This window comes from Lactuca saligna, chromosome 3 (assembly GCF_052625555.1).
Source record: "Lactuca saligna cultivar CGN05327 chromosome 3, ASM5262555v1, whole genome shotgun sequence".
Classification (NCBI taxonomy): Eukaryota; Viridiplantae; Streptophyta; class Magnoliopsida; order Asterales; family Asteraceae; genus Lactuca; species Lactuca saligna.
In genome coordinates this window covers 11348342-11419821 of record NC_136419.1, presented here as the reverse complement: position 1 = coordinate 11419821, position 71480 = coordinate 11348342, and the positions used below count along the sequence as shown (strand labels likewise).

At 35.2% G+C, this 71480-nt stretch overlaps 7 protein-coding genes across 9 annotated transcripts; 4 read left to right on the top strand and 3 right to left on the bottom strand.

The window, feature by feature from the left end:
• Positions 1–12723: 12723 nt before the first annotated feature.
• Positions 12724–15307, top strand: KLCR1 (Tetratricopeptide repeat (TPR)-like superfamily protein). Of its 2 annotated transcripts, XM_078982889.1 has the most exons (4): positions 12730–12817; positions 12954–13608; positions 13831–14739; positions 14829–15307. In XM_078982889.1, the coding sequence occupies exons 1-4, from the start codon at positions 12808–12810 to the stop codon at positions 15064–15066; spliced, it is 1812 nt and encodes a 603-aa protein (XP_078839015.1). In that variant the 5' UTR covers positions 12730–12807; the 3' UTR covers positions 15067–15307. The 2 variants fall into 2 exon arrangements, with proteins under 2 accessions (XP_078839014.1, XP_078839015.1); XM_078982888.1 differs by having other exon boundaries at positions 12724–13608.
• An 18250-nt stretch (positions 15308–33557) lies between these two features.
• LOC145033401 (bidirectional sugar transporter SWEET6b-like) lies at positions 33558–35638 on the top strand. Its single transcript, XM_078982033.1, has 5 exons — positions 33558–33678; positions 33975–34011; positions 34144–34522; positions 34987–35106; positions 35283–35638. The coding sequence occupies exons 1-5, from the start codon at positions 33636–33638 to the stop codon at positions 35457–35459; spliced, it is 756 nt and encodes a 251-aa protein (XP_078838159.1). The 5' UTR covers positions 33558–33635; the 3' UTR covers positions 35460–35638.
• Positions 35639–44824: 9186 nt separating this feature from the next.
• Positions 44825–45938, top strand: LOC145033400 (signal recognition particle 19 kDa protein-like). The gene is made up of 4 exons (XM_078982032.1): positions 44825–44979; positions 45115–45296; positions 45452–45551; positions 45683–45938. Exons 2-4 carry the CDS (start codon positions 45117–45119, stop codon positions 45811–45813), a joined length of 411 nt encoding a protein of 136 aa, XP_078838158.1. The 5' UTR covers positions 44825–44979; positions 45115–45116; the 3' UTR covers positions 45814–45938.
• A 1580-nt stretch (positions 45939–47518) lies between these two features.
• On the bottom strand, positions 47519–49126 carry LOC145034470 (uncharacterized). The gene is made up of 4 exons (XM_078982887.1): positions 48994–49126; positions 48798–48904; positions 47963–47997; positions 47519–47828 (listed from the first exon to the last, which is right to left on the bottom strand). The coding sequence occupies exons 1-4, from the start codon at positions 48994–48996 to the stop codon at positions 47761–47763; spliced, it is 213 nt and encodes a 70-aa protein (XP_078839013.1). The 5' UTR covers positions 48997–49126; the 3' UTR covers positions 47519–47760.
• A 6217-nt stretch (positions 49127–55343) lies between these two features.
• Positions 55344–56590, top strand: LOC145034468 (cytochrome c oxidase subunit 5C-1). 2 transcript variants are annotated; one of them, XM_078982886.1, is made up of 2 exons: positions 55344–55477; positions 56238–56590. In XM_078982886.1, exon 2 carries the CDS (start codon positions 56247–56249, stop codon positions 56436–56438), a length of 192 nt encoding a protein of 63 aa, XP_078839012.1. In that variant the 5' UTR covers positions 55344–55477; positions 56238–56246; the 3' UTR covers positions 56439–56590. The 2 variants fall into 2 exon arrangements, with proteins under 2 accessions (XP_078839012.1, XP_078839011.1); XM_078982885.1 differs by having other exon boundaries at positions 55366–55481.
• A 1883-nt stretch (positions 56591–58473) lies between these two features.
• LOC145034467 (protein ABIL2-like) lies at positions 58474–60489 on the bottom strand. The gene is made up of 8 exons (XM_078982884.1): positions 60253–60489; positions 60099–60181; positions 59860–60010; positions 59673–59772; positions 59521–59581; positions 59312–59400; positions 59100–59242; positions 58474–59001 (listed from the first exon to the last, which is right to left on the bottom strand). Exons 1-8 carry the CDS (start codon positions 60355–60357, stop codon positions 58861–58863), a joined length of 873 nt encoding a protein of 290 aa, XP_078839010.1. The 5' UTR covers positions 60358–60489; the 3' UTR covers positions 58474–58860.
• Positions 60490–61361: 872 nt separating this feature from the next.
• RPN12A (regulatory particle non-ATPase 12A) lies at positions 61362–63397 on the bottom strand. The gene is made up of 6 exons (XM_078982883.1): positions 63181–63397; positions 62648–62726; positions 62436–62538; positions 62072–62335; positions 61868–61979; positions 61362–61633 (listed from the first exon to the last, which is right to left on the bottom strand). The coding sequence occupies exons 1-6, from the start codon at positions 63283–63285 to the stop codon at positions 61493–61495; spliced, it is 804 nt and encodes a 267-aa protein (XP_078839009.1). The 5' UTR covers positions 63286–63397; the 3' UTR covers positions 61362–61492.
• Positions 63398–71480: the final 8083 nt, after the last annotated feature.

The following is a 71480-nucleotide window of genomic DNA, read 5'->3' as shown; positions in this document are numbered from 1 at the left end:
TTGCTGGTACTCCGGCCACCGTTCTCCTCAAATAGAGTGGTTGTAGTTGTGTTTGTGTTTCACGTGCTTGTATGTGCTATTATTGCAAGTTTGTGAGGCGTGTATGTGTGCCTTGGTTGGCTGAAAACAAAGAAAAACACCATGGCAGCCAACCATGGTGGTTTCCGCCTTGCTGCCAATTTCTACCACCACCAGAAATCGTGTAAGGTGGTTGTGTGCATGTAATATTATGTGTACATGTGGTTTTCTGTGTGGTTGTTGTAGTGGGAGTTATATGGTCGGATTCTAACTCGAAACTGCCACCACCACCCTGAGTGGATGACCACCGCCATGGACCGATGCCGACCACCACTGCCCAAGGTGGCAGTGGGTGGTGTCCGAATTACTAAACACTAAATGACCTAAACATATAGCCTTAGACCTAGTAGTATTGGTTTGGGTTGGAAACCGTTCTATGGTTTAGAAAACCCTAATATCAGAAACCTTAATTCGGGACTTATCGGGACCCGCATTTTGGACAACTGGTTAGACTTAAAAATCATATCCGACCATATTGTATAATTGTCCTGTTGTAGTGTTGGACTTAATGGATTAAGTCCATAAGGGGTTAAGTGTGAAACACTAACCCTAGTTATGATTTTATGAGGAAACACTAGAAACAGAAAGCCCTATTTTGGACATGAAGATCGGGGCACGTATATAGACGATTGCTTAGATGATTATTACCCCCAATATTATTTAGGTAAAACATTAATTGATGATTCTCTTAAGGGTGTTAAATCCTTAATGGGTTAAGTCTCCTCACTTAACCCCAATCATCATTTTTTGTGAACCCTATTTGTCATTTCATGTAAGGTAGTCACTGTTGCATGTGACTATGACCTATGATTGGGTATTAACTCAAGTATCTTCCTGTAGGTGATTGGAAGTGAGTTGAAGCTAGTGGAGTTCTTTCTTAATACTATGGTGACCTACGTGCATATCAAGATGTGTTTTGCCTTACTGTACCCGTGGGTGGAAGGCACCAATATCAGCCCACTAGTTTTGGTTATCTGTTAGTAGAGGGATTCCTAGGGACTGTATGTAGTCATGTAGGATAGAGTGAGGACTCTTGATCTAGGCTCTTTTACCATTTCCTTGTTTGGTTATGGTTCTAGAGTAGGATCACTTGTCCGGATGTCTATCTCACCTCTGATTTTATACGGTCATATTTTCCTATGATTGTTGATATTTAGTATGTTGCTATGCTATATTGATATGTTATATTGGTATCCTAGTATCAAGTATGTTGTTATGTTGTGGTGATTTGTTAGATTTTTATTCTGGTATCGAGTATGTTGCATTGTTGTAGTGATATGAAGAACTATATGTTATATGTACTTGCCGGTTATCGTCTAGTGGAGTGCCCTAGCGACTCCCTGTGGTCATGTAGGATAGCCTGAGAACTCTTGATCTAGGCTTTCTTACATGTTCCTTATTTGGTTGTGGCTCTAAAGCAGGATCATCTGTCTGAGTCGCTATCTCACATCTGGTTACTTATGGTTACACATTTCATGGAATTTAACTGGTAGCGGGACTATATATTGTGAGAGGACTATTAGGCAGCAGTGAGTTGTATGATTGATGTTTTCCTATAATATGTGCCTACTTGATCCTTGATTGTTTACATGTCGACATTTAGTGATTGGTTGGGTTGAGGCGGTCCTACTTTATGTGGAAGTCCAAGATACTTGGTGCGAGCCGACTGTAATCTGTAGGCACGGAGGCTGGAGATGAGCGGTTAGGTTGAGGCGATAAGGCCAACAAGCCCGATATAGTTGGGCATTCCATCCTGATGACTGATTGGGCCCGATATTCGTTCTAGTTGTTTAATTATGTGTGGTATTTTGGGGGAAACTCATTAAGCTTTATGCATACCCAGTTGATTACTGTTTCAAGTATCATCGGTCATTAGGGGAAGGCGAAGGCGTGACCGTACACATTCATCGACAACAATGAAGATTCCACACTTTAATATTACTCAAACAATTTTTTATATATGTATTTGGAATAAATGGTTTTCTCCATAACGGTTTATAATTGGGAAGATTTAGTCATATAAAAATGTAATATTATAATTATGAAAACGAGATGTTACAAGATGGTATCAGAGCCCTAGTTTGAGTGAATTGGAGGAACACTTATGTGAATCCAGTCTCAAGGATCCGAGAGTTTTGCAAAATTTTTTTGAAAGAAATGATTCATAATAAAAGGGTTGGGATAAGGACACGAACTTGGTTTATTTTCATTCTCCTTTTTGATTGTTGGCTCGGGATCGTGAATGTGGCCCTTGACTTAACCTTGGTTTTACAGGTTGATTTAGTGTGTACAGTTAGCTAGAGCCCGAATAGGAGAATGGTTCGCAAAATACTTATACTCATTATATATGTGTTGAGTTTCGATGTTACTGATATGTGAAATTTTAGAAAAGCATGCTAGTGGATAAGCTAAGGTTCTTTTAGAAACTTTTGGATAGTGATGCCTGATTTTGTGATGCCTTATGATATAGGGAGTTGCTTGCCTTATATATGCTTTTGATTGTGTGATTGTTGCGTGTATGTTGATCATTTGTATATGGTCAGGATTATATAGCCTTAGAATGATCAACTTAGCCTTACTTCCTGTTCCTTGTTCGGTTGTGGACTTAGGGCAGATTCGATTATTCATAGTTTATCTGACCCCGTATTTTGTATAAAAAGCATGAATAAAAGCAACCAGTGGTGCAAGAGCAAGAGTAATCATAAGAAGAGTGCCTAGGAAGTTAGTTATAGCTCGCATGAGAAGTGGGTGTTAGCACACCTAGGAGTGACTTAGTGCAGTGACTTGGAACCTTGAGATGAATTCTGAATCAACTACGGATATGTGTGGAAGGTAGTATGGGCTTGTACCACTGAAAACACAGGATTTGTATGAGATTCAAGAAGAATTTTGAGGTTACTAAGGAATTAATATGAGTAAGGCCTAGTGTGTTGAGAACTATATTGTAATATCTGATCTTTCCTTGGTATATTTTTTAGCATGGCGGCTATTGTAGCTTTAAGATTAGGAGCTAGCAGCACTAGGGGAGCAGGTCTGAGTGAGGAGGAGATTCGTGGGATCGTTACTGCAGAAGCGGCTAAGGCGATTAGGGAGGCTACTCCAAAGGTGTTCGGGATGGTCAAGGTTGCCATGATTGAGCTACTTGATGATCACTATGGTGCACTTTCTGATGTTGTTGTTGTTCTTGTAACTACCGTTGCTGCTAGTGGGGATTGGGGAGAGAGAGCTTTCCATTACTGTGACTTTGATCATACGAAGCCCCCAGAGTTTGATGGGGGTCTTGAACCTGATTTTGGCGATGATATGGATGTCTGATGTAGATGGTTGTTTCATTACTTGTTCTTGTCCGGATGACCAGAAGGTCAAGTGTGCCATGAACCTTCTCAGGTTGGGGCAAGGGATTGGTGGAGACTGGTGATTGGTTCTTATACTCCTGATCATAAGGCCACAATGACTTGGAAGTAGTTCTCATAGATATTCCGTACAAGGTGTGTTCCCATGGTAGAGAGGGAGAGATTGGCCCAAGAGTACATGGATCTGAGACAAACTACCGAGTCGGTGACAAAGATTACCAAGATGTTCACTACGAGGGCTTTGTTCAGTCCTAAGTTTGCTACTTCAGAACAAGCGCAAATGACTTGGTATTTAGGCATGCTCAAGATGAGTATTCGACAGTTCTTGTCCACCCAACGGAATGGTTTTCTTGCTCAGATTTAGGATGTTGCGAGGAGGCGAGAGATTGAGATAGAGATCCAAGAGAGAGAGCAGTGTTAGGCACTGGATCAGTCCCAGCCTACAACAAAATGGTTCAAGTCCGCTGACCAGAGTTAAGGATCAGTTGGAGAGAGAGTGAAAATATTTTGTATGTCACAAGTGTGGCAAGTAGGGCCATTTTGGTAGAGATTGTTGGCGGAGTGCGTGAATTTGTTTCCATTACGGCCAGGAAGGCCACATCAAAGCTCGTTTTCCTTTTCTCAATGAAGTGTTGGATCCTACACCCTTAGCTTAGTAGTTACCCAACGGTGGTCATGAGACCGCCAGAGTCTCGATGACAGAAAGTTTAGTTGGCAGTTATTCTATTTAGCAATTGTGGTGGTGTGAGTATTCATCTATAATTTTTGTTTATGATTCGAAGTTCAGTTATAATTTTTCGATGACCAATTGAATGGAATTATCTTATTTAGCCCTGTTAAATTAATTTCTTGATTAAATGGACTAATCATCGCTTTCCTCGATTGTATGCGTATTGGGATTTATGAAGGATGTGTGGGTTTAGATCCTCATCTGTAACACGATATCTATGGTAAGAATCAAGTGGTAGAGTTCGATTTAGTCTGGGTATCGAAGGATTGTGAAGTCTTCAGATTCTAGCATATTTCAAGTGGGGAAGAGTGGAACCTCGCAGTAGGAAGACTTTGTGCCAAGGCTCGATTCTCATTCGGATTTCTCTAAGTTATAGACTTTCGCGCGATTGTTAAATCTTCTGATTTTGTGGCAAGATCATCGTCGACTGTTGTATTTTCCCTTCGATTCGTATTAGTTTTAGTTGTGATATCATCTGTAGGGTGTGCTGGTGCTTTAGACCCTAGGGTGTTACGAGCTCAGGTTGAGGGTTTCCTTGTTTGTTATCATATGGTCGAGGCTTAGAAGACCAAGTGTTGTTGTTAGTTAGTGGATTGGGTTGAGCCCGAGTGTTGATAGTGGATAACTTAGTTGGGTTATTGGAGCCGAGTAGGGGTGTGGTCCAATTTAGTGTGTGATCGGTTAGTTTTCATTGCAGTGGAGCCCTTTTGTGTGGGATTAGCATGCCGACGTTTGGTCGAGAAGCTCGTGGACCAATTAAATTTGTCGATTTTCATACATCTTGGTTGTTGTGGGGGAGTGCATCACAAAGTAGAAGCGAGAGCTGATTTTGAGGACAAAATCTAATTTAAGTGGGGGAGAATTGTAACATCTCGTTTAAAAAAATAAAAAAATATAAATAAATAAATAAATAATAAACCCTAAAATCCTGATATGTATTTTTATAATTTTCTTTTAGCCCTAAATCTGCAATAATATATCAGAGTGTTATCCACAAGGAGTTAAATGCTATAAATTCTGGAAATTAGGGGTTAAAGTGTAACTCTTGGACTAGTTAAGAATAGAATTGTGGAAACTGGGGCTGTTTGGTAATTAATGGATTTAATCTGAAAATGATTTTGTGGAAGGGGCTAAAATTGAATAAAATGAATAAAGTTTGAAAAAAGGAGGCGGGAATAAAACCCGAAACCCCCTTCCCTTGTTTGCTCGTTAAAACCAAACCCTAACCCCTAATGTTTTAGGAGCCGCCACCTTATCCCTCCAATCTCCAACCACCGCCATCACCATTGTCGCTGCTTAGAACCACCGTTGCTCCTGCTGCCGATGAAGACGAGGATTAACGAAAGGACGTCGTAACCAATAGGGAGGTCGGAAGAATCGGAAGCCCGTGATCGCTAATGTCATTCTTCGGTAAAGACATAAACCCCTGCTCACCTTCTCCGTTTTTTTTTCGCTACACTATCGTCGTCACCACTCCAGGCAACTGTCATTTTTGTAATATCCCAAAATTCAAGGCCAAATATTTCATTTTTAAATAAGTTATTACATAAAACCATCAGCATAAAAACATTCATAATAATATCTCGTGTCAAACCAAAGTGTCAGTAATCAAGACTTATTATCATAAAACCATATCAGAGTGTAATCCCCAAAGATCTCATGTGTGGAAAACATAGTGTGATGCGCTGCGATCAAGTCGGATCCTTTCCTTTGAAACAAAGTACCTGAAACCAAAAATATAAACCGTAAGCATGAAGTTTAGTGAGTTCCCATCATACCACATATCACATAACACCATCGGTATCTCTCAACCGGTAACCGCCATCTGTATCTTTCAACCGGTAACCGAGGACTATTTCACCCCTACCATTATCACATAATAATATGTCATAAACATACTTATCACGTACTAACATCATAAACATGCTGATGACATACTAACATATCATAAACATACTGATCACATACTAACATATCATAAACATACATATTTCATACTAACATATCATAAACATACAGATACGCATTGCATGGGTTCCGTATACCCCTTTGGTATCTTTCAACCGGTAATTGCCATCGGTATCTTTCAACTGGTATCTGTCATCGGTATCTTTCAACCGGTATCGGCCATCGGTATCTTTCAACCGGTATCCGCCATCGGTATCTTTCAAACGATATCCGAGGACTATTTCACCCCTACCACTATCATATAATATCATGATATAATCATGCAGTCAGGCATTTCTGGGGTACTGACCTACCCTTCAATCCTAACGACTGAGTTAGGGAAAAACTATTCCCTGCTACTACCACTAACACACATAGCATATCACATAAGCATATCACATAAACATATCTCATAAGCACATCACATAAGCATATCTCATGAGCATATCACATAAACATACCAAGATAATTATCACAAAGACAATTATCTACCAACTACCCCTGTTGGTGGGCCGATATTGTGGCCTTAGCCCCAATGCTACTGGAAGGTAACTCACCTCACACTGCTGAAGTCCCGTAGACATAACCCCACGTTGCTGAAGTACCGCAGACTTCACCCTAGTTGCTGGATGACAGATTCCCGAACTGTCAACACCAAAATAACACCGAAATAATAATTGGGTCCCAACACATAATCATAGATACTTACTTGGATAATTACTACATTACCCCAAGGTTGGCTTTATGCAAGCCCAAGGCCCAATCCTTAGGCCCAAAGTCCACTAGGAAATCAAAGCCCAGCATATGGCTCAATTTTCCAAATTGGGCCCAGGCCTATACATGGTCTTATTCTAAGGCCCAACATCATATAATCATTAAGGTCCAACTATGGCCCATATATGGCCTAATTTTCCAAATTGGGTCCAACCCCTTACATGGGCCTTACCCTAGGCCCATTAAATTATTTTAGTCCATATGATTATTCTTGGATGGCCCATTAATAATCCAACCATCAAGGCCCAATAGAAAGGCCCAACAATAAACCCAAATGAAGTTAGGGTTTCATATAAAATGCCGATTAGGGTTAAATTTCCTACTTAACCCATTAAGGACTTAATCCACTAAGGACTTAATCTATTAAGTCCAATATTACTTAGATTAATTTCTACCAATTATTATTATTATTTAATATTTCAAGTTATTAAATAATTCTCGAGTGTGTCCCAAACAATTCCCACAATTAAGGTTTTATACCCTTAGGGTTTTCTAACCCAATACTAGCCCATTAGTGCCTTGGTTGGGCTTTTAGGTCACTTTGGGCCTTATTGGGCCCATTAGGGTCTTTTTGGGTCAATTAGGGTCCATGAGACCCATTAGGGTTTCCTTAAGCCCATTGATAACATGCTTGGGCTTTTATGTCCATTATGCCTCATTGGGCTTAGGGTTTCAAGGCCCATTAGGGTTTTGGTCCCTTGTCCAAACATCCCCAAACTAGCAATCCCAACACAACTAAGCACACCACCACCGGATACGGTGGCCGGTGGCGGCAGGAGGCGGCAGCCACCACCCTACGGTGGTGGTTTTCAGTTTTCTTTTCATTATCCCAATTTGTAGTACACTTTACAATGGTAAAACTCAACTAAAAACGCACATACCCACTAAACACACACATACATGGCGGTTAATGGTGGCAGCCACCACCTCACGATGGTGGTGGTGGCTTTTCTAGCTAATTTCGATTACACAATATAGCAACAGTGCACATACATACAAAGTAACACACACACCCACACAACCACCACCTTACGGTGGCTTGTGGTGGTAGAAATGATTTCAAGGCATCAACCACCATGGTCGGCGGCCATGGTGGGTTTTTCCTCAATCTCCGGTGAAGCAAACACACCCACTCACGTTTTCTGGTTCGTAGATGAGTCCACCCACCCACCTGGTGGCGTTTAATGGACGACAACAACCCATAATGGCAGACAACCGTGGTGCTTGCGGCAGCGGCGAGCCACAATGACAGCAACGATGGTCGTCGTAGCTTCTTAGTGGACATTTCGAGATACCGACAACCATAAGAAGAAGAAGAAGAATGTAACATGGGAGGGGTAGCAACGAACGGTCACAACTGCGTCGGCGGTCTTCACTGGCTTCTTCCCGGTGGCCCTCGATGGCTATTGGAGCGATGACATTGCTAGAAACGACTGTGGCGGCACTAAACGGTCTGACGACCCACCAAACCAACGTCACCTGTAGCTCTTCATTGTTGTTGTGGCTGCACTTGCGGGTAATGACTTCATCGGAGGTGGTGGTGTGCTACCGGAAATCGCAAGTGAAGGTGGCGGCTGGAGGTTATGGTTAGAGAGGATAGCGGTTGCATCGTCCACTAGGGTTAGGGCAACTGGGGATGCGGGTTCATATATCCCGCTCCTAACAAGCTTCCATCCATATTAACAACGTCAGTCCCTCTTTTCCTCCTTTCTTTCAAAATAGGGCCGATATTTACCATATAAACCCTCATAATCATAATCCCTTACAATTTAAGTACATTATTTACTTAACAGCCCTCCGCCTTGAAAATCTTTCCAAAACTAATCCAGGATTTAGCTTTTTAACCCCCGATTCCATAAATCTTTACAATATAACCCAGAATTTACATTTTATCCCTTAGTTCCATAATTCCTTTCATATTGAGTCCTAATTGTTACCCATCAGCCCCTGTCTTCATAAATAATTATAAGTTGAGTCTTAAAATTACACTTTAAACCCCTAATCTCTTAAAGTGTGACAATTAGATCTACGAGTCCATCATTTTGTATATAATTATTTATTTTATGGCTTCTATTTATTTATTTATTTATTTATTTATTAAATAAATAAACAGGGTAATACAATTTTATTACCACCTTCGGTCGCCGCTCTCCTCCAAGAGAGTTGTTGTGGCTGTGTTTTTGTTTCACGTGTGTGTACTATTGCGAGTTTGTGAGGCATGTATGCGTGGCTTGGTTGGCCGGAAAATGAAGAAAACCACTATGTCAGCCAACCATGGTGGTTGTTGTCTTGCTGCCAATTTCTGTCGCCACCAGCTATCGTATAAGGTGGTTGTATGTGTGTAATGTTGTGTGTATGTGTGGTTTTCTACATGGTTGTTGTAGTAGGAGTTATTTGGTCGTATTCTAACTCGAAACTGCCACCATTGTCGTGAGTGGGTAGCTGTCGCCATGAACCGCCGACCACCACCACTGCCTGAGGTGGGAATGGGTGGTGTCTAACTTACTAAGCACTCGATAACCTAAACATCTAATCTTAGACCTAGTGGCACGTGTTTGGGTAGGAAATCCTAACTAGGGTTTAAGAAAACTCTAATATCAGAATCCTTAATTCGGATTTATCGGGACCCGAATTTTGGACAACTGTTTAGACTTACAGACCATATTTGACGATATTATATAATTGCCTTGTTGTGGTGTTGGACTCAATAGATTAAGTCCCTAAGGGGTTAAGTGTGAAACACTAACCCTAGTTATCATTTTATGAGGAAACCCTAGAAACGAGAAGCCCTATTTTATGTGAACCCTATTTGTCATTTCATGTGAGGTAGTCATTGTTGCAAGTGATTGTGACCTGTGATCAAGTATTAACTTAAGTATCTTCCTATAGGTGATTGGAAGTGATTTGAAGCTAGTGGAGTTCTTTGATACTACTGTGGTGACCTACACGCATATCGAGGTGAGTTTCGCCTCACTGTACCCGTGGGTCGAAGACACCCATGTCAGCCTACTAGTTTTGGTTATCTTTTAGTAGAGGGATGCCTAGGGACTGTATGTAGTTATGTAGGATAGAATGAGGACTCTTGATCTAGGCTCTTTTACCTATTTCTTGTTTGGTTATAGTTCTAAAGTAGGATCACCTATTCGAGTGTCTATCTCACCACTGATTATATACGGTCATGCATTCCTTGGATTGTTGATATTTAGTATGTTGTTATGCTTTAGTGATTAGTTTGATCAGTATCCTGGTATCAAGTATGTTGTTATGTTGTGGTGATTTGTTATATATGTATTCTGGTATCAAGTATGTTACATTGTTGTAATGATATGTAGAACTATATGTTATTTGTACTTGTTGGTTATCATCTGGTGCGGTGCCCTAAGGACCGTCTGTGGTCATGTAGGATAGCCTGAGAACTCTTGATCTAGGCTTTCTTGCTTGTTCCTTATTGGTTGTGGCTCTATAGTAGGATCATCTGTTCGGGTGGCTATCTCCCCTCCAATTATTTATAGTTATGTATTTCATGGAGTTTAGCTGGTAGTAGGACTATATGCTGTGAGAGGACTAGTAGGCGGTAATGAGTTGTATGATTGATTTTTGCATGTAATATGTGCCTACTTGATCCTTGATTGTTTATATGTCGACATGTTGTGTTATGGAGGCTCGAGATGAGCGGTTGGGTTGAGGAGATAAGGGCAACAAACCTGATACAGTTGGGCATTTCAGCCCGATGACTGATTGGGCCGATGTTCGTTCTAATTGTTTGGTTATGTGTGGTATTTTGGGGGAAACTCACTATGCTTTATGCTTACTGGTTATCAGGGGAAGACGAATGCATGACTATACACATTCATCTGCAATAATGAAGATTCTGCACTTTAATGTTGCTTTGATATTTTTTTATAAATGTATTTTAAATAAATAGTTTTCTCTATAGCGAATTTATAATTGGGAAGATTTACTTAAATAAAAATGTAAATTTTTTGTTATGAAAATGAGACCTTACATTACTCACACAATTCCTCTCTCATTTTATTTACAATCAAACACTTGTTATGCTTGAACTTTCAAAACCAATGGTTCCCAAAATTATGAACTGGTTAGAAGAGGAAGATGAGAACTTAACACTAATATGAGTGATGGTTTCATAATAGCTAGATACTCGAATGCTTGTTGATTTTTGGGTAAAAGCTGGAAACGTTTTCCATGATTTAATGGGTTGTCGAAGTCGTAGACTTGATCAAATACGTTTGAAGTTTCGCGATATGAGGATTAAATGCCGTGTGTCCGATGAATATATAAATTTGTTATAAACAACGTATATGAAGGTGAGTCGTTTGTTGTAGTCATACATCAATATGAAGACACAAATCACAAACTGTATAAACACATCAAAGCTTGGCTAAAACTTAAGGATTTCCCAAAATTGACTGCTTAAAAATGAGTTATTTTTATTTTTTTATTGAAAAAAAAAACTAGTTTAAATTAATGTAATGTTTTTTTTATTGTTATTGTTATTTTTTATTTTAATTAATGTAATTTTTTAAAAATGTAATGTGATATTTTAATTTAATGAAAAACTTATATTAAAAAAATATTTTTTTTATGTATTTTTGAATTAAATTTAATTAAAAAAATAAGAAGAATGACGTGCTTAATAGTAGGTATCTCATTGTTATTGGTAGAGGGTGTGATGATGATGTTACACCTGGTTAGAACTTAAAAGTTAGTATCACGAAAGTGTTCACATCAGAGTTAGAACTCGAGACCTTCAATTTAAAACACAACTTTTTACCAAATGGACTAGTCTCGTACCATTATAATAATTAAGGATAGATATAACAAAAAACTTAATACATCATTAATACGGGAAAATGACTTAAGAGACCATCGAAGTTTCAAATTCGTTCGAAAAAAAGCATTCAAGTATTACATGTTCAAAAAACACCATCAAACTAAGATATATGTTCAAAAAACACCAACGAAGTACATGTTCTGTTCAAAAAACACCATCTCTAAGGTTTGGGGTAACTTACATATTTGGTCCTTAAGTTTTTTTCTTAACTCGGACAGTCCCTTTAGTTTAAATTTGCTTCGACTTTGGACCCTGATCAAGTTAAAAGATTAATATACCCTTACTACTTTCATTTATTATTATTTTTATTGTTTATTAATTATTTATACAATTTATGTTATTATTTATTTTAAATATAAATTGTATAAATAATTAACAAGTAATAAAAATAAATGTTAAATGAAACTAATAAGGGTATATTAGTCTTTTAACTAGATCATTGTCCGAAGGAAAAATAAATATAAACGCTAGGGACCGTCCGAGTTAAGAAAAAAAGTTAAGGGCTAAACATGTAAGTTACCCCAAATCATAAAGATGGTGTTTTTTGAATAGAATATGTACTTCGTTGGTGTTTTTTGAACAAAATATATACTTCGAACAAAATATATACTTCGTTAGTGTTTTTTGAATATATATCTTAGTTTGATGATGCTTTTTAAGCATATAATATTTGAATGGTGTTTTTTAAACAAATTTAAAACTTCAATGATCTTCCAAGTCATTATCTCCGTTAATATTAAATGTACAATTACAATTCAAAATTGTATTGTTGGTTTAGTCCAATTTGTTAGTTTGTTGGGAACAAAGCGACCTAAAACCTGATGAAGTTGATCTTTAACGAAGCTGGCTGGTCATGCCATCGCAGGTGATCTAACCCCCAATCCAAATAGGCTGTGCCATCCACCTGTGGGTCCATCCCACTTTTTTTGAGCTGTATGAGGATGGGTCCCACTCCACTGATTTTATTGTTGGTTAATATTATCATTTATCACCACTCTGTCTTTCTTCACACACCCCAAAACCCACACACACAGCAGCTACCGAGTAACAGTCACCAACAACCATCCTGAATGCCTCCAGGTTCTTATCTGTAATTAAGAATCTTTTCTGGATCTCCATTAATGCTTTCTGCATAGCTGACGATTATATGCATCGGTGAGTTGAGATCTGCATTTTCTAAACTCTTTCTCATAGATCACAGCCATGCCTGGTTTAGTTTCAGTGAAAACGCCGCCACGAATCACCATACCTGAAGACAGCCCCAGCCAGAATCACCAGATCCGCCCGACCCCCGAACGTGCTGACTCGATTAACACCAAAACAACCTCACCGGCACAACGGAGACCTCCGTCTCCGTCTCCTTCGTCCTCACGCGCGAAGCCGTCGCCAGATCGGGGATCTGGAAAGAAGAAATCGCCAGAGAAACATTCTTTACTTGATGAGTCGTCGCTGGACAACCCCGATCTAGGCCCCTTCCTGCTGAAGCTCGCGCGTGACACGATCGCGTCTGGAGATGGCCCGAGCAAGGCTCTGGATTATGCGCTCCGAGCATCCAAGTCGTTTGAGCGCTGCGCTGTCGAGGGTGAACCGAGCCTTGATCTGGCTATGTGCTTACACGTTGTTGCAGCTATTTACTGCAGTTTGGGGAGGTTCGAGGAAGCGATCCCGGTGTTGGACAGGGCAATTAAGGTCCCCGAAGTTTCAAGAGGTGCAGATCACGCTCTAGCGGCATTTTCGGGGTATATGCAATTGGGTGATACTCATTCGATGCTAGGGCAGCTTGATCGCTCCATCGAGTGTTACAAAGAAGGGTTAAAAATTCAGATGGAGGCCTTAGGCGACACAGATCCAAGAGTTGCCGAGACTTGCAGGTGAAATTCCTTTGAACCCCTTCAACTACACTATGTGCTTTTCAATTCCTTTGAGTTCCATCTATTGCTTAGCTTAGCTTATTCCAATCACGAATTATTGGAAAACACAATCAGAATTCAAATTGCTGGAGCTGTTTATGATTCAGATGTACACAAACTGTGCATACTTTTTGAATGCTCCAAATTTTTTCAACTCATGTTTTTCTGACTTGAATCCTGTAGATACTTAGCAGAGGCCCATGTCCAAGCAATGCAATTTGAGGAAGCAGATACCTTATGCAAAAGAACCCTAGAAATCCACAGGGTACACAGCCCACCTGCATCTCTAGAAGAAGCAGCTGACAGACGTCTAATGGCACTGATATGCGAAGCAAAAGGAGACTACGAAGCAGCTTTAGAACACCTTGTCCTCGCCAGCATGGCCATGATAGCAAACGGACAAGACAACGAAGTTGCAGCAATCGATCTGAGCATAGGCAACATCTACTTATCCCTCTCCCGTTTTGACGAAGCCGTGTTCTCATACCAAAAAGCACTCACAGTCTTCAAAGCTTCAAAAGGCGACAACCACCCATCAGTGGCCTCTGTTTTCGTCCGCCTTGCTGACCTGTACTACAAAACCGGAAAGCTAAGAGAATCAAGATCATATTGTGAAAACGCCCTCAGAATATACGCAAAACCTGTCCCTGGAACAACCCCAGAAGACATTGCTAGTGGAATGACTGAAATCTCAGCGATTTATGAATCCTTCAATGAACCCGAAGAGGCTTTGAAGTTGTTGCAGAAATCAATGAAGCTTTTGGAAGATAAGCCAGGTCAGCAGAGTACGATTGCAGGAGTGGAAGCGCGTATGGGGGTCATGTTTTATATGGTGGGAAGATATGAAGAGGCGAGAGGAGCTTTTGAAAGCGCTGTTGTGAAACTTAGGGCTAGTGGTGAACGAAAGTCTGCTTTTTTTGGAGTTGTTTTGAATCAAATGGGTTTGGCTTGTGTGCAGTTGTTTAAGATCGATGAAGCTGCAGAGTTGTTTGAAGAAGCGAGAGAGATTTTGGAACAGGAATCTGGTCCTTGTCATCAAGATACACTTGGCGTCTACAGCAATCTTGCAGCAACTTATGATGCTTTGGGGAGGTAAGTAAAAAGTATTCTACTCATTTTTAATCAGATAATTTTACAACACTAAATATGTTGATGATATATTTGAATATTATATACAATAGAGTGGAAGATGCGATTGAGATATTGGAGTATGTTCTTAAACTACGAGAAGAAAAGTTGGGAACAGCGAATCCTGATTTCGACGATGAAAAGAAGAGGCTTGCAGAGCTTCTGAAAGAAGCAGGTAGGTCACGCAACAAGAAAGCAAAATCATTGGAAAACCTGATTGATCCAAACTCCAAGAGAACAAAGAAAGAGACAACTTCCAAGAAATGGTCTGCTTTTGGTTTTAGAAGTTGATCAAATCAAACAACAATTCATTTCTTTAAAATATTCTATCTAATTACCACTCTACTATTATAGAAGCTTGTGTTTATGTCTGTCATATTGTGTATAATAGTGTTTCTTCTCATTTTCCCACATCATTCGATTCACGCCTTTTTTTTTTTTTTTTTTTCGTTATTGTTGTTGTTGGGGATTTGACTCTTTGAGTTTGTTTTCTGAATTTGTTGTAAGGAATGGAATATATCTTTATTTCTGATTTCTGTCTCGATTAATTAAGTCTATCTTCTTTTACTTCTTATGTAGAAAAAACTTTCCTTATTTTTGGGCAAGGATCTTTAAAGCAATTTCACACCAAAATAAAGTTTCATACTGCCAAGAAAATATATAGTTTTAGGTTGAGATATATGTTACAAAAGAAAATTTGGTGTAAATATTATATTAAAGGGATAATGACTTGAAATTGTAACATACTCTAAGCTTTGTATATATTTGGTCATTTAACTTTTTTTTTTGTGCACTGTTAACTCTTAAACTTGTTTATTTTTTTAACATACCATGACCGGCCATTGTAGATTTAGCCGGTCAAGTTGAACTTTCTGGCAAAAATATGGATTTTCCGGCAAAAATATGAATTTTCTTGTGAAACTGTGGACACATCTGATGAAAGTATTCATGGAATGCAACCTGAAATCGAACCCTAGGTTCGTGTTCTTGTTCTTGGAAAGATTTTTGAAACCTTAGAAATCAAAAATCAAAGCTAATGAACAACTTAAACTCACAGTTGTCATGAAAACCGAATCAAGAAAAAGGCCTCATCAAAATTTAAAGTTGATGAAAGGGGATGGTCTTCATTTTTTGTTTGGACAACCTCTTCAAAGGCAAATTCTTTTTGGTTGTTTGTAATCTGTCAAAGACAAAGCATCACTATTCATCATCTCCATTAACGAACGTGCAACACCTTTGGATACCATCACAACCATCAAAAATCATCACCACTACTACCATCAAGCACCACCATCTTTGCCTTCGTCTTCAACCTCAATTATCGGAACCACCTTCGTTTTCCACAGTTGAGAACACCACCCTCAATATCCATCCTAAACCTACCGTAAACCACCACCAAACTCCACTTGTTACCTCTCACACCTCCGTCACACCTCCACTTATGTCTTCGTCTACCATCAGTCAACACCCACCATCATCTTACCTTCACCGAAAAACCATTGCCCTCTTGTTCAAGCAAAAACTTTAAAAATCGATTTCAATTTTTGATTTCTCACACACAAACACCATGTGAAATCAAGTTCATCCATGGCAAATTTCGATTTCATCCATGGCAGTTTCGAGTTCACATATGGTAGATTTTAGGTCTTGTTTCTAGAACCATTCATCTTTATCGAGTTTAACTCAAACACACATCTGGTAAAGAATTTTGTTTTTGAAGAAACCCTAAATTGAACCCTAACTCATTTCTGGCGATGAACAAACTCTAACAAGAATCAAATATTTGAATCATTTTGTGTATTTGTGTTCTTCAACGAGGAACACATACAAAAACTCATGAATATGGAAACAAAAGATAAGAAAGAGAGAAACAATAAATCTTAAAAATGTATCAAGAACTCATCTCGCTGGAAAATCTATTTTGACCAGAAAAGATGACCAGGAAAATCATAATCGGACGGAAAAACGTCAGAAACCGGAAAAACCCTTTATTACCGGTCATAATGGTATGCTTTAAACAAAAAAGCAAGTTTAATGGTTAACAATGCACCTAAAAAAAGTGAAGTGATCAAATATATACAAATAATATAGTTGGTTACTCTTTCAAGTCATTATCCCTATATAAAAAATACGTTAATTGTGATGGACCAATTTCCCTATGGATAGTGCATTTCTTTGGGGTTGTTTGTTTTTTTCCCCAGAAAAACCACTTCTGGCTATGTCGTGCAGCACAAGCGCAACAATTGACCTTGCACAATTGTTGTCTGTTAGAAAACTTCGAACTTAAAAAATTGTTGTGCGTGTGCTGCACAACACTGGACTATCATCTTCAAACCACTTCTTACTTTACTTTAAGTTATATTATTCAACATAAATTTGTTTTAATTTTTTTTCAACAACATATTTATTGTTTTAATAATATTACGAATGATATTATGAAGAATTTGAGTATATTTTACATAAATTCAAATAATTTCAAACCGTTTGGTAGATTCCATATAAAATACTTTTTTTGTATTACATTGTCCATAACCAAATATTAATAAATTATAAAGTTTACACTATAATTATTAAATTTATTGAAGTTAACAGGAAAAATAACCACTGTCTTTGAAGATTTAACAAAAATGGATTTGTTTTTCACTAAGTTAACAATTTTATTTATTTTAATTTAGCAAATATTATGTTTAATTATTTTATATAAAAGTCTTTAAAAATCATATCATCATAATGATCTATATATTTGATTTTCATATGAGTAAACTAAATAAAATTTTGATTTAGAATTATTTTAACTATTATAGAGTTAATTCCAATTTATTGCAGCAACATGCAAATATTAAAAACAAACAAACTTCTTGTTACAAGTTGCAACGATTTGTTTCACCTCTTTTTCTACAGAAGTTGCAAATGTGATCTGTAGACTTTAAGGGGTCGTTTGGTTCGCTGGAATCTGTTGGAATTGGAAGGAATTGGATTTTAATTCCATCACTTTCCTATGTTTGGTTCAAGTTTTGAGAAGAAATTGGATTCCTAAATATGTCCAACTTTCCTTTCATTGAGGGAAAATAAATTACATCTAAAAGATGAGGAAATTCAAATTCCATCAAGTGAGAGTGTTGAATATTACCATATTACCATTTTCATTTTTAACATTAAATATGAAAAACCTCTATCACTACTGGCGACCACCTCCACCACAACCTTCGCCACCACTACCCACCACCACCTACCCACACCCCCACCACCACCAACCATCCTCACTAATGACGTCGCCACTGCCACCACCTTCTACACCACCACCCACTGCTTCCGTTACCACCATCACCATCGTTGACACCATTACTATCACCACCGTCACCACCACTACCCAGAACATTCGTTACCACCTACACCACAACCCTACCACTACCGTAGTTACTACTAACTCTATCATCACCACCATCACCTCTATTTCCACCACCACCACCACCGTCACCGCCACCTGCACCCACCACCACCACCACCGCCGCCACTAACACCCACCGCCACAACCACCACTATCTCTAAGATTAACACTAGTGATGTCACTACTACAACCACCTCCACCTTCATCACCACCACACATTTCCACCATCACCACCATCGCCGCCACCACCACCACCGTTTACTATTTTTATAATTTATATAATATATTTTTACATATAATTATAAAAAAGTAAAAGTAAGCAAAAACCAAAAATAGTAGTTCTATCATTTTACACTATATAAATTCCATTTTCCGCCAACCAAACAAAATATAATATTGAATTCAAATTTTATTTAATGCTAACCAAACAAAATATTGAATTAGATTCCAATTCAAGACAAATTACAATTCCTTCAAAAACATTCTATGAACCAAATGTCGCCTAAGTGTTTCCACTTCGAAAAACCAAACATCTTAGAGTTATTTCTTAGCATATAAAAGGAAGATGACTAATTGAGTCATTTTATTTTTATTTTAAGGCAACGAAGGTTTGATTATCTAAATCGTAGTAGTATGTAAATCCCATGGAACTGGACCTTATCCGATATGATGTTTTAGCTAAAGGTCTATTTTTACCGACCATAGTTTTATAGTAAAAGTTGATATGTACGATGAAAGTTGTATGTTTCTTTCTAGTTTGATCAAAGAGAAAAAGACTTATGTAGCTTTTTTTTTTTTTTTTTTTTTTTTTTTTTTTTGGGTTATATTATCATTTATCTATGCAACAAAGTTATATTCTTTTTCTATTTTATAAAGTGTAGTTATTTTTTTTATCAGTTTACGTAATTATCTTTTAATTTCTTAGCAATTCTTTGACCAATTTATTCAATCAATTGAAGTTAACACATGGTTATATAAATTTATAAGAAACAATATAGTTTCATTGTGGACTAAGCAACCAAGGGACTTAGAATTTGTACAAGGAATGAAGAAAGGTTATAATATATACAACCATTACTTCATTTTCATTTGAACTAAGACGAATTATATTATATTAATAAATTATATGGGAGACGGTAGATAAAAATTCCAATGTAGCGGGTACAACTATTTTAGTAAGGTGACAACTTTCGACCCAACCTGTAACCTGACGATGCAATCCGAAAATAATCGTATTTGGGTTGAGGTTTTTGATCTGCCAACCTTCTAACCGGTTTATTTCATGGGTTTGATTGGGTTATCTGTTTGGGTTCGAGGGTCAACCTTATATATATATATATATATATATATATATATATATATATATATATATATATATATATATATATATATAATAAAAGTTCAATAGAAAACCATAATTATTGGTTCTCTAAGGAACCAATTTTTTTTTTTTAAAGTTCTAGAGCTTATTCTTTATAGAAAAAAAAAAATACTAAAAATATCTAAATTCATAAGTTAATATTGTGAATGTTAAATATATTTTTCGGATTTACCGTGTGAATTTAGATTTACATTTTGAATTTTCAAAGATTCACATTGTGAATTTGACGAAATTTTTTTTTATCAAATTTGATATCATTGGAAAAATGATAAAAAATTATGAATTTATGTATTTTTAGTTGTTGTTGGTTTTTTTTTTTTTTTTTTTTTTTTTTTTTTTTTTTTTTTTTTTTTTTTGATAAAAAATAAGTTCTAAAAGTTGTAAAAAAAGATTGGTTCCTTGGTTTATTGGTTAATTATGGTTCTTTATTAAACATCACTATATATATATATATATATATATATATATATATATATATATATATATATATATATATAAAGAAAGAGAGAGAGAGAGAGAGAAAGAGAGAGAGACACACACACTAATAAAAGAATAGTTTTAATTTTTTTTTACCATGTATCACTCTAATACATCTCCAATTAACATTATGTCATGAGTCAATGAGATATATTAGGTAAATTATTATAACAATTAATGAGGTTAAGGTTTTAAATAATAGATTTTAAACTTTTATATAAACATTTAGTATTTTAATTATATGTTAAATTTGAATTTATAACTAACTTTAAAATTTTGGTATATCTCTTAATTAATAAATTATTTATTTGAAAATTGGAAGAACCTAGTTGAACTCGGTTGATTGCATGCACCACACCCTTTTCTCTTTTCCAAAATCCTTTTTATAAAAATGGTTTTCTTTTGAAAAATTTCATATCAAGTCCTCAGTTTGAGTTCAGACACACCCAAGAGTGTGCCCAAATCCCTCAAACCAAGGCTCTGATACCAACTTGTAACATCACAAAATTCATGACCAAAAATTTCATTTTTAAACCATTAAATAAACCATAGTTATTAAAATTATTCCATCAAAAACATAAGTCATAGTATTCTAAACATCAAATCAGAGTATCATATCAAAAACATCAAAGTAAATATCCCATGCTAAACATCATAGTGTGTGCAATGCAGTCATTCCGAACTCTTCTCTTTGCAACTAGAAGTACCTGAAACCAAAACTGAAAACCGTAAGCATGAAGCTCAGTGAGTTCCCCATACTACCACATACCATACACATAATCACATATACTGGGCCCCCGCCCCTTCATCGGGTCTGAAATCAGGCCCCGTTCGGTATACATATCTGTTTCTCCCAGGCTCGCCTATCACTGGGTCCCGCCCGCTATATATATAAAAACAATATCATAAAATCATGCTAGCACATAAAGAATCATACACGGTACTAAATGTTTCAGTCCTAAGGCCTCACCTATCATAGGCCCTGACCCTACTATGCTAATGATGAGATATAGAACCCCGTCCACACTCAGATAGTGGTGAGATACGGGACCCCACCCACACTCACCTCCCTACCAGGCACATACAAGTATCATATAGACAACAAGTGCAACTAAACATGCATATAGTCATCGGGTACCTCCCGACATCGAACTATAGTCAAGAAACATACATATAAACATTCATCGGTCCCCGCCCAGCATCAGACCGTAATCTGGGAAGCATACAGACATTCCTCGGGCATCGCCCGACATCGGACCGAAATCCAGAATCATAAAATACAAACACATGCAAGAATCACGAAGACATCGAGCATACCAACATTCCTCGGGCACCGCACGACATCGGATCGTAATCCGGAAACACATACATAAATACGTGTCGACATTGGTGCCTTCAACCCGTTCAAAAACGAGGAAACTCACCTCGCGTAGCTTGATCTCATGGATAATCCTCTAGCTGCTAGTTGGTAGATCCCCGAACTATTGATCTCTCGACTCCCCGAGCTACTAATCTTCATATAAACTAGTTAAGTTCGGGATTCTCATAACTTAACCATAAGTCCTCATTGGGGTAAAAGACCATTCTACCCCTCACATACTCTTGTCCCAAAATGAAGTCTACTCAACTCTTGGCCCAAAAAGATAAACACTCCTATAAGGCCCAATATATATCCTAATTTCCAAATAGGCCCAATCCCTTCACATGGTGTGACATCCCCAATTTCACGGCCAGAAAAGACCGATTTTGTTTATGCTTTATGAAAATCAGAGTACATCTTTTAATAAAAAATGTTGCGGAATTTATTCCCAGAAAAACACGATAAATACGTTATCGAAGAATTTATGAAGAAATGTATTTATTCATTTAAAAACATTTGGGATGTCATCGTCAATACAGAAACATAAGCATAAACAGAACTTACATTCATTTCACTAGTGATCTATATCTCCTTAATCTCTCAGTGTAAAGCAACTTCGTATCGATACCTGTGATACAATTAAATTGAGTGGGTCAGGCTTGGGAGTCTGGTGAGCATATAGGGTTTTTACTCCACAATAAATAAATTTATTATGCTTAAACATCAAACAATCAACCCAATTACCCAATCCCCATTATCTTATTCATTTCTTAAGGATTTACCCTAAAAATCAACTATCACTCATTACTAAGGATTCATCCTAAGGAATAGGCACCAAGTCCATCGTTGCTCAAGGTTTATGTAACGCACGCAGATCCGGGCTAGTCAATTTAGAGGCAATAGGGGTTGAAAACGAATTTTTGAAAAAAGATTATTTAGCATAATAATCTTAACCAAGTTTTAGAATATGTCTCAAGGTTTTCGTACATATAAAGAACGCCGAAATCCGAGTTACAACGAAGAAGTTATGACCCGTCGAAGTTTTACGGTAAAACCGGCACGGCACCGGGAAGTGTAAATAGTAAATTTACGATGGAGCAACTTTTAGCCTTAGAAATCTAAACGAAAGTTGTAGTATATGTTAAAACAAGAACATACAAAAAAGGAACGCCCAAATATGACTTCGTATGAGGAAGTTATGATTTTTCTAAGATTCGGCTTAGTAGTGCATGATCCGAAACTCGAATTTTTAGTTCGAGCGGTTTTTGGCTTACGCGACCTAAATGAGAGTTAAAGATCTCATTATAGGAACTCAACGGTAAAAAGATAGACGAAAACGGAGTCCGTATGAAGAGGTTACGAATTCTTCGCGGTCATTTAACAGTCTAAATGTCTCCTACAGGTAAATTTGAGATCGGTCGAGAATTAGCCGATGGAGTCTAAATGAAAGTTGTATATCTTGATTTTACCTACGCGTTGAAAAAAAGAACGTCGAAAACGGAGCTCGTATGTGAGAGTTATGATTTTTCTAAGTTTGAAGGCTGATACGCGATATTGGGTGACGTGGCGCGATCACAGCCATTGCTTTATCTCCAAGGAAAGCCATCAGATGATGACACGTGGCACCAACTCGGCGAGTAGGTACTCCTACTCGGCGAGTTCATCAGGATGTCACCCTATAAATAGAAGTGTCGGGTTTCTCTCATTTCTCACACCTTTCCCCACTTCTTTCTCTCTCTACACTCTCTCTCTAGCCTACCTTAAGCCCCCTAAAGCCTAGGTAAACCCCCTAGCACCCGAAGGAAGCCCCGAGAAAAGAGCCTTTCGGCTCAGAAACTCTGCTCCGGTAGAGCCCGGTTTTCGAGAAGACCCGCTGTAAGTGAGCTATGCCTAATCTATCTTTAGTATAACTTATGTTTTAATATAGTAACATTATTAGGGCCTTAAAATAATTATTTGGGATATTATTATGAGTTATATAGAGTGTTATTTAACACTTATATAATAATAATAATAGCTAGCCTATTAATTAGTCGCGGTTGACGTTAGACTAAACCCTAGTGGTAATGATACTAGGTTTCGTCAAGGGATAATTGTTTTAAGAGTAACGCAGTGCTGTCCGAGTGCCGAATCACCATCTTATCAAGTGAGTGCATGGTCCCTTTCATCTTACACATAGATATGAAGTATTTTAATATAAATTACGTGCTATGTGTGCATATTGTCTGAATACTTGCTGTCTATGCTGATGAAAGATTTTTTTTATACATGTTTTAAACGATGTAAGCTGTATAAAGTATTTTATATCTACAAAATATGTTGGGTAAAAAATGGGTAGATGAATGATGAGGGATGAAAGTTGAAATAGGGGAATATTAGTAGTATGGACCTAGTGCCCTATAGGTGAACATTGGCAGCAATGGATCTAGTACCCAATAGATGAGCACTGGCAGCTGCGCCACAACCAGTAGATGTTGTTGATCTACAATAAACATCCTAGCAGCTGCGCTCTAAGGATAATATCAGCAGCTGCGCCTAATAGAGAACATTATAACCTTGACAGTAGCATCTAAATGACAATACCGGCAGAAGCGCCTCATATAGAATTTTACAACAATGGCAGCTGCCCCTAAGTGATAGAACTAGCAGCTGTGCTTGACAGCTGTGTCATTGACACCGATGGACTTCGTACCTATTCCTTAGGAAAATCCTTAGGAATGAATGAACGAGAAATAGTTGATTCTTAGGGTAGATCCTTAAGATTAAAGAAGATAATGGGGATGGGTAATTGGGTTAATTGTTTGATGATTAAATATAATAATTATATTATTATGGGTTGAAAACCCTATATACTCACCAGGTTTCCCAACCTGACCCACTCAGTTTATTTATATCACAGGTGTTGATATGAAGTCACATTACACTGAGAGATTTAAAAGAGATGTAGATCACTAGTGTAAATAAATGTAAGTTCTGTTTATGCTTATGTTTATGTATTGACGATGGCATCCCAAATGTTTTAAAAGTGAATAAAAATATATTTCTTTAGAAATGCTTTGATAACGCGATTATCATGTTTTTCTGGGAACAAATTCCGCAATATTTTTATTAAAAGAGATACTATGATTTTTATAAAGCATAAACAAAATCGGTTTTTTCTGGCCGTAAAAATGGGGATGTCACAGTTTATATTACAAGCACTAACAACGTAGATCCCCACATACTGATCCTATACAGTGATCTTACTAGATCTAGCCTAAATATTCGATATGAACAACCAACTAACGAAACTGCTTCGAAAATTCCCTAGCAGCAAACGAGGATCGAAGAAGACATCAAATGAGTGGAATAAGTTTAACCACAAACCTTTGTTCGTAAAAGAAAGAACCACCAGATAATTAAGTCAGGGGTAATTATTAATGCCTAGGCTGTGGTCTGAATATCATGAGGTATATAACCCCCAGACGCACCCTATCCAGCAATGGAAACGCTGACTAATGCCTAGGCTGTGGTCTGAATATCGTGAGGTATATAACCCCCAGACTCACTCCTATCTGGCATCGAGAATAGAAACACTGCCTAATGCCTAGGCTGTGGTGTGAATATCATGAGGTATATAACCCACAGACTCACTCCTATCCGGCATCGAGAGTGGAAACACTGACTCATGAAGCTCGTCCGATCACTTCATAAAAGAAACAAAGACTCCAAATCTCTTCAAAATAAAGGTATAGGGAAAATACTAATAAAGTACTCCCGTACGCTCCCGTACCCCGACACGTAATAGTGTAAAAAAGAAGAACTAACGTATGAACACATAGTTCAAAAACACCTAATGAACATATAGTTCAAGAACACCTTATGAACATATAGTTCAAACATACCTACTGATTACAAGTTTGCTAACGTTCCACTGGACTATCTAAAATAGTCTGTGGCCATTGTCTATACTCTGCTAGATAACTAGATCATCTTAAACATCGATACCTCTCATCACCTTTTATTTCATCACACATCATCTAATTCATCTACCTATGTTTTACCCAACATATTTGTAGACAACAATACATATACAAATTAAAACTTGTATAAAACATCTATTCAACAGTCACCTTAATTAAACAATTAATATAATTACACATAGCACGTATTTAAAAGAAAATATTGCATATATATGTGTAAGGTGAAAGTGACTATACACTCACTTGAGTAGGTTGTGACTCAGCACTCGGACAGCGCTTCGATACTCTCAAAACAATTTTCCTTCGATAAAACCTAGTATCAATTCCACTAGGCTTTAGTCTAACGTTAACCATGACTAATTAATAGTCTAGCTATTATTATTATTATATAAACGTTAAATAACACTCAATTTGACTCATAATAATAGCCCAAATAATTATTTTAAGGACCTGATAACAATACTATAATTATTTGAAATCTGTATTAAAAATTGTGTAAGCGTAGCTCACTTACAGCGGATTTTAAAGAAAATCGGACTTTATTTGGAGCAGCGTTTCGAAACTGAAACACTCTTTTTCTCAGGACTCCAGGAGGCTCGGGGCTTCCTTAGGGTGCTAGGGGATCACCTAGGCTTAAGCGAGGGTTAAAACCCTTAGAGTGAGAAAGTTTAGATAGAAGAAATGAAGAAAGGTGTGAGATATTCGGAATGGCTCGCATGCTATTTATAGTAAGTTTTTATGACACTCACGTCGAGAATCTCATGATTCACTCCGCATACTTGCCATTTGTGTCCCTAGCCTCGGATGGTGGCCATGACACCTCACGTCGTGAGTGTCATAAAGCTCACATCGTAAATTGGATCTTATCCTCTCGCAACTTCTAGATTCCTAATTATGACAGAATGTCGTGAGCGTCATAATTCTCACGTCGTGAATTGGATCTTATCCTCTCGCAGCTTCTAGATTCCGAATTATGACAGAATATCGTGAGCGTCATAATTCTCACGTCGTGAATTAGCTAGTTTAGGGTTTTTAAAAGCTAAATCTTCGGAATGCCATAACTTTTGCATACGAACTCTGTTTTTGACATTCTTTATATCCATGCGTAGGTGGAGACGTACTCTACAAATTTCATTTAAATCCCTAAGGCTAAAAAGTCCTCTATCTCAAATTCACTATTTACGTCTCCCGGTACTATGCCGGTTTTGCCGAAAAATTTTGACGTGCCATAACTTCTTCGTTATAACTCGAATTTTGGCGTTCTTTATATGTACGGAACCCTTGAGACATATTCTACAACTTGGTTAAGATTATTTATTATAAATAATGTTTTATCGAAAAGTCGTTTTCGACCCCTATTATCTCTAAATTGACTAGCCCGGATCTACGGGCGTTACACATGGGCCTCAACCTAAGGCCGAATAATGCTTCTCAAGTCCAAAGTTTCAATTAAATATGTACCACAAGGCCCAAAGCTAATAAGTCCAACGAATAGCCCAAACTGAGGCCCACTTGTGCGAAACCCACTATCACTGAGTACACGGGGCGTACTCAACAGTACACAGTGCGTATTAGGTTCGAGACATGTATGATGCGCATCCCAGCTTGTACGACCAGGGTACTCCTTTGTTAAGTCCCTTTTGCTATTAAGCACTTAATGCATCAAACCAATGGACCAAATCACAGATATGAACTCCACTTAACGTCTAAACCCCTAAAGTCACTAACTTGGTGACTTTGCATGCCCTACATAAGCCCAAACTCCAAAAATGGCATTCTAATTCCATGAAAATAGACTTAAATCTTGCATGAACCCATTAAGACCTTCAAGATGGTGACTTTTCTGTCTTTGGGACTCAAATAGCACTAAGGGTGGCAACCCTAATCCTAGAAACGGATTTGGGACCATAAAGCTCCATTCTTGGGACAAAAAAGGTCAAAAACCCCAATTCAAGAGATCTAAGAGAAAAACACCCAGTTTAGAACTTTATACCTTATATGAATGCCAAATGTTGATAAGGTTCTGGATCTATAATCCTTTGCTCCTTTGATGATGCTTCAACAATAGTCACTTTCCTTCAAAACACCAAAATGCACTCCAAAATGATCTTCTAAGCTCAAAACACACCAACAACGGATTAGGGTTTCATTGTAGATACTTTAGGGTGAAAGGGAGGCTATCCTTTGAGGCATAATGTTTCTTATATAGTGTCAAACCCTAAAATTAGGGTTTTAGTCTGAATGAGGTACGCCCCGTGTACCTCTTAGTACACCCGACGTACTCACAAACCACAAGCGGCCATGCAGCCATCTACGTTGGCCGTAACCTAGCTTACGTTGGGCGTACCCAGCCAAACACGTGCATGCATTCCTTGCATGCGTGGGACTGCCTTGACACAAATCTCCATTAGGGACCAAAATTGTCAATAACTTCAAAGTGTTATATCTTCCTCACCCGAGGTCCGTTACCAATGAACCTTATATCCACAAAAAGGTGGCGAGAAGCCCTACACTCCTTACAATACGCCCAAGCCTTAAAACCTTCCGAATAAAGCCCAAAACTCATAAAATACCGAGACATCCGTTTACAATCATACCCTTGGCCTCCGAAGACACAAACAAATGCTTGGGTCACTCATGCCATGGCTCCTACCTCCGAACTGAGCCAAATCCTTCCTTTCCCCATGCCTTAAACCCTATGTCAATGATAATTAGGCCGCAACCCCGAGCTGCGAAACACTTTCAAAATCGGATGTTACAACTAAATTGTAATTTCAATTTAATTAAACTATTTCCTAAAGATATTTTTATAATCATTAAAAGTTTTCAAATAAGTAGCTTAAAATAACTTACAATAACAATAATTAAAAATAACTCTATATAAATGATTATATTGTTACATTTAAAATCAAAAAACAATGTTTAATATTTTAAATAATTATAGTGATAGAAATTAAAACATTAAGCAAATAATTTTTAAAAAAATTAATTAATAACAACAACTATAAATATCATTAAACATATATTATATTTAATTTTATTAACGTGTAACTCGTAGTTAGAAGTCATTCAAACGATTGAGATTATGCAATTATAATTGATATATATTATCATATAATTCAAAACAATCAATATATTATATCAATTTCGTATATGAATTATTATATCAAATTTAACAACAACGTTACTGTTATATTTAAAAAAAAACATATATTTGTAAATACTTCAACTATATAGGTGTTTCTGCGCAACGCGCGAGCATTCGCCTAAATTATATTAATAGAGAATTTGGCAGATCGTACTTCTAATAAAAGAATTCTTGTTAGCCACGTGTCCATTCAATAAACCTCATTCACCATCCACTAAAATTACAAATGTACCTTTCTATTCTTTAATCTTACTTCTTCTCCCTAAATCTCGCTTATAACATTATAGGATATTCAAATTTTGAAATATGAAAATGACATCATCCCCAAATCTCGATACAATCGGCAACCATCTTTTTTTTCTTCCCTGGTCCACGATATCACATCCTCTTCTTACATTTACCCTCTCTCTGATGCTTATCTCTCTTGAAAATGTTCCACAACTATATTAAACTTGAGATTAAGAGAAATTACGTGAAAGTTAAAATGATTCAATCCTGCGTTTTGTTTTGTTTTTTTAAGAAAGATATTCATCTTTGATTTTTCCTGACTTATGTTCCATTATGACATGTTTATTTTACTTTTCACCAACTAATCTACATGTAACATCCGGACTTTTATCAGGTATCATGTAAATGGTATTTTTGTTGATTTGTGAGGGGGACTCGGCGAGTTGGAGCTCAGACTCGCCGAGTAGAGACGCGGATTTGGACGAAGAATCGTGCCTGGACTCGGCGAGTCTGCACTGAGTAATGAAACCCTAAATTCTCGGGTTTGAGACCTATTTAAAGGGCCTTATGGCCGTCATTTGTGCTCACCCAACCCTTAGAGAGAAACCCTTGAGTGCTTGAACGTTTTGAGAGAGAAAGGAAGCATTTCTTGACCTTGTGTGTGTCATTTAGCAAAGAAGGAGGAGATTCTAGGCAAGAGGAAGCAAAGGAGGTTGCTATACTGTGGATTTGAAGCTTATATCATCAATCTAGAGGTATAATTTCGGCTTATCTTCTGTTTTGTGAAGTATAATCGGATTTAGGGTTTTTATGGACATTATTGGGTTGATTTGATGCCAAATAGTTCCCTTCTTGTGTTGAGGCTCTGGATCTGGATCCATAGGGGTCCAGAGAGCCTCACTCATCAAGCTTTATGTATAGCAATGGAGTTTATGACCTTGAGTTGTAGTATATGGGTCAAAAGCATCATATATGGTCATATAGAGATTGTATGTGCATCAAGATAGTGACTTTACGTGCTAAATGAGCTTGGAAGGACTGGATCTATGGGTTAATGGACTGGATCTGACCTTATGAGCAAGTTTGAGTCATTGCATGGCACGGACTCGCCGAGTCCGAAGAACAGACTCGGCGAGTAGTATGAATGTTGCCCGACCACACAGCGAGTGGTCTTGCCGAGTTGGGGAGGGTTGACTCAGTGAGTCAGGGGGGAGTCAGAGTGGACAGGTGGACTGAGTCAAGCTGGACTCGCCGAGTTGTTCTTGAGACTCGGCGAGTTGAGTCGTGGTGGCCCCACAACTCATGCCAGGTGGAACTCGTCGAGTTAGGAGAATACTCGACGTGTCAAGGGAGGATTCCAGGGAAATCAGTGTATACGCTCAGACTCGCCGAGTCGCTATAGTGCACTCGCCGAGTCCGGTCAAAGTTGACCGTTGACTGTTGACCGGCGTTGACCTAAGTTGACTTGTTATAGTGTAGTCAACCTTAGTTGGGAAAGTGTTAATTAGAGATGTATTGTGCTATAGGAGGACTATAGCTCGGCAGATCGAGCGCTAGTGATTTCAGATTTACGACTTACCGAGACACGCGAGGTGAGTCTTCTCACTATACTATATTACCTTGAGTAGGTAACCTGAGTTATGTAATAGAGTATTGTATGCTATGCATGTTATGTGTTGTACTGCATTGTTTCTATGTGATTTATGTAGTGCATGTTTATCAGAGCTAGAACCTGAGGGTTCACAGAGTTTGGGTGCACGGACCCACAGAGTTATAGCCTCGAGTGGCTAATATGTGTTATGGGTGGTATTTTGGGGAACTCACTAAGCCTTGTGCTTACAGTGTTTGTTGTTATTGTTTCAGGTACTAGTGACGACCGCGGGAAGGCGCCGGCTTGATCCGTACACACACACACGCTCGGAGTTTTGACATTATGATCTTGGGATTTTGTATTGACTTATTTGGATAATTAAAATGGTTGTTTGATGAATATTGATGGAATTATGTTTTATAAAAATTGAAAAATTTGTTTTGAAATTTACGGTGTTACACTACATTTGTTTTGAGTTTTGTTATATGTTTCTTGTAAATCTGATTTGGTCAATAGATATGCTAAGCCTTGATTGGTTCCACCCGATCCAGGTTTATTGAAATGTTTCCATTCAATTATGCTTAGGGTTTTATTTGATGAATCATGAGTTTTAATATGCAGGGTTGACTATTGTCAAGATAGCGTCATCCCTCTTTGTTTGTAAGTTAAAGTTATATCTCATAATGCATGCCAACTATTCGATGTTTTCCCAAATGAAAAACTTTGATGTGTATGGTATCACAAAATGTTATATTTGTCTCCTTTGGTGTTTCTTTTTAACCTAGATTGCCATGGTAGTTTAGTCTTTCAATTATATTTCAGTTTTGATCTTGGTAAAAAGGTTACGAAAAAGAAAGCCCCTTTAAACATCAGCATTTAAATGTTCTTGTGAGTTAATACTTCAATTTATGATATTGTTGATTGAACCATTATGCTACAAATGATGGTGCTCTAATGGAAACTATTATGTCAAGATGATAACTGGAGGTCCTTTTGATACCATCAAGAACATGCTTGCACTCGATCTTGTTGCCAATAACGACATTGATTGGTAAAAAGTATGAAATAGTAGTTTAACATTAATTAAATCCAAGTGTGTAGCTTATGGATAGAAAAGGACAAAAAGAAAAACTTGATGGATGTCCACCGATTAATTTCACTATAAAAAAAAAGTTGAAAAGGGAAGATTATATGTGGTATTATATAAATACTAGATTTTGTAGAATGACTCATATTATCCGTGTTAAGAAAAATAATGAAACATTCAGATTACATTTTTTTAAAACACAAATAATACTACAACATTATAATTTATTAATTAATATTTCGATTGTTACATGATAATATTCAAATAATTATTAAATTAAACATGTATTTAAAAGTCAACACATACATAATGTATATTTAATTTTACGTATGACAATGATATTTCCATGATTTATTATATTTTTTACATTTATTCAAATTTTCATTGCATTGTATAAAATCATAATTTTATTAAAAATCAACACATACAAAACGTATATCACATATTTAAAATAATGTATATATTAATTTTAACTCATCCTTATAAATTTATCTAGGCATATATCTTTGTAATTTTAACTCATCATTATAAATTTATCTAGGCAAATTTTCATTTTATAAATCTTTGATTTTTTTTTATTATTCTAAATTTTTAATACTGTTTTTCTTTCTTATATTTAATATAGTTTATTTTTAAATATAATTCGATCTTATCAATTCTTGATAAGGATATGACTCAGATTATTGATGTTACAACTTAGAACTTACAAGCATATATTAATTTGGGCTTTTTAAGAATGCAATTAATTCTCTACCGTTTGACTATAATTGATTGCTTTGACTTGAAATAAATATTTGAAGCGAAAACATAAACTAACCGAGTAACCGTAAAAAAAAAAACGTGAGCTTGTGTGTCTATATTTAAATATTTATGTTTTTGTAATTTCAAATGCAATCATTTTTATCTAAAAATCAAATTATTAATATAATGATAATTTTAAATAAACAAATTGGGGAGAGATAATACATCATCTTAATTTTCAATTGCCATTGATGATTTATAACACAATATTATTATCTAAGTTTATATTATAAAATTATAAGTATACAATCTATGTTTTTATAAAACTACACTAGTTTTTTTTTTTCGAATGTATTCTGCCTTTGTATCTGTTTTAATATTAAAAAAGAAAAGAACTAAAAATGTATTTATGATTTATCAATTCCAACAAAATTGAAAAGAGTTTTCCATTTCAAGGTGATTTGATTTAATTGCTCAAAATTTGATTATTTCTATATCACCAAATAAAATAAAAAAAAATTAAAAAAAAAAAAAAAAAAAAACAACAACAACACCACCGCCTTCCCATGATAAAGGAAAGCTTCAAATACTTCTTTTAACCTCATTTTGTAACGAAATTATCCATTTTCCATTTTATAGATTTTATATTCTTTAAATATATTCAAATTAAAGAACTTACAACAAAAATTAGGCATATGGTCTAGGCATTATGGATTTTGGTGAAATTTGGCATCCATCCATCATTCTATTATTAGACCATGAGTTTTAATATATAGAAAACGGTTTTAACATGTTTTAAATTATTACAAACTTCACAGGACAAGTTTTTACCTCTTACACGGTTTCACTCATTTGTAAATTCGACTTATTTACATCAAAAAATACAAACTTTTAATTAATAGAACGTCACAATCTGTTTTGATTTGTGAATATGACATGTAACTTACTTTTTCCCTTTCTCACTAGAGAATTCATTACTAGTAATTATGGTAACATGATTATATACTTTTTTTGTTTCGATCTAACTGTTGAAGAATATTTCATTTGCACATGTTGTGATATATCATTAAATCTATTTTGTCATTCGATAATACAGGAGATTTGACAATGTACGTTGTGATGTATAGACATCAGTTTAAGTTTAACGAGTTTTAGTGTGTTTGGTTTCATTAGGCTAAGTTTCGGTAAAATTTTAGGTAGAATTTGGTCTAAATTTTTATCAGCTGAATCATATTATCTTTCGGTTTATTAAAGTTTTTCTATTTGTTTAACATTATTAATTGACATTTAATGCATTTCGAAAATAGAGAAAAAGGAAAATGAATAGTAACTGCAAAAAAGTTTGAAAATACAGATGAACCATATATCCAATTAATTAATTTTCTAATAATAATATTAAGCTTTCATTATAAATACGTTTTTGCTTGCCCTATTAAATTTACACCAACGTCTCTCTCTTTCTCTCTTTCTCTTCGTTTTCTCTCTCACACCATAGTCATGGTTTCTGCCGATTTTGCTCGCAATACACTAGGTGTCATCGGTAAGCTCTTCTATCTTCATATTATGTATGAACAACACATTTAAAAGATTAGTATTTAATTATATGCAAAATATGGTTAGTGATTATTCAATATATAGTGCATGTCTTGATAATATATTGTATAATTCTAAGCTCCGAAACATGCATTCTGGGAAGTACATATATTTTTATTATCATTTGCTTATATGGATTATGATATATGGTTTTTCAGATTGTACTATATATGTTATATGTATAATTTTAAGAAAAGTTAATATGGAATGTTAGTAATGATGTACGTTTATTTTTCTTTTCAGGAAACGTCATTTCAATCATTTTGTTCTTGTCGACAGTGTAAGCTTTGTTATTTTCTTAGTTTTATACATACATATATATGTATGTTTGCATACATAATTACTGTTATATATAAGTTGAAATATTGATTTTTTATTTTCTGAATTTTGGATTTTATGATTATTTTTTCAGGCCAACATTTTATAGGATATGGAAAAACAAGTCAGTTCAAAGATTTTCTCCGGTGCCATATCTTGTAACCTTTGTAAATTGTGGGCTATGGATTTTCTATGGCTTGCCATTTGTGCACCCTCATAGCTTATTAGTCACAACCACAAATGGGGCAGGAATACTAATCGAATCGGTTTACTTGTTACTTTTTATAATCTATTCAGATCATAAAAATAGAATTAAGGTTTTGTTGGTGTTGCTTTTTGAGATTATATTTCTCGGGGTTTTGGTTGTACTGGTACTGACACTGGCGCACACCACAAAGCTTCGATCATCCATCGTTGGTGGCATTTGCATTGCGGGTAACATCATGATGTATGCTTCTCCATTATCTGTAATGGTACGTTTCTCTTACATGCACCCTAAAAAGTCGATGACATGCTTCGATTAATTAGAAATTATCTAATGTCATATAAGAGGAATTTTGAACTGAGTTATGTGGGATTAGTCTTACGTATCATCATGGTCGAATATGTTTCAGAAAAATTGGAAGGCGTTAATTGTATGTGTTGTCATTGTTGAGTATGTGTTACTCAATTATAACATGTTATCATATGGTCGAATATTTCTCCAAAAGTAATTGGACCAATTTCAAATTCAATTTGTACTAAAAGGATGATGATCTTATTCCTTAAATAGCAAATAAAACAAACTCGATTATTGGTGGATGACCATGTTAGTTTATCCTGCATGGAAAAGAAGTCTCTTCATCTTCAATATTGTTTTTTGTTCATATGCTTTGAAGATCTTTTTGTTACATTCATTTTTCATTCGACTTATGTGAATAATTTATGATCTATGCAGAAAATGGTGATCACAACAAAAAGTGTCGAGTACATGCCGTTTCTATTATCTCTATTTTGTTTTGCAAATGGCGTTTGTTGGTTCTCATATGCCCTCATTCGTTTCGATCCGTTTGTTGCTGTAATTGCTCTCTCTCTCTCTCTCTCTCTCTCTCTCTCTCTCTCTCTCTCTCTCTCTCTCTCTCTCTCTCTCTCTCTCTCTCTCTCTCTCTCTCTCTCTCTTTCTCTATTTACTTTTTATTTAATATGGATTCTTTATATATTTTAAATCATGACATTTTTTTTTTTTTGGTTTAGGTTCCTAATGGGCTTGGGGCACTTTTTGGGCTTGCCCAACTAGTCTTATATGCAACATATTACAAGTCAACACAAGAAATGAAAGCAAAAAGACAAGGCAAAGGGGAATTAGTCCTTGGAAATGGAAACGTAGCTACATCTGCGGGGGCTATCAATGGTGAAGTAGAAAGGGTTTAGAAGAATTTTTAGTACGTTTCTACCATTGGAATTATCCAAGTAAAAGATCGTATTAGAATGAGGTATTATAACTTTTGTAATTCTATAAGAATTTATCATTTTTGGCTGTGATTTTTTCCAATGAATGTTGATGTATTGGGTTAAATGACAAATTGAAGTATTGGAATGTTTTGATGGAATATCAAGTTTTGGTGTGGTATTACGATGTTACAAACTTTGCAGTTGAAAGTATTTAACAACAGAAAGTTCTAAAAAGATATATGTGGTTTTTTTAAGCTCTTTTAATTATTCGTCTCTTTCTTATGGTTCATGGAGAAGAAAAAAAACCAAATCATTCTAAAGAAAGGATGTTGAAATTGGTGTTCAAACAGAGAAACTGAAAGATAATAAAGATTTGAAAAACTACGAATCTTATTAGTGAAATTTACAAATTGAAATTCAACAAATTATCTGTTTTCATTGTTTTTTTTTTTTTTTTTTTTCTTTTTGAAAGTAATTGAAATAAATGATTTTTTACCTTAAAAATTAAAAAAAAAAAAAAAAAAAAGATGAAAGAAAAAAATAAATAATTCTTTTTAATTGCTATAGAGACCATTTTTTTTTGGATTAAATAACTTTATATTAGTTTTCATCATACAATGAATGAGATGATGAGCAATAAGTTGTGTCACTAAGTGAATAAACCAAACGTATCAAATGCAAATGGTATAAATACGTTTGATTTTCAATGCACGATTTTCTCATGTTTGGTGACTTTGTTTGTAATAGTTTTTGAAGCAGTCAATTCCATTGTGAAACCACAAGAGGGGATACCCCTATGAGGTCCACACATGTGTGTTTCCCTCCAACCCATCTAAAAATCAAAACGTCAGCCGATCTAAGGGTTGACATTTCTTCTGTCGGGTCAGTCAAGAAATCATAAGTGCCTCTTTCTTGGTGGAAACCATCACACACTTAAATATGTCAAACAAAACATCCCTAACCATATCGTGCCTGTCAAACAAAACATCCCATGACATTTTCAAGGCTTTCCCTTGTGGCATAGTATCTGCCAACAACTTCCACCAACTTAATACTCCAGTCTTCTGTTGTCTGACTGCAAAGACAGTCTTCTGTTTGTTGCTACAGTCGCAACTTTCAAATACCATCTCCATTTCGGAGATCCAACCCATTATTTCAACAGGCTTTGGGCTCCCAGAAAGACTTGGCGGTTTGGCGCCCAAGAAATTCTTGTACATTCGCCCATCGTTATTGTTTCTCCTTTCCGGATTGTTCCTTCGTTCTTCTTGAGTCCCAACTTGACTCATAATGCGACTATTGTTCCCTTCCTTCGATTGCTCGGGAATCAATTCAGGTTCCTCAATAGGTATGATAGGTTCGTCCCTATTATTATGCAACATTTGTCGCATCTCCTCCCATTGTTCGGCTAACATTACCGAATCATGGCTTGTACTCCAGCCATGGTGATCTGTTCTGGTGTTGCTGCTACAACAGGTATTTGCTCAATCACTAGCGGTTCATTCCTGTTTTCATCCGCGTTTCCAATGCCACTCCTTGTTCTCACCATTTTTTATCTACACATCGAATAAGGTGAAATTTAGATCTTCGTTCATGATAGATTTCAAATCATCCTTATCACTCCGAAACGATTACATGCTAATTCTAATATCGTATACGTACGCTTAGAATCCTAAACACATAAACCTTCAGATCCGGTTGGCAACAAACCGTAGATCCGAACAAATAATATCATATATGGCAATATATATAACATTTAGCACATAAAAATTTTTAGGCAATGTTCCTAAAATAAACTAGTGCTTGTGTCTAAAATCCAACAGACACACATCTCAAATTCCACTTAGCATTCTAAGTTTAAGTTTAGAAATCCTACAAATTCCTAGTTCGCTTAAACTAATGCTCTGATACCAACTGTGACATCCCCAAAATCACGGCCAGAAAAGACCGATTTTCATTTATGTTTTTAAAATAATTTCAGAGTAAATCCTTTTGATTTGAAAGAGTTGTGGAATTTGTTCCCAAAAACAAAACATGATAAAACAATGTTTACCAAAGCATTTCATAAAAGAAATATATTTTCATTATATAATCAAAACGCGGGGTGTCATGTTCCAATACAGACCATTAAGCATAAACAATAACATTACAAGTCATTCAACAAATATATACATATACAGACTTGTAAACAAAACAACTTGATGGTTCATCCATCTTACGCCCTTGCGCCACTTCCTGTAATACAAATAAAACTGAGTGGGTCAGGCTTGGGAGCCTGCTGAGCATATAGGGTTTTCAACCCACAATAAATAAATTATATTTAATTTCACCAACCAATCACTATCCCAATTACCCATTCCCGTTATCCTCACTTTACGTCCCTAAAACAACATCTATCTCAAGGGACCTAATCTAGGATTTTCATCGGGACAGACATTACTGCTAAGGGGTTTCCTCAACAATAGATATCCTAAAGGCAACCATGAGGGGGATAGAGTACACCGGTGAACACATCGTTCACAACACCTACAGGTTATGAACCTGTTAGCGTTCCACGAGACTGTCTAGAAGGAGTCTGTGGTCGTTATCCATACTCCGTTGAATAACTAGGTCAACAACAACAACAACATCGAGGCCTCTCATCTGTTTATTACACACCAACTATCTACCCATGTTCTATCCAACATATTAGTAGATAAAAATATATATTTTTTATACATAGTTTAAAACCTGTATAGCATTGTCATTCAATACATATTTCACATAACAGATGAGGCATACCCATATAACACATATTTCATAGAAAACAAATCAGATCTATGAGATTAAAGAGAGTGAATATACATCCACACACATAACAACAAAACTATACACATAACACGTATTTCGTATAAAATACTTCATAATTATGCGTTAGAAGAAAGTAACTACACACTCACTTGATCAGAAGATGATCAGACAGCACTACGGCTTGTAGAAGTAGTAATCCTCAGCAGATCTGAAAGATCTCTACAAAAATCGAACTTCTCGCGGGAAGAGCTTCGGCTCGGAAACCGCACTTCTCGGGATCTCGGGACTTGCTTCGGGACTCGGAAATGATACCGGGGCTTCGGGGGTAAAAACGTAGAGCTTCGGCACGAAACGGAGGAGAAATGAGCAATTATGCCCGGACCCCTCGCATCCTATTTATAGGAGGCTGGAACCTCCTCGTACGCGGGGCGTACATGGCTCCGAAGTCGTCACTGCATGCCTCATCCGAAGTGTCGATATTTCTTGCTGTACGCGGGGCATACTCCGGATGAGTCCGGTGACTCGTCTTCGGATAAGGCCGGATTTAATAATTAAATTTAATTATTAATTATTTAATAAACTTCGAAAATTCATATCTCCTTCATACAAACTCCGTTTTTGACGTTCTTTATATCCACGCGAAGGTGAGACTACGTTCTACAACTTTCGTTTAGACTCCGTCGGCTAATTTTGACTTTATTTTTTTATTATTTATTTTTAATAGGCCGGGATAGAAAATTTCGTTATAAATTCATAACTTCTTCGTTTGACGTCCGTTTTCGCCTAACTTTTTATCGCTTTGATACTAACAACGAGATCTTCGATCCTCGTTTAGATCACTAAGGCTAAATATCGCTCTAACGCAAATTTCACTTTTTACGTCATTCAACTGTGCCGGTTTTGTCGCAAAACATCGACAGGTCATAACTTCTTCGTTATAACTCGGATTTCGGCATTCTTTATATCTTCGGAAACCTTGTTTCAACTACTACAACATTATCTAAAGATATCAAGTTTATTATACACTTAAATTTTGACGCTTATTTTTATTCTTAATTAATCAAACCATATAATTAAGCAATTAAGTACAAAACACATAATACTCAAATAATACACTTTAGGGATGAGCATATGGACCGAGGAACCGGCCGGAACCGGTACCGGAACCGGAACCCGATGGAATCGGTCGGGCCGGGACCGGGACGTTATTTTTGTGGATTTTTGGAACCGGTAGGAACCGGAACCAATATAACCGGAACCGGTAGAATCGGCAAAAACCGGTAGAACCGGCAAGAACCGGAACCGTATGATGCTATTTTTCAAGGATTGGTTCCAATATTTGAAGACACGACAAGAACCGGTAGGAACCGGGAACCGGTAGAACCGGAACCGGTAGAACCGCCGGGCCGGTTCGGTTCTTGATTTTGGCCGAAGCCGGTTCCCGGTTCCGGTCCGGTTCGGGCCGGTTCCGGCCGGTTCGGTCCTTTTGCTCATCCCTAATACACTTCTATTATTTCAAAACGGGTTACAAAGGTTAACCTAGACTATTACATTGCTAAAAATGGCAAGCCCAGAAACACAGGCGTTACATTTTGGGCCATTCACCTTAATGATGGCCAACGCTTTGGCTACCTCCTCCGAATCTCCAATAAGTGTGACATCATCAAGGTACCATGGATAAAGAAGAAGCTTACAATTATCTCTAATATTATGAAAGAGTGGGTGAAAGACAAGGGCAAAGAGAAGTGGTCCCATTGGGTCTCCTTGCTAAACCCCAATAGTACACCAAATATGTGTCTCCTAGATGCAACGTTGTTGCTTGACCATATAGGAATTCTAACCACAAGGATATAGAAGGACACCTCAATCTGACCTCATGATGTAATGTAGATATGTCGACAAAGTTAAAGGCATTGGAGAAGTCCAAGGTAAGCATGGAAAGAGACATGTCATCGTGACGCTCACTCAACACCCGATTGACGCTATATAATATGGCCTTAGCGCCACCTGACACCCCGACCCCGAATTGACAATCATTGAGATACTTGGCCATTTCTTTACCAACACCTTTCATAGTCAACTTGGAAACCAAATGTGTCTATATAGTGCTACTGCAATAGGTCGTATTCCCTTGTCAGGTTTTAAGAGCGGCGTGAGAGGAGCAGAGGCAACAAATTCTGCTAAACTCGAAGGGCATCTTCCCCTAGCCATAAATTAACCATGAATGTAATAACACGTTGGAGATCTTTGGCTATAGCTAAACCTTCTCCACAAAGAGCATCCAAAATATGTTGAGCTCTCAACCCATCTCTCCCACATGAATGATGAATGTACCTTTAAGGAAGGATTTAATGCCCACAAGGACATTGTCAGCATCCACTATAAGGGGAAGTTCTGAAAATATGGTGCTCGGTATGGAAGTTAGTGGCTTCTATGGATCCTTATCCTCTAGTGCCTTCGTGGTATCACCCCCAAATAGAGAAACCCCGAGGAACATAAAACTTTCACTACTGTTGTAAAATATCCATCGACAACCTTACGAAGATATTGTCTGACATTTGTGTTGTTTAATGTTCTTTTCTCCGGAATGTACTCTTGTTTTTTGTTTTGTTGCTCCAATATTGCATTAGTAACTAAGTTTTTAACTAGCTTGGCGATACCATCTTCAATCCCCCAACTAGCTAATGCACTCAGGATATTACAATGTCGTAAAGACTTCCTGTTTTCATACCTACTTTCTTGTATATTCTTGGGACTGAACACCTGAAGAGTACACCTATGAAGAATTAACCAAACAACCCACACTTCAATGGACCCGGTATGAGGAACCATATTGGAAAGGGCTGCTTTCAAAGCCTGAGAGAAAGCCATACGACAATTATGTGGATGTTTTGATCGTGGTGATAGGTAGTTTAAAATCACGATCAAGTAGTCGAGCGTCCAACACCAACTCATCAGTGAGGTCGGCTTCCAGTCCATTGGGTGACAACTTTAGAATGCCAATAATATGTCCGCTCATGTCTTTAGCCCCGTCAATAAACTTAACCAAGCCACACGGGTGATGACACGAACGACTCAAGGCATGAAGACTCATGTAATCCCCGCATATCCATTGACCAAATGCCTTCAATGTTGTTGCTGCCACAGACATAAACAATATGTGGTCAGAAGTAATAGTCTCTCGTAACACAGCTTTGTGTTCATCTGTATGGAGTTGTAAGCTCTTAAGATGAGATATCATACGGTAAATCCCTTTACCTGCAACAATACCATTTGGACAACAATGAAATCCCCGAAAAGGACACAACCAAGTTTCACGCTCAAAAGAATGAGAGAACGCCATGAACACACAAATAAAGTTTATTTAAGCCTCAAGGTGAGACCCATAATTAGAAGCAGTAACCCAAAGGAAAAAGTGGCACTCCAACAAAAGGTTGTAGTGTGCACAATGAAACCAACATGAGGTGGAAACTCTACATCTTTTTGAGTTTAAAATTGGTTGCAACACTTGAAAACCTCATTTAGGCATTTTATTAAATATTTGGCGAGCAAAAAAGAAACACCTTGTATGCACCAAGAAACCTTTAAAATTTTACCCAAATGAAATATTTAAGAACAAAACTCAACCCAACAATCTATTAAAAATCTAGTTTCCTTCTTTTTCACCTACATAGTTCAGTGAAATTCAAACTTTAATTCTCATTAACAAACCAATAAAAAAAACTTTTTATTAAATAAATATGACTTATAAGTTTTTTTGTTATACTAAAACGTTTTAAAGAATTAAATATTTACTTTTGGAAGCAAATGATTTTTATAACAGATAAATAATAATCTATTGTAAGAAAAAGCAAATATAAAAGAGATCAAATGTATAAAATGAAATTGGATGCGTAAATATCACTATTTATAAATAAACATAAATTATAAATATTGATAATTTTTATAGAATCTTAAATCAGATGATTACAATTTTTTTTTAAACAATAAATATTATTAAAAAAATTAAATTCATGTGAAGATAATAGTTAAATATATAATAAAAAATTTCACGACTAGGAGTTTATGTAGTAAACCCGTGAGGTTTTACGCTTTGTTCCTGAGTTCTTTTTAAAGAGAAAAATGGATCGATATGCAGTCGAAGCGAGGGATATCGAAGAAAAATCGTGTTACTGAGTAATTGATGAAGGAAAATGAGGAGAAAGAAATGATTTTTGAGTCATATTTACCTTCCAAAATTTCCTCCCAAATTGGATGGATTCGGAAGAAAATGAGGGGAGGTAAAGTTTTTTAGTTTTATTTTTTTTTCCTTTCTAATTTGGGAATACAAAAACTTAAATTTTTCCTTTCATTTTCTTTTATTTCCTTCGAACTTGGAAACAGGGAATAAGGAAAATTTCGATTCCCCTCTCTTTCGGTTAAAATTTTCATTTTCGTTCCTTTATTGAATTTACAAAAAATAAAATAAAATAATAAAACTCGGGAACAAGATGTTAAGGACTTTATCAAAATTTGATAATATTACGGACCAACCGAGTACAGAATTATTCATGGATGACAATAGTCTTACAAAAACTAATTTGGAGAATACTTATATAAACTAAATAGACAAAACAGTCTTTGTCAAAAAACTAGGGATGAAATTGATATGTACAAATTTATTTTTTCACTAAATCATGTACCATATCAATTATAGTTGGTACAAAATATATTTGGTATGGTACCATACCAAATATATTTTGTACCATCTTATTTGACTATCAATAAGTTTGGTTGATATAACAATATATACTAACAATATGATAATTTTATAAATGACGATTTTGTTTTCTTGAGCACTTTGAAACTTCAATGGGGGGTTTTATGACTAACAATTTTTTAATGGTTGAGATTGAAAATTCAATTCAAAATAGTTTTATTAATTTCATCACAAGTGTATAAGTTAAAACGGTGGAGGAAAATTAGGCACATCAATATAAGTTTAAAACGTTAAACTATACTACTTCGGTAAATGCTAATAAAAATCATTGTAAATCATAAGCACAAAACATTCTCTCTCTCTCTCTCTCTCAATATATATATATATATATATATATATATATATATATATATATATATATATATATATATATATTAGTTGATATGATACTACCAACCAAAGATGTTAGTTGGTTTTCCATGATATATATTTGTCAGTCCTATAAAAATTTGTAGTTTTAGTCCAAAAATGTTTGGTGGTGTATAAATGGTCAAATTTTAGGTATTTCTAGTGAATTTAGTCCATGTACACTTAAAATGACTTTTATGCCTTTATAATTTATGTTTTCCTACTTTTTGTATTTGTTATAATACTTAAATTATTTAAAAATTAAAAGTTAGTCCCACCCACAACATGCATTGTTGTCCTCTCTTTCTTCCCTACCCAAACTATTATTATCGGGAAGCACCTATCCTTTTAAACCAATCGAAACATCACCACCTCTGCTACCGGAGTAAAGCATCACCACCTTTTCCATCAGAAAAAAAAACACTCTTCAAACTCATAAATGCATTTAATCGAAGAATAAAATCGAAAAATAAACCAAAAATCATACTAAAAATCATAAACGTTCATATGGGTATGGATGTGACGATAGAAGTCTGGTAGGGACAAACAACGAATACAAGACGATGATAGTACAAATCGATGGCGGTGATGGAGGCAACATTCGTTAATGCAAATTTATGGATCAAACGATCGATGTTGAAGATTGATGGGGTTTGAGTGCATATCGCTGATGTATGAAGGTTCTGGTAGAGTCCGTAGACGATCGACGATGCAGATATGTGGTGTTAATGGTCGCTATTGTAGATCAGCTACTTTAGAGTGCTTGACGACGATGCTAGTGTGTTGAGAATTGTGAAGTGCGGAGAATCTAGGCGATACACAAGCTTTGGCGGCTCGTTGGGAAGGGGGTAGATAAGGTGGTAGTGGTGGTAGAAAGGTGGTGTGTGTAGCTCACGGCGATGATGGGTTTTCTACCATGGCTAATCCCGTTTTTTCGACTTTCCATGTTAGATCCGATAGGGTGGTGGTGGTCTGATGACGATGGTGGTGTTTGGCAGGCGGCAGTGGTCTGATCAATGGTGGTCCAACAGTGGTAGGGGAATTAAGCAGAGAGAGAGAGAGAGAGAGAGAGAGAGAGAGAGAGAGAGAGAGAGAGAGAGAGAGAGAGAGAGAGAGAGAGAGAGAGAGTAAGGGTGGGTGGGTGGGTGTGACTTAGGAGGGGAGGGTGGGGTGGATTAGGTTTTTCTTTTTGGTATTAAAATAGTAAGAAAATAATTAATAAAAATTAAAAAATAAATATTTAAGAATATATTAGTAATTTCAGGTGGTGTATGAAAAAAAAAAAAAATCAACCATGCAGACCTAAATTGTACAAGGTATTGAACCATTAATTTACAACTACGACATTTTTGTAATTTTGTCTGTATATAATTTCGTATTTAAAATATACTTATCATAGAGCCCAATAAGAATTTGGGCTTTTAGAACTTAGATATTGGATTCGGACAGTTACTACTTTTTATTCCATCGCGAGACCACCAGTCCACGACTACTGCGAGTCCTCCTTTTGCAGATCCCGGTCAATTCTTGATCTTCTCGCCGGCGAATTAACCAAAATCACCACCTCCATCAACATTCAACGCTGTAATCTTCCAACGACAATAGGTAAATTTTAGCTCATCACCTTGACCTCATATATATAAATTCGTTCTAATCAGACAATTTATTTAAGCGCTTGTTGGTGTTTCTGTTCTTTCTCACTCTTTCTTTCTGGATCGATCTCGAATTATGATTTAACAGGAATGATGGAGGGAGGTACACCTAATTTCAAGACTTGGAATATATTGTACCCTGTTTACATAAATTCAAAGAAGACGATTGCTGAAGGTAGAAGAATCTCCGCAGCAAAAGCATGCGAAAACCCTACGGCTCTCGAAATCGGCGATTGCTGTGGTCACCTCAAAATTCCTTTCGCTATTGAGGTTTTTCTTATTCGCTCGTTAACTTCATTGATTTTGTATCCACTTATTCCCTGCATTCCTACAAAAGAACCACACTTGTTGATTCTCACAAGCAATTTTGATTTTAAACGATGCCTAGATTCAAAATTTTCTGAAGTGTTGTAATTGTTTTGAAGATTGATAAGGCATATCCAAGGGATTTCATGCAAGTAGGGAGGGTGAGGTTTTTGCTGAAGAGACCAGATGGGAGTCTGCACAATCCCCTTGTTGCATCCAGTAAGCATTTTGTAATTTCCTTCATTGTCTTTCCCTTATATGCCATGAAATGATAATGATCACATAAGAAGACTATGATCTAAGAATGAAGTAGTTTCAGGTTTATATTGATTGTGGAAAAAATATTGCAGAAAAACAGCTGATGATTCGTGTTGCTGAATTGGTTCCTAGACACCCTGGTAGACTGAAGAAACAAGAGCCTGCATCTACATCAAATGCTGTGCCTTCTAAATCTGGAAAGGGTGGAAAAAAGAAGAGATAGCTCTTAGCTTCACCATTTACCTATATGTAGTTTTAAAAACCAGACATTGTTGCTGCTTAATGCTTAATTGTGTGAATCATAAGATTGTTTGTTTCACTGATCTAAAAAAGCTTTTTCTAGTGCTATTTTCAGTTAATTCCTTACATTTTAAGCCTTTTAAGTGACAAGCCATTCAGAAACCGTTTTTCTTTTTAGCAGAAAAAGGGATAACGACTTAAATGGGTAATATACTTTTTGATTTATACACATTTGGTTACTGTTTTTTTTTTCTACATTTGACTATTTAACTTGTATTTTTTTTGTCCACATTCAGTCCTTAAGTTCTTATAACAGGTTAAGCCGGAAAAATGACTTAATAGGTAATATGTTTTTCAGTTTGTATGCATTTAGTCATTGATGTTTTTGTATATATTTAGTTCTTATGATTGGTTTCGTCAAATTTTGCTCATGACATCCTACATATAATCATTAATAAGGTGTACTAATATGTGGTTCGTCATAAATTTATATCAGGAACTTAATTTATAAATTAGTCAAATAATATTGGTGTCCTAGTTTTCTCAAAGCAAAAGATATATTCGTCTTCGGTTTCATCTATCTCTAAAGAAGACAACGCGTTCTTTATCTTGGAAGTGCAAATTCGAGTTGGAAGGAAACAATCACAAAGAATCTTGGTGCTTGCTATGGAGATAGATGAAACTTTTTGCTAATGTGTTATTGTCTTTGGAAGTGAAAATTCTTTTAGCTTCTTCTTTAATTCTTTGTCTTGGAAATGTAAATTCGAGTTAAAGAGGAAATAATCACAAAAAATCTTGTTTGCTGTGAGGATAGATGAAACCGAAGACAAAGACATTTTCTGCTTGGAAAAAACTAGGGCACCAACATATTTGTAAATTAGGTTACTAATATAAGTGAAGGACAAGCCACATATGAAAACAACTCATTAATGATTGTATCACGTAGGGTGCCTGCAAAATCTGAAGAAATTGGTCATAAGTATTCAATGTGTACAAAAACATTAATACTAAATGTGTACAAATTGAAAAATATATTATCTTATTAATTCATTTTCCGGCTTAACCTGGATTAGCTGGTTATAACTTATAAGGACTGAATGTGGATAAAAAAAAGGGTTAAATGGTCAAATGTGACAAAAACAAAAAAAATAACTCAGGAACCAAATGTATACAAATAAAAAAATATACTGCTAATAAGTTCATTTTGTTTTATTGAAGCCATCTTTTATTGATTAGAAGGTTACAAATGTTTGCATGTGCATAAGCAATATGATTTCCTTTATGTTGGTTGTAAATTATTGCAGGCATTTGTAAACCTACTAATTGATTTTAGTAGGTAGATAATATCTTAACAGAAAAAAAGATAGAGAAATTATCAGTGGTTCATCCTATAGAAAAGTTGTAATGGTTTCTTAGGTAAAAAAATGAAAATATAAAGGTTTTTCTTACCACATTGTTCTATCTTTTCGGGTGTGATTTGTCTTAATGATATTAGTCTCGTTTTTTACTCATATGCACATTAAATAAGGTTGTTTCTTCTATCCGGTGGTGTTTGATATCAAGCTCTTATTTAACCTCAATACACTTGTCTACATGTGTAGCAATTTACAAACCTATGAGGTGTAAATTGGAATGATAACAAATATGGTTCCAAGTTAAATGTAAAATGATAACCCAAACCAAAGGTCTCAAATTCAAATCCTCGAGTTTTTCCCATATACTTACATTAAAAAAAAAAGTGTCAATAGAAAAACAACCATGTCTTTGAAAGATACATGGTACAAGATTACACACACAAAGCAAAGTAGAAGAGATGTATATTTTCTACCCAAAGGAATTTTCTTAACAAGAAAGTTCTACCAAAAAAATAAAAAATAAAAAAGCAACCTATTTATCTATATTCTAAAAACAAAGAAACCATTGGAATCACTCAGAAAAATATGATGGAGACGCCCATTGATAAGCATCCAACAGCCACCCATGGGCTCAACCGTTCACCTGTTTCAAATATTAACCACAACTCAGATTCCATATCATATATCTCATTATGAAAAAAATAAAAAAATAAAATAACAATAATAATGAAAATGAAACATGGTAACATCACATGCTGATGTACATTGTAACATTACCTATTCTAGCAGCCTTCCAGAAGAATCCCCGAAATCTGCAATAACACATTATCAGAAATCAAACTTAAGCAAAACAACAAATCAATTTTATCATTATAAAAGGTATTGTCATTTGTATCCATTTTGGGATTTTGTAGACATAAAAATCCCTAATCATGACTCAATTTATAGGAAGACAGATCATCCACCAAAACAGGTCTTTCAAAAGAAACTATAAGCCAGTGAAATTTAATAGAAACAATCTTACCAATAAACCCCACCACTCATAAACACTAATAAGGAATTCACCATCTAATCCAAGATAAACAGGCTGAAGAAAATCACTTTGCTCAAAATTAGATCACTTCTTTCAGATCTCCATGCAATTCACAGTCTTAATTCTTAACACTGAATAACAATGTCATACCACCAAATCTATTTCGACATTGTGTAGTGATCACCTATGAATCTAGTCTGACACTTGATCAGAACCTAAAATAACCAAATTTTACATGGTAAATCCTAATAGATCCTCCAAAAACCGATAGAATGTGTGTATAGAAGTGCAAGGAACCAGGATTTACATAATAAAGTCAGAAGATTTTTAAGATTAACCCTAGTAAAAGAGTATTGCGTACATAGAAATTTCTGTTATGATGAACCTTTCAATAACGGATCCGTTTCTTTCAATTTTGAATAAAGGGGAAGTTTGGAAAATAGTTCTTGATCTTTAACAGTGATCAAAGCTCATATTGATGTTTTCTAGGTCAAACGATACCTAAATCCGGGGTTGTCAAAATATAGATCAATAGCGATCAAATTAGAGACGATTAGAGATTGACAGGGAGAAGCTAACCCTGTTTTTTGTTCAAGGATGGTAGGAAACTGCATCTTCAAGAAAGTGCATGTGCATATTACCAACAAAACCACCGTCAGAAATGAATGGAAATTGAACAGCGCCGACTGTATAAATCAAATTAACAATTCATAAGATTAGATTTATGAAAAATCGATACAGAAACCCATGGAGTGTAAGCAATTTCTCAATTTACCATGTTAGTGGAACCGTGAGAATTGAAGCGGAGGGTTCTTCTTCGTCGGCTCCGATTCAGATTTAGTTACTCGCCAAAAATGAAGCGGAAGCAACAACATATACGACATCGTTTAGCTTGTGATTCCGAAAAATTACTTAGCTCACATTCAATACTAATTAGTGGGAAAGAAGTCATTATATTACTTTGCTATAAAATTTTAATTTTGAAATTGATTTTTTTTCTCAATTATATAACTATATTCATAAATTGTTTGCAATATCAACCAAATGACCGGTCATTTGGTTGATATTCAATAAAACTATAAATATAATGACACAATTAAAAAAAATAACTAGGTGTCAAAATCAAAATCGAAATTGTTTGCCTCATCCATAACATTTTGTTGGTATAAAGTCTGAACCTTGTCTTTTAGTTGTTTAGATCTCCTTTTAGGGTTATTTTGATCAATTTTGGTCCAAATATCATGGTTTTTGGGAGTTAGACGTCCCAAATGGGTTAACACTTCATATCTAAGGCCTTGAGGGGTTCTCATGGCATAAATGTGCCAACTTTATGGTCATGGAAGTCCCATGCAACCTTCAGACCATCATTTTGGCCTTTTGGAGCTTCTAATGTCCATGCATGTGAGAAAGTTGGGACTTTATGTGATCTTTTTGTCCCTAGAGTCCAGATCTATGACCTCATGGTCTATCTTATACTTTTGTTGGTGTGTTGTAACATCCTGACTCCAATGTATAATATATATATATATATATATATATATATATATATATATATATATATATATATGTTTGCGAATTAATTGAGTAACTCAACGAGTGGGTGCCCCAACTCGTCGAGTAGAGTCAATTTGGACATATGGGTTTTACAACTAACTCGGCGAGTCGGAGAGACCAACTTGGCGAGTTGGCGTTGTGAGTGGAAACCCTAATCTTCTGAGTTTGTTTCCTATTTAAAGGGCCTCAAGCCCTCATTTCCGCCTCCCTTATCACCCCACCACTCTGTGAAGAACCCTAATCGAGTCTTAGCCTTGTGTGTGCAAAAGATAAGCTAATCTTGTGATTTTAGTGCACTTTTGGAGGAGAAGTTGAGAGCATCAAAGCTTGGATCAAGAGGAGACTTTGGATCTAGAGATTCTTCAGGGATTTGCTTCAGTTGGAAGTAAAAAAGATGCTAACTTGATCATTTCTTTGTGAGATCTTATGTTAGAGAGTTTTTAGGGTTTTCTCCCATCCATCTTTTGACAATGAGTTATTTGAGCATATTATGAGGTTGGAACCTCAGATATGGACTGTAGGTGATGCTTGTTAAATGCATTAGTTTTAATCCTACTTTTTAAATATAATTTAGACACACAAAAGGCAGTGTACCTGTTAATTAGTGGTATAGTTAAGCAAACAGGGTATCGAACACAGGGAACGGTAATTAAACTAACTACTAGAATTATCTAAAAAAACAAATAATAAAATAAAAGTGGTTTTCTCTAGTTTTGTAAGACTATAAACTTAAGCACTTCACTAACACTCAAACAAAACAATTAACAACTAAAACAAATAAAAATCAACTAAATTCAATAATTACGGAGACTTCTGTTCATGTTCAACTTGCTTATCCCTATGGTTGATTTTATGGAAAGTGCAATGGATTAATTTGTCAATGGCTATCAATTGATGTGATTAGGTTCATGTTCACTATTACTAATCCTTAGAAAACAAATCAATTCAAATAGTGACCAATTGGTTAAATTAATGAGTTTACTAGTTTATTGATTCGGGTTAAGTAAGACTTGTAGTTAGCTAATTTAATTACCAATTCAATTAACTTATCGTATGGTTGTTCGTCACACAAGCTCCCACATTGATTTACCTATTTTCTAATTAACCCCTAGTTTCATGTTCACTATTCCTAGACATATAACATTTTTTTCACATAAATTATACGAGACATGCAATTAAGAGATGTTCATGCAACTTAATAGACTTGAATAATTAACATAAAATAGTTATTGGCAACACATGAGGATTTTTAACAAGCTTAACAAAACAAAATTCACCAAATTAAATAATCCAAACAATAAAATTCAAACCATAGTTATAAGTTTGTCTACCCTAAATAGAAGCAACGGGAATTTAGCTCATATTCATAGCAGAAAACATCTCACAAAGTAAACCTAATGATTCAAACATGATGTAAACACTAGATTAAGAAAATAGAATATATTTGTGCCTTTCGATCTCCTCAATATTGAATGCTAAGGTTGATCCTCGAGTTCCAAAGCTCGAGTAGCACTTTCAATTGCAATTTAGTCTCCAAGGGTTCTAGAAAAGAGTCCTTGTCTTGTGAGTTTATGCCATTTATATAGTTTTCTGAAAATAGGGGTGACTCGTCGAGTCCATAGACCGACTCGCCGAGTCCCTCACTTAAAATCCGTGTGCGATAAGGCACCAAATGGTTCGTGAATGTTCATGCCTACTCGTCGAGTATGTGTCCAACTCGCCGAGTTCTTTAGGTTTTTTACTCTTTTTCTTCTTTCTTCAATTCTCGAGCTTCCGATTGCATTTCCCGCTTCCTTTTGCTTCTGAGCACGTCTTTTAGGCTGAAAATACAATTTAAACATAATTAAGTACCTTTTGTTCATAAATTGAAATAAAATAGCCAAAAAGTATTAAGATTCTACACAAAGTATATAACTAAATATGCACATACCAAAATACCCCACACTTGACTTTTGCTTGCCCCCAAGCAAAATTGAATTTTAGCACACTAGCATCACATAAGATAATCCCAATTAAACCCAACCATTATGTCAAGACCGCAACGCATGCATTTGTGTCTAAAAATTTTCCTAAGGACCCCCCTAATCCTAAATACTTACAATCCTCATAAACACTCGCTCACTTCTTGTGAACAATGCTCATTTTATGCATCCCTCTGAATCTATCCGCATAAAACTTTCTTAACCTCAATGTATTTTTGGTCAAGCAACCCAAGCATACATAATCTAGAAAATTGCAACTTTTTGATACCACAATGGAGCTCAATTTTTCACTTTTTTGATAATTTGATCTTGATTTCTTTGAATTAACCACCTTCTTGTTTGATTTTTGGTATCTTCACATTTTTTATTCTTTAGAATTTTGATATTTTGATCTTCATACTTTGACTGTTCCAAAATTCTTACAGCTTTTTCTTGTAATTCTCTCTCTTTTTTAACATGTATCTCACTTTTTTTTTTTCACTCAATACTTACATGCTTAAGCAATGGCGCTCGACTTCAACCTTTATTGGTTAAAGGTACTAGTCTTCCTGGATACATCTCAAGTACACAATACTAAACATATTGCGTCCTTCAAACTAAGTGAGGTTGTGTTTTTGTCCCGAGATTTCACTAGAATAAAGGAGGCCACAAATGCATTATAACTTGTATAAGCTCAACTAAACATTTGGATCTTCAAAGGATCATTAAACATAATACTAGCATGAACCCTAACTGCTTTTACCAAAATTTCCTAAACTAACCCTAGCAATTATTGTGCAAATTTTTTTTAATTAATCTAAGATTCTAAATTTTAACTAAATGTAACCAACCCCCACCCCCCACTTAATTTATGTAATGTCTCCATTGCATATCATGCATGATAAAGAACATTAAAATAAACAAGGAATTTGAACAAACTCCCTGGGATAGTAGTTGCGAGGTTGATCGTCTTCTTGTAAAGTTTCATTTTCAGTTGACTTTGGCATGGGAACAGCCCATCCATGCATTGGGTATCAAATCTCGTGTGGTACAAATCCTAATATAGACGGAAAAACTCTTGGAAATGCTCGAAAAATGATCTTCAAAAATGTAGTCAATTGTCGTGTCAAATGTCATCAAATTGTGGGCTTGAAAGATAAAATCATGGTCAACTCATCGAGTTCCTACGGTAGCTCACCGAGTTGAAGCGTAATACTGGGATAAGTCGAGTTTTTACACTTGGACTCATCGAGTCCATCACTATATGGACAAATTTTATATATAAACTGTGAAATTTATATATTAAATTGTGAATTGATTGTATTAAGTTGTCATTTTTTTAATGATTTTTGTGTTTGCTTATGAAATATGAAACGAAAGAAAGATTATACACAAATCTGATCTTCTCTAATGTTGAATAAAATAAGTAAAATTTAAACTGTGAATATTGTGTAAATAAAGTTTGAAAGAATCATTAAGCTCCAGATATGAATATATAAATGTAAGTTTTAAGTTGAGAATATGATTATAAATGTAAAAATTTTGTGTATTAAATTATAAATTGGTTGTATTGAGTTGTTAATTTTATGTATTAAACTATAAATCAACTGTATTAAGTTGTGAATTGGTTGTATTAAGCAGTGATTTATATATATATATATATATATATATATATATATATATATATATATATATATATATATTTTGTGTTTGCTTCTGAAATATGAAATGGAAGAAACATTATACATAAATATGGTTTCCTCTAATTTTGAATAAATATATAAAATTTAAAGTATGAAGATTGTGTAAATAGACTTTGAAGGAAGCACTTTGCTTCAGATCTGAAGTTATAAATGAAAGTTTTGAGTTGAAAATATGATTATAAATGTATAAATTTTGTATATTAAACTGTGAATTTATTATATTAAGTTGTGAATTTTGCGTGTACTAAATTGTAAATTGACTGTATTAAACGGTGAATTGATTGTATTAAAGTTGTGTTTTTTTTATGAAATTTGTGTTAAAATAAGAATGATTTATGTGTGAATTTTTTGTATTAATTTCTTGTAAATATATTTATTTGTTGTGTTGTATATGTATGTGATAATGCATTAGTTTTATAAATATTTTGTATTAAATACTGAATAATTAAATTAACTGGTTTATTAAATTATGAATATAATATTTAAGCAGTCAATCAATGGTTTTATATTCAAATTTGATTTGGAATGAATGATGGTTGTGATGGTGGCACATGTGGTTGGTGGTGACGTGTGGTAGTAGTTGGTGATGGTGATGATAAAATTTGAGTTTGACTTCTTTGAATATGTGAATTAGTGTACAATAAATTGCATTATGTTATGTTTTGAATTTCATGTAAGCAGCTAAAAATGAATTGTATTAAGGTGTATATTTTATATTAATTATGTTAAAATATGAATAAATGTAAGCATAAAAACATTATACTGTGTATTAGTGAATTAATATGTTTATTAAACTGTGAATATGATATTTTAAACTATGAATATATATATTTTTCTAAACAAATCTACAATTTAGAAAAAAAAAATTAATTTGTTAAAGGCATAAATCCTTTTTTATTTATTAAAAATTTGTATATTTTTGCTACAAAAATAAAATGATATGTATTAAAAACTATTACTAAAGAAAAGAAAATTACAATGTTTGTTCTATTAAACTATGAATACGATCAGAAAATGTCATTGAATTAGATGTTTGTCCAGCGGTTGTCCGACCACGGTTCGGTGGTGGTCCGACGACTGTCCAACAGCAGCAAGTGACAATTAGTTGTAAACTAGGAATGAAAAAAACTTGTTTAATATAATATTGAAAAATGGTTCTTAGAGTTCTTAATATTTTTTTGTTCTCATTTGAACCATTATATATATATATATATATATATATATATATATATATATATATATATATAGGGTAAAGTGAATATACCTAACAACCTTATATAAGCTTAGGTACCTAACTTCGTAATACTACATCGGTTTGTATCATATTTACATTGTAATTGCCTAAGGTTCTTAAACTTCAACCACATAACTTGATTACTTCCAAAATCTTTGGACTTTTAGCAATATCTTTCTTTTACATCACGTATTTCTATCGAATACCACCTATGGACTTCATATCCTACCTCTACAAATGAAAGAATGTAGGAGAAATATAATAATGAATTTCCAATTTTTTTTGAAGTAAATCAAGTTTAGGGATGAAGTTTAAGAACCTTGGATGATTGCAATGAAAATTTAATGCAAAATGACGTAGTTTGATGAGGTTAGGTACCTAAGCTTATATAAGATTGTTAGGTATATTCACTTTACCCATATATATATATATATATATATATATATATATATATATATATATATATATATATATATATATATATATATATATATATATATATATATATATATATGAATTCAAGGTATCATAATTTTGAAACAAAAAATTGAAAGTTTAATGACTAAACTTATATAAAAAAGATGGAGCGACAAAATAGTTTTATGGAGGGGTATTGGTGTATACGGCATAAATTAAGGTCCTGATCTGGAACATTCAAAATTGTAAAAGACGTAGTTGCAATTTTCCATTGACTAGATACAAGCCGAGAATCCGGAGTACCATTACAAAGCGCACATCCGTAGGGCAAGTGAACGGCGAAAAAAGCGTTACCGGAAAGTCTCATCAGCTTCATCTCCGCTGTCTTCTGTAGGTATTCCTTCCCCCATCCCTCTATTGCATCTTGTTTCTATCTCTACAAACAAAGATTCAACTTCAATCAATCAGATCTATAACAACCATAGATTCACACGAGTTTAAGCTTTCTTATACTTCTTCACGCTCATCCGATTTATTTTGTTGTATAACGAATATAAACTTGAATCGATTTGTTTACTTCTATCTGTTATTTGACTTGATCGATTACTATCAAAATCGTTATCGCCATTTTTCATTGTTTATTGATAGACTTAGTAATGGATTAGGGCATTTTTCATCTTTTGCTTTAGCTCCAGTCCAAGCTATGAATTTAAATCATGGAAACAATGAAGTACGATTGGTGGGGAAAACATCTGACCTGTATAAACGCATAGCCCTTAACTTTATGTGAGCAAACGCTAATTATAGCAATAAAAGTCTACTCATTTCATGGGTATGTCTTGTTATTCGATGTGGTGTGTAAGTTATTTTAGTACAATCTAAAAAATCCTTTCATTTCTCTCTATTCTATATGAGTTCTGGAATGGAAAAACGAAAGAGTTGCAAAGAGAAGAATGGATAAGATTACAAACTGTTGTATACCTGTGTCGAAATTGTTCATATGTATAGTGAATTGATCTTTTATCAGTCGATTCTTTTTAAAATCAGTGAGTTAGAGTTGCTTGTGAAGATTTAATATTTATGGGCCACAGTTTCTGTAAGGTAATGGGATGATTTACTGATATTCATGTTTGTTTGGTTTTGAGTACAGAATTAAACCATGGTTGCTGGTAGGGTTGCTCATCCAGTTTTGAAAGGCCCAAGTGTGGTGAAGGAGTTAATCATTGGATCAGTGCTTGGGTTAGCTTGTGGTGGTTTGTGGAAAATGCATCACTGGAATGAGCAAAGAAAAACAAGGGCATTTTATGACCTTCTGGAGAAGGGTGAGATAAGTGTGGTTGTAGAAGAATGAGGACATTTTAGTCATCATGATATGTTTATGACCAAGGCTTTAAATCAGAGATGATACTCTGGATTTTATTTTTTTTAAATAAAGTTTTTGTATTGGATTTGTGCACAAAAGTTGCTCTTTTGTTAAAACTCTGAAAATGTTGTTTTTCTTGATTCTTGTTGTTGAAGATGCTATTGTAAAACCAAATTGCTCATGTCATGGATTTACAAAAGGCGAATTCGATAAGACTGTAATGTGTTTGGTATGCACTCGAACAATGTTGGACATGGATTACTTGCTTTCACATCTCACGTCTTTATCATAAAAACAGCTTAAAAGCTTTGTTTGGTTGTGTTGTGGTGGCAGTATCTTCTATGTCCGGGTTAAAGGCCTATCATCATGTGAAATGTTAGAAGTAAATCAGATATGTGAACTTGAACTCAGCAAGTGGTTAAAAATAAACAGTCATCCTAGTCTATCTAGTTAGTTGAGTGGCTCTGCGGATCCATTGCACATCTCTGTAAATAGCTATAATCCTCTGAGGAATTGGCAAAAACAAGGTAAAATTGGTCAACTACCAATTCCTCAAAGATATTATAGATCCGTAGAAGTGTACAATGGATCCGTAGAGCCACATATGCAGAACCATTCTAGCCACAATTTTTTTTTTGTCATTTAGTGTTGCCACGTCGTTTCCTCATTATTATGTGTCATTCCTCAAAGGATTAAATAGATCCGTAGGGCTGATAGTTCTCAACACGACCTGCGACACGATCCGCAACACCACACGAAATAAATGGGTTTGGGTTGAGTTTTTTAACCCGCCAACCTGTTTATTAAACGGGTCATATATGAGTTTCTCTAAAAATAAACGGGTTGACCCGCAAAACCGTTTATATTTTCAATAAAAAATATTTTTTACTTTTAAATGTATTTATGTATCAAGTATCAATATTTAATAAGTATTATATAATAAGTATTATCTATGTTTGTATTAATTTTTAGTTTGAACATATTTCTATGAATATTTTTAATTTTAATTTGGATGTTTAAGACTTAAGTAGGCAAGTGTCTAAAATTCGGATATGTTTGCATCAACCATCAATAATTTATTCATATTTAATTGTTAATTTTATTTATGGAATCTGACCCACGAATACAAATCTGACCCACGAACCTGCCAACCTGTAAACTCGTATAAATAAATGGGTTGGCGGGTTATATATGAGTTTATGTTCCAAACCCGCCAACCCGTGACCTGCCAATCTGTAATCTGTATATTTAAATGGGTCGTGTTTGGGTTGACAAATTTGGACCCGCCAACCCGTGGCCCTCCAACCCGAACACGACACGATTGTCAGACCTATAGATCCGTATAGCCACCTTTGCGGATCTCATGATCATTTTTCAAAACTTAAAACTTCATGGTTATTTCCTTAAAATGCCCCTTAACTTTTGGTTATTTCATGAAATTTCTCTAATTATTATTAATATATTATTGGTGGGTTTTCTGAAATAGTTTTTATATTTGAGTTTATTCAATTTATTATAAACTTAGTTTATGATATTTGATGACTAAAATATCTAAACTCCTGGCATGACTTTTTTTTGGTTATTTTCATATTTTGTAACAGTGGTAATCTATAAATATCTTTAAAATCAATATTTTTTACAATTTATTGTCTCTGACTAGTCTCCAATACCCGCGACTGCGTCTATGTTGGAACTGAAATCCCACAGTTTGACAGAATTAAATATTAATGTATGCTTGGGAATAACTTCTTCTACGCTTAATTATTAGCATTTGCATAATTGCATTTGACTTTGAAAACCAGGTTTGACCACTTACCACCAAACCCAGTATGAAAATGTGTTTCTCATAAATCGAATAAACTCTAGTCTTTCTTATCGAGTATTTCTGTTCTAATCAACACAAAATCCAAATCCAACAAGGTCGTAGGATAAGTGAAGATTAAACTTAGACTCTTACCCCACTAGGGTGGATAAACTTCTTTCAAGTGAGACCTTTGAGAAGATAAATAACGTGCCAAACACATGAAAAAAAAAGATAAATACAATATATACACATACATACATACATACATACAAATATATAATAAAAAGACGCACATAAGTATATTGGTATCTAAATCTACATAAAGATGGTAAAAGTCTTCAAAAAGTTTAAACTCCATGTCCAACCTCAAAACTCTTTTCTCACTTCCTCCTTGCTGCTTAATGTCTCCGTGGCTGCCTTATTTGAACATAACCAAACCATTATAATATTTCTTCCCTGCATTTATCTGTAAATGGTATGTCCATCTCATCCTCAATCCCGCAAATTCCATTTTTCCTTCATGTTGTTTCTTTATCGGAACCTTAAATGCTATTTTTTTTGGGTTCTAAACTTGTGAAGAAAAGACAATAAGACATATGTATATTGCTATTTATACTCGTTCTTGTGTTTATGCATGCTAAGCAACGCTTTAAAAAGGTTTCTAGTTTTCCTGGAGTAAACTTCCATATCTTTTCTTCTTTCTCTTTCAGGATACAACGATTGAGACCTCCACGCCTCCACCGGACTCTGCAATCATACGAATCAACTTCCTATAACTTCTGAACGATTCACATTATATATATAAAAAAAGAAAATAAACTATAATCGGCTTCATTTTCGCTTACTTGCTGTGTGTTTGGACTGATGGATTGATGAACAACGGATCCGTAACGCATGATCGGAAAGCTCGGACTGGCGGATCGATTAGTAGTAGAACCTGTGCGCTTGATTCTGAATCGACTTGGTGACATGGATCGTGCTCGTTTTTCTGGTAATCAGATAAACCCTAATTAGTATATGAAGTTTGAAGACGGAAAAAACTCTGTTCTTTGTTTACCTAATCCCTTGTTTAATGCAGCTTTTGCGAATGAAAATGCAATCGGACCTGATCGGAAATCAATAGAAGCTAGTTCCATATCCCTCCTCCTGACAAACAATTTTATTCCATCAACATGAACTTGGTGGAGCTCCAATGGAGGTTAGTTATCAACATTAACAGCTTTTCACCTCTAACTTCTAATACTCTACAGTTTTACTGAAATTTACCTCGAACTTGATAATTCTGCTTTTGCTTTTTCTGCTTCAACTGCTTCACAAAAGTGTCCATCTGTGTCAATAACTTTTCGTTAAAACCAATGTTCGCCATTAAAACTCAGAAGAATACATAAACTACACAAAAGCGATTCATGTACAGTTACCTGGGAGCTGATACTGCTTATGGTATTTGGGTATTTGTATCATCAATGATTGTTGCAAAAGACCTTCGTGGTCACCATACGTTTGACATGTTCGTAATCTCTGCAACAATTTCCAAAAGGATTCACTATTCAGACACATGACATATGAACATACGAACAGAAAACGAAGAACAATTGTCTTGGTTACCTGTTCGATGCATAATATTTGAAGATTTGTTTCAAAAGCTTCATCGAGATTTTCATCCAAGAAATTGTTGACTTTAGACGACACAGAGCCCAAATGGTCAATGGTGCTAACCAGAGCTTTTGACACATAATCTTTTAAGCTTTCTAACAATCTACAAGAAAGCAGCACATGACTTGTCAAAACAACGAAAGTAAACTAGAATTTAAAAAGTCAGTTTTTCGATTTCATAATCTACTTACAATTCATCATGATCACTTTTGTGATACGAATCTTCAAAAAACTCTGCAGCTGAATACAACTGCATTCTTATATTCCTCAAATCCTATAAAGTTCATTTCCTTACGTTATAAAAGAATCCGGTTAACGTGTTGAATATGTTAAAAAGAATTTAACCTTTAGACTATCAGCAAAGACCAAGCTGCGTTGCATGAAGATTTCATCATGATTTGAAGGTGGATGAAGATCATTTAACAGAGATGATCCATCCATAGCCTCCATAAACACCAAGAACACGCACACACACTGAAACCCAAAATTCTTTTTGAATAAAAAATCACAGAAGATTTGGGGTTTTATTGAAATGTGGTGAAATGAGAGTTGGCAATCAAAGAATGGGGTGTTATTGAGGGTTAATAAAGTGTCGGCTATAAAAAAATGGACAAATTAAAGATGGATAATAGAAACAAATGGTGGGACTTGATTACAGCAACTTTTGGTGGCTTATGGATGGCTGGTTTTGGAGGCAACTCACATTGATATTATCGCACACTAGTACTGGGTAATATCATATTATCATACGTAATATCAACATGAAAAGAGGGATTTTGATGGATAAATAAATTAATTTTGAACTCAATATGGTGATGTTAGATCAACTAAACTACGAACATGGTGTATTGATGTAATATTTTCCGCATAAAAAATGAATAAAAAGGTATAATAAGCAAGAAAGTAAGGGCTTTGTAGTCTGAAATGTCAACATTTTAAGGCCTGTGAAGGAGAAAAGAACGGAATTTAATATAAAAAAAATGAAGTTGATAGGTGTATTACTAATGAAAATGCATGTATCATGGAAATCTAATCTAAGAGGACCACAAAAAGGCAATAATATCTAGATATTAAATGCCATTTTCTTGTTGAGATTTCATTATCAAATTCGTTAACATTATTATCAATAATAAAAAACTTGTTTCATACCATCTTCATTAAAGTCCTCGATTTAGGACAAAATTTATAGTTTTTGTCTTTCTAGGTAAGAATATTTTTCCATTTTTTTAGCGTGTTTATTATTTTCAGGTATCACGTAACAAACGATTAAAAGTCTACCATGTTTGTAAAGATCAAATGAGATAAAATGATGTAATCCACATGTTTTAAATACACCAATCAGGTTTCATTTCTTTTTTGTTTTAAAACAATTAGTTCATAAAAAGGTTAGTAGTGGTAGGTAAAAACAGTGAAAACCCGTGAAGGCAATCAAGAATAAGCCACAAGGTTTCAAATGACCAAATGCAGATGTTGTTCAGTGTTCACGCAATTTAATAGTCTAGTACAACATGAGGTGGTTTTAAAAAAACAAATAACATTTTTTTTTTTGAAATTAAGAAATGTTTTTGAGGTTTTGATTTATTAATCAAACAATGCGCTCTAATTCCCTTGCGTAGCTGAGAGTCTGGTTAATAAGCTGGAGAGATGGAATCTCTTTGAATGGAGCCGATTCCTTAGCCTTCTGGAATACAACTAATCCATTCTTCACCTCCCACTCTGGATGCTCCTGCACATTTCATTTCAATTCATACTTTATCAAAGGGTATTTTGGTCTTTTAACAGAAAATAAATTCCTTCCACCCATCAAACATGGAAAAATCTAAAAGAAGCTACGGAATTGAACTCTGTCCATTTGACAACCAAACCAAGTATGGAACGAATATCGAGTTCCAATAAATATGTATGTGTAACAAGGGTACTTTGGTCTTTTAACAAAAAAAGATAAAAGAAAAAATGGAACCTCTTTGATGTAATCAAAAAGTTCTTGATCTGAGGAAATCAATAGCATTTCTCGTGCATCTTTAACAGTGAGGGAGTCATACGCCTTCTCACTGCACCCAGCAATCTCATCCCTACAAATGAATTATATAAAATCATGTCATAATTACTGTTAAAAAAACTCTCAATAAAAAAAAGAAGTGAAAATGCTTCCAACAATTGTCACCTGACTGTTCTTGCCAAAAGATCCATGAAATAAACATAAGTTTCATGAGGAACAGTCTGTCTAGCAGTCAATACTCGATTGTAAGCACCTTCCATGAATGATTGCTCAAGCTCCACTGCATGCTTGATACAAGTGTTTTCAAGAGCATTGGCTGAAAGCAACTCTAATTCAGTGTGAAACTCTGCAATTCTGTTCTGAACAAGTAGTCTCAAAAGATTCAGACCCAAGATTGGGTACTCTTGGGGAGATTGTGTAAGGCGATTACTGTTTTTCCAACAATAAAATAAAAATGAGTTATGACCAATGATTTAGGAACAGAAAGATTCATAAGAAAAAAAAATAGATTAGATCAAAGTATAAATACCCAGCATCTGTATAGTAAGGCTTCAGCTGGAAGAAATCTCTCTCAAATGCATCTTGATCTTCCATCTTTACACTAAGCACAACAGCATGCTCATAGATATCCCCTGAAATTGATGATTGATCAAATTATATGCTTGTAATATGAATTAAATGTACCACGATCTCAATAGAGTGAAGGAAGGTGAAAAGAAATGCAAGCTGTTGAACACTTACTTGCTATGGTTAGCTCTTGAACTGCATTAGGAGTTTCTTCAAACAATGGAGGAAGGCTTTTGAATTCTATCAGCAAGATCTGCAAGTCAAGAATCAAGAAGGATTATAGACATTTGATTATATGTCGAGTGTTACCCTAGTATGTATTTCTATCCAAAAGCACATCAGCCCTTCCAGGGTTCTATTTCATATTGTCATTAGAATAATAAAAAGAGAATACGATCCATAGTCATATATAATGACTCCCTGGAGCTCGATCAAAATTTATTAGTAAAAATAACTCCTTAACTGCAATGGCATCTTAAGTCTAAGAAAAGACTCTCAACTACAAACGAACGATACCATTTCTTAGATCTAAATTGTGGCTTTATATCTATATCTGCTAACAACAGCCGGAAAGTCTCAGTTTGTGCTAATGAATTTACTCAAGTTGTAATTTATACAAGGATCACATCAAACATGAAGACATAATAACAATCTAGGGAACACGAAAAAAAACGGCAAGTATAATTAGGGTTTATGATTGCGGGTACCTTGAGCTGAGAGAGAAGCTTCGAACAAGTATCGAAATCATTACGAACCAACGCGGCTTTGAATCGTTCAAAGAGCTGTGAAACCTCGGTTAGCTTGGGATCCATACCTTCTTCTCCAAAACTCCTCTCTGTGTTTTTCTCGGTATTTGCTTCTTCTTTCTCGTTCCCTTCTCTCCAAGAAATCTATTTTACAGATAGAAAAGTAGGCAACATTGGACCGGACTCGGATCCCATGAATCAATAAATATATTTGGATATCGTAACGGGCCTTCGAATGGACTACCTCAATTTCCAAATGTCTACTGTTTAAAATCCAATAACAAAATAAAATAATAAAGAAAAATCAGATAAAAGTTTACAACTTCTTATAAGGACAAATTTCAATAATAATTATATATCAATAAATACTATTTATAATATATAATATTTATATATTAATAAATATTATTTTATTAAATTATTAATTTCTTTTAAATAATTTTTTTCCTTTTAATTTCAGATTAATTTTCTTATTAGATTATTTTTAAAATAAGTTTTAGGTACGGAAAAGTAGAAGCAGAATGTCTCAACTGAAATTGAGGTAGAAGATACACAATTCAATTACCTCACTAAATCGAACGAAGGAAATAAATTTAGGTATCAATGCTCTGTATATCAAGGTGCTCTTTCTTTTTTCCTTTATTGTCTTCTTTTTATAAAATTGTTGAGTTATAGAGTTATTTAATCACTAATTATATTGTATAGAATGGCTGCTCATTTAATGGTTGAATTGGAAGTTTAACATAACATTGTTAGGCATTATTTTCGACATACCTGCTACATCTTCTTTGTACTCTCTTAAAATGTTTTTCTTCAATTTTCAATTCTCACAAATCATCCACCAAAATGGCTCACTCAACCATCATTTTCTCAATCATATTTTTGCTGTTTCTTTTCGAATTTAGCATTCGTTAACACTCACTGCCATGATTTATGTAACATCCCAATTTTTCGAGATCAAAAATTTCGTTTTTAATTATGTTACTTATAAAACCGCTTACTGAAAAACATCATCAATATCATATAAAACTATAAAACCATAATCACATATCTCAAAATCATATCATCAATAGTAATAATATCATAGTACAATCTCATGGAACTCAAAATGCGGAAATAGTGTGTGTGCGATGCACTGCTACCGTGTCAGCTCCTTCCCCTTCGATGAAGAGGTACCTGAAACCAAAACTATAAATCATAAGCACAAAGCTTTGTAAGTTCCCCCGTCATACCACATATCATACATAACACATACTGCCAGGTAGGGATGAGCTTTAGAACCGGACCGGTTCGGAACCGGAACCGGTTTTCCTATATTATAAGAACCGGGAACCGGACCGCCGGTTCTAGCGCTGGTTCCGGTTCTGGTCCCGGTTTTTCGGTTATTTTTCAAATTAGAACCTGTTGAAATATTATAGATGATATGCTATCTTCCGGAGCTTGTAAATGATTCAATACTTAACAAAGTTAAGACTTTTTACATTCTAAATTGAAGTACATACACTAAATTACACGATGGAAAAAGAATCAAGTAATTCCGACTTCATATGAGTGAGTTATGCGAATTATAAAAGCTGGACAGATTCCAAAAAAATGCTTAAACAGAAAATACGCAGCATTGATATGTTGTCTTCCGGGGTCTATAACTGATTCAATATCTAACCAAATTAAGTGTTTTTATAGTCTAAAATGAACTACAAACATCAAATTACATGCTGGAAAAAAAATTAAGTAATTTCGATGTCATATGAATGAGTTATGCTCATTTAAAAAAATAGGACAAATTCAAAAAAACAAAAAAAAAATGTTGAAATAGAAAAAACGCAGCATCAATATTCTTTCTTTCGGGGCTTGTATCCGATTCAATATCTAACCAAAACATATGTGTGTATAGTCGAAAATGAATTACAAAATCCAAATTAAATATTGGAAAAAAAATCAAATAATTCCGATTTCATATGAGTGAGTTATGCGCATTTTAAAAAACGGAAAAAATGTTAAACCGGTTCCGGTTTTTAGAACCGGGACCGGTTTTCATAAAAATGAAGAACCGGTAACCGGACCTAATTACCAATTCCGGTTCCGGTTCCGATCCGGCGGTTCTAATGCTCATCCCTACTGCCAGGCATATCTGGGTGTTGGTCTACCGTTCGATTTATTTCAACCGGATAATTGCCTAGCATATCTGGGTGTTGGCCTCCCATTCGGTCTCTTCCAACCGGATAAATGCCTGGCTTATCTGGGTGTTGGCCTCCCCTTCAGTCTATTTCAACCGGATATCGGGAACTATTTCACCCCTACCACTACCACATAGAATCATAAGATATAGGTACATAGAACATAACAGATAGTGGCACACCAAACAATTATCACACATACGATCATCCAACTACAAGCTCTTACTTGTGGGATAACATTGTGGCCTTAGACTCACTTCTACTGGAAGGTAACTCACCTCAATGTTGTCGTGAAGTCTGAACTGTACTCGATGTCGGGATCAACTCCTCTAAACTCCTACACATAACAACCTTCCTTAATTTACCATTACATATTCTTAACCTCTATAAGGGTTACTCAAGTCAAAGCCAAAGTCAAGGTCAACCTTGGCCAAAGTCAACTCTGGGTCAAAGTCAACTTCTGGTTAACTCGACTCGCCGAGTTGACCTCACAACTCGCTGAGTCTCCTATTCCTAAAAACATTAAGACTTCGATCTACTCGCCGAGTCTTGCATGTACTCATCGACTTCTACTTCTTACACAGTCGGGACCTTCTTTAATTGACTCACCGAGTTCATCCTTGAACTCGCCGAGTCCTTCTTCATGCAAGAAGACATATTCAACCATGGACTAGTCGAGTTCCTTATGAACTCGTCGAGTACGCCTTCATGCAGTTGGGACTTGCCTTGAACTCGCCGAGTTCTGTTCTTGAACTCATCAAGTTCCATGATTTCCAGGTCCAGATTCACATCTATCCTATTGAGTCCTCTTCTAGACTCAACCAGTTCGATTAAAACAAAAAAGGGTTGGGGAACCATACCCCAACTCGTCGAGTCCCATGGACGAATCGCCGAGTCCCCCAAAGTCCAAGTCCAAACTGTTGATTTCAGTCGACTTCAACACATCCAAAACATAGATCTAGCCTCCTAGGGCCCATAATGCACGTAAAGTGATATGGGCATATTTAGTTACAAATTTCATGCAATATCTTAATACTTTATGTTGATTTTATCTCATTTAATGAACAAAAGGTGCTTAATTAGTTTATAATTTCATTTTTCAGAAAAAATGAAATGCTCGGATGGAAAAGGAAGCGGAACTAGTGATTGGAGGCTTGGATCTTGGATTTTGAAGAAAGAAGGATGTTGTTGGATAGCTTGACCCCTCGTCGGTGTTTGACCATATCTCATGAATCGTAACTCCGATTGATGAGATTAAAAGTGTTCTGAAAACTAGACACAATTTCGAACGACTTTCGTGTTTTGAGAAAATGTTGATTCCAAACAGGCTCGACGAGTCACGTCGAACTTTCGTGATTCTGGAGTCGCTGACTTGCCGCACACGGGTTTTAAGTGACGGACTCGCCGAGTAGGTCACTGGACTAGACGAGTCACCTCTGTTTTGTGAAAATCTATATAAAGGGCATTCCTACCCGATCCCCTAGCATATAAATGAACCCTTGGAGGCCAATTGTCGACTAAAGGTGCTGCTGGAGCGTGGGAAGCGAATGAATCAACCTTATATTCAATTTTAAGGATAATCAATGCAAAAACAAGTTTACGCTTTACCTAATCTCTTGTTTTAACTATGTTTTTACCAATTAATTTTGTTTTTGAGCTTGTTTCTGCTGTAATCATGAGCTAAAAATTCATAACTTCTGTTTAGGGTAGATGAGTTTGTGAACATGGATTGATTTTATGGTTAGGATTAATTTTAATTGGTGATATTGTTTTGTTAAGCTTGTTAAAGAACCTCATATGTTAAGAACAACTATTCTCTGTTAATAAATCAGTAATTAAGTTGGATGAACATCTCTTAATTATGAATTTCATATGATTTATGTGACCACATAGTTATATGTCTAGGAATAACGAATGTTAAACTAGAAATAACTTGAAGATAGGTAAATTAATGTGTGAGCTTGTGTGATACACCATCAACAAGAGGTTAATTGAATCACCAATTTGATTAGATAATTACAAGTCTTACTTAACCCGAATCAATAAACTAGGAAATTCATTAATTTAGACAACTGGCCATTGCTTGAATTAATATGTTTTCTAAGGATTAGCAATAGCGAATGCGAACCTAATCACTTTAATCGGTAACCAATGAAGAATTAATCCGATGCATTTACCATAAAATCATCCATGGGAACAAATCATTCAAACCTAAACAGAAGTCCTCTTAACTATTGAATTTAGTGGTATTTACTTGCTTTAGCTGTTAGTTAGTTAAATTGTGTGTTTGTTAGTCTATTTAAGTTTCTAGTCTTGTAAAACTAGAGAAACCCCCCTTTCTATTATTTGTTTTATTCAGATAATATTAGCATTTATTTTAATTGTTTACTGTTATCTGTGTTTGATACCTTACTTACCTGAACTAAGCTGCTAATCGATAGGTACACTGCCTTTCGTGTGTTTGTCTTTGTGTTTAAGTTAAAAGGATTAAAATTAGTTGGTTAAACACACATCAAGTTTTTGGCGCCGTTACCGAGGAACGGTTCTAAATAGTTAATTTTATTTGCTAATTGTTATCATTTTTTATTTTATTTGTTGATTATTTTTTTATATAGTTTAATTTTTATTTTTATTTATGTATTTTCCAAATTTCGATGCTTTTGATACTTTTCTTGAGGAAGTAGTACTGGAAATTGAGCAAGAAGATGAGGAGTATGACTCATATGATGACTTGAAGAAATTTGGAAGATGGTTAGATAACTTCTTGACTAACAAACAAGATCAATCTGAGTCACAAAAGCTAAAGTTGCTAGATGAAGAATTTAATCCAGAAAGAGATTTAGAGGAGCTAGAAAGGTTGTTAGCAGAAGGGTCAGAAGAAGAACAAGAACAAGCTGAGTTGCAGGAACCAAGTCATGGATTGACCGTTACCACGACATGGCCCCTTGTATTTCCAGTTTATGTTTCGAAGCATGGGGTGATGATTCCAACTTTGGAGAAAGTTCTGAAGCGCGATCCATTTCTGATTAGTATCCAACCGGTCTCAACCCTTGTCAGAATTCTTGGGTTTTATGTATTAAAGCTCGTTTGGCCAATTTTTGAAGCAAAGAGACAATTTTTACAAATTGGTCCAAAGAAAGTATTCAATGCAACGGATGGATTGGCATTTAGTTTATTGGAAGTTTATTAAGTTGAAGGTCCAGCTCAAGACTCGCACAAAAAGAAGCGCTTGCGGGAGGCAACCCGTCATTAGAGATTGCTTTTCTTTTTCTTTTAAACTTCTAGTATTTAGGGATAATTTAGGAATTTTAATTTTGATGTTTATTTTCCTTTTATTATGTGGTTTTGTGCTTTTCATCTTGCATATTTTAGGGTGAGAATTGAGCGAATAATTACAAGAGTGACGAAATTCAAGTGAGGGGTCGATTCGTTGACGAGAAGATAAGAAGACTTTGAGCGATATGTTCAGTCCGATGTTTATATTTGCTAAAAGGAGTCTCGTCATTGAAGAGTATAAGGAGGTGTATTACCTTAATACCCTCTTTGACAACAAAATCAGAACTGAAGCAAAAAAGAAGAAAATTCACATTCAGCACCTTAAACTCATCGAGTTCACATCTAAACTCGACGAGTTCCAGAGGAAATTCAGTTTTTCTGCCTGAGTCATGATCCAATTCGACGAGTCTTCACTTACAACGCTTTTTCCTCAATATTTTGGAGTTGTCAACCACACGAGATGAATGACACCCAAGGCATGGATGAGTTGTTCCCATGTCTGAAGTCAACTGAAGATGGAGCTTTAAATGAAGAAGTTCAACCTCGCAACTACTATCCCAAGGGAGTTTGTTCCAATTCCCTCTTTATTTTATTGTTCTTTATCATGCATAATATGCAATGGGGACATTGCATAAATTAAGTGTGGGGTAGGGGGTTGGTTACATTAGTTAAAATTTTAGTTAAATTTTGAAAATTTTTCATTAAAATTGCTAGGGTTAATTCAGAAGATTATGGTAAAAGCAATTAGGATTCCATGCTAGTATCGTGTTTGATGATTCTTTGAGGACCCAAATGTTTAGTTGAGCCTACATACGTTATAGTGCATTTGTGGCCCCTTTTATTCTAGTGAAATCATGGGACAAAAACATAACCTCGCTTAGTTTGAGGATCGCAATATGTTTAGCATCGTGTACTAGAAATGTATCTAGGAAAATTTTATCTTTAACCAATAAAGGTTGAAGTTGAGCGCCCTTGCTTAAGCATGTAGGTTTTGAGTGAAAAAAAAGTGAGTTACATGTAAAAAAAAAGAGGAAGAATTACAAGAAAAAGTTGTAAGAATTTTGGAGCAATCAAAAGTGAAGATCAAAATATCAAAATTCTGAAGATTCAAAAAAGTTGAAGATACCAAAAATCAAAAGCTGGTGAATTCAAAGACATCAAAGACAAATTATCAAAGAAGTGAAGAATTCCAAAGAGTTCCATAGCGGTATCGAAAAAAGTTGTAATTTTTTCTAGATTATGTATGCGTGGGTTGTTTGACCAAAAATACCTTGAGGTTAGGAAGTTTTTTGCAGATAGATTCGGAGGGATGCATAAAATGAGCGTTGTTCAAAAGAAGTGGGCGAGTGTTTATGAGGATTGTGAGTATTTAGAGTATGGGGGGTTCCTTAGGAAAACATTTAGACAAAAATGCATGCGTTGCGGTCTTAATATAATGGATGAGTTTGATTGGGATTGTCGTATGTGATATTGGTGTGCTAAAATTTAGTTTTGCTTGGGGGCAAGCAAAAGTCAAGTGTGGGGTATTTCATGCATTATCTTAATACTATATGTTGATTTTATTTCATTTAATGAACAAAAGGTGCTTAGTTAGTTTATAATTTCATTTTTCAGCAACAATGACATGCTCGGATGGAAAAGTAAGTGGAACTAGCGATTTGAGGATTGGATCTTGGATTTTGAAGAAAGAAGCATGTTGTTGGATGGCTTGACCCCTTGTCAGTGTTTTAGCAATATCTCATGAACCGTAATTTCGGTTGACGAGATTCAAAATGTTCTGAAAACTAGACACAATTTCGGACGACTTTCGTGTTTTGAGAAAATGTTGATTCCAAACGGACTCGAAGACTTGGGCCTCAACTCGAAGAGTCACATCGAACTTTCGCATCATAAAGTTAAAAACTTGACGTTCATGCATGGGGGTATTTGGCTCAAATGGCCCTAAAATGGAGTCCACAAGATGCATGGGGTTCTTATGGCCACAGAGTTGGCACATTTATGCCATGGAAACCCTCAATGGTTCTAGATCTGAAGTCATACCCCTTTTTAACCATAAAATCCTTAATATAGAACTTCTAAGGCTTAGAAAAGGTAGAAATGGGCCCTAACTAGAGATCTAAGAGATGGATGGTCAAGTTTGAAGCTTTTTACCTTGAATGAACTAGAAATGAAGTAAAACCTCTGGATCTACTTGCTTCTTCTCGAACCCCCAAGCTTCTACTTCCTTCTTCAAGCTGGAACCGAGTGTTACAATTTAGTTGTATGTGTGGCAAATTTGATCTTTTAATATTTCTTGAAAATATAAAACTTTTTATACTAATTATTTGTCATGAAAATAGGTTTAAACCACTAAAGCGACATGATTATGGAAGACCCGTAGTTTGATTACGGTTAACGAGCAGCTGCCCGGGCAGATGTTGGAAGTTACCAATGGTGATAGTTTAGTGATAAAGATCGTCAATAAAGCTCAATACAATGTCACCATCCAGTGGTATATATAAAAATGTTCTTTTTATTAAAAAGCTATATATATATATATATATATATATATATATATATATATATATATATATATATATATATATTAAAGAAGTTAAAAGTTAGGAACAATAAAGTTGTATGTTTTTTTGTCAACTTTGTCCCTCATTCTTTACCCATTTTGACACTTTTGGTCATTGCAATCAAAACTTTTATATTTTTAGGAACATTTTAATATTCAAAGTTTGGCCACAAAACTTTAAAGAATTGATAACTTTGGTCCCTTTTCTAAAAACTTGTTAATTGCAACCCTTTTAATTCTTTAGCCAT

Bases quoted from the DNA above. Each gene is read 5' to 3' on its own strand.
- LOC145033400 (XM_078982032.1), top strand. From the start codon at position 45,117: ATGATGGAGGGAGGTACACCTAATTTCAAGACTTGGAATATATTGTAC. The intron at 45,297-45,451 runs GTTTTTCTTATT...ATTGTTTTGAAG, and splicing joins AAATTCCTTTCGCTATTGAG to ATTGATAAGGCATATCCAAG. The intron at 45,552-45,682 runs GTAAGCATTTTG...AAAATATTGCAG, and splicing joins CAATCCCCTTGTTGCATCCA to AAAAACAGCTGATGATTCGT.
- LOC145034467 (XM_078982884.1), bottom strand. From the start codon at position 60,357: ATGGAGGCTATGGATGGATCATCTCTGTTAAATGATCTTCATCCACCT. The intron at 59,582-59,672 runs GTAACTGTACAT...TTATTGACACAG, and splicing joins TAAGCAGTATCAGCTCCCAG to ATGGACACTTTTGTGAAGCA. The intron at 59,401-59,520 runs GTAAATTTCAGT...ATTGTTTGTCAG, and splicing joins GCAGAATTATCAAGTTCGAG to GAGGAGGGATATGGAACTAG.
- RPN12A (XM_078982883.1), bottom strand. From the start codon at position 63,285: ATGGATCCCAAGCTAACCGAGGTTTCACAGCTCTTTGAACGATTCAAA. The intron at 61,980-62,071 runs GTGACAATTGTT...ATTCATTTGTAG, and splicing joins CTTTTGGCAAGAACAGTCAG to GGATGAGATTGCTGGGTGCA. The intron at 61,634-61,867 runs GTTCCATTTTTT...TGAAATGTGCAG, and splicing joins TTTTTGATTACATCAAAGAG to GAGCATCCAGAGTGGGAGGT.
- KLCR1 (XM_078982888.1), top strand. From the start codon at position 12,941: ATGCCTGGTTTAGTTTCAGTGAAAACGCCGCCACGAATCACCATACCT. The intron at 13,609-13,830 runs GTGAAATTCCTT...TGAATCCTGTAG, and splicing joins AGAGTTGCCGAGACTTGCAG to ATACTTAGCAGAGGCCCATG. The intron at 14,740-14,828 runs GTAAGTAAAAAG...TATATACAATAG, and splicing joins ACTTATGATGCTTTGGGGAG to AGTGGAAGATGCGATTGAGA.
- LOC145034470 (XM_078982887.1), bottom strand. The intron at 47,998-48,797 runs GTTAGCTTCTCC...GTGTTATTGCAG, and splicing joins ATCCTTGAACAAAAAACAGG to ATTTCGGGGATTCTTCTGGA. The intron at 47,829-47,962 runs GTAATGTTACAA...TATTTGAAACAG, and splicing joins CTGGAAGGCTGCTAGAATAG to GTGAACGGTTGAGCCCATGG.
- LOC145034468 (XM_078982886.1), top strand. From the start codon at position 56,247: ATGGTTGCTGGTAGGGTTGCTCATCCAGTTTTGAAAGGCCCAAGTGTG.
- LOC145033401 (XM_078982033.1), top strand. From the start codon at position 33,636: ATGGTTTCTGCCGATTTTGCTCGCAATACACTAGGTGTCATCG. The intron at 33,679-33,974 runs GTAAGCTCTTCT...TTTTCTTTTCAG, and splicing joins CAATACACTAGGTGTCATCG to GAAACGTCATTTCAATCATT. The intron at 35,107-35,282 runs GTAATTGCTCTC...TTTTTGGTTTAG, and splicing joins GTTTCGATCCGTTTGTTGCT to GTTCCTAATGGGCTTGGGGC.